Source organism: Lepidochelys kempii, chromosome 9 (assembly GCF_965140265.1).
Source record: "Lepidochelys kempii isolate rLepKem1 chromosome 9, rLepKem1.hap2, whole genome shotgun sequence".
Lineage (NCBI taxonomy): Eukaryota > Metazoa > Chordata > Testudines > Cheloniidae > Lepidochelys > Lepidochelys kempii.
In genome coordinates this window covers 76,632,332-76,704,420 of record NC_133264.1, presented here as the reverse complement: position 1 = coordinate 76,704,420, position 72,089 = coordinate 76,632,332, and the positions used below count along the sequence as shown (strand labels likewise).

General features: G+C 44.6%; 1 protein-coding gene across 3 annotated transcripts; it reads right to left on the bottom strand.

Moving 5' to 3' along the window:
• Positions 1-29,767: 29,767 nt before the first annotated feature.
• CYSLTR1 (cysteinyl leukotriene receptor 1) lies at positions 29,768-48,529 on the bottom strand. Of its 3 annotated transcripts, none has more exons than XM_073360945.1 (2): positions 48,102-48,529; positions 29,768-35,803 (listed from the first exon to the last, which is right to left on the bottom strand). In XM_073360945.1, exon 2 carries the CDS (start codon positions 35,763-35,765, stop codon positions 34,734-34,736), a length of 1,032 nt encoding a protein of 343 aa, XP_073217046.1. In that variant the 5' UTR covers positions 35,766-35,803; positions 48,102-48,529; the 3' UTR covers positions 29,768-34,733. The 3 variants fall into 3 exon arrangements, 2 of the variants coding, with proteins under 2 accessions (XP_073217046.1, XP_073217047.1); XM_073360946.1 differs by lacking the exon at positions 48,102-48,529 and adding an exon at positions 47,197-47,247; XR_012160947.1 differs by lacking the exon at positions 29,768-35,803 and adding an exon at positions 47,241-47,417.
• Positions 48,530-72,089: the final 23,560 nt, after the last annotated feature.

Sequence of the window (72,089 nt, the reverse complement as noted above, 5' to 3'; positions counted from 1 at the left end):
TCCTCTGTCAGCAGGGTAGCATTTTACATCCACTTTGCACTACTGTAAATTGCTACACAAAGTGCAGGGCCAAGGTAACGCAAGCCCTCTGATGCAGTTAAAAAGCACAACACAGCATAAAGAATCTGGGAGCACTTCAGGCTAAAAGGTACATCAGTGAATAATACAAAGAAGGAAACTCATAGTCAGAGGAGGGATGTCTGGGATCTCCTTCACTGCAGTGGTATGGGGGAAAATGTACGAGAGTGCTGCTGTGGTTTGGCCCAGTTATATTCTGTGTACCCATTATAACCAGCCCACTCATTTGTTTAGTCCTCACCATCTCCAGGATTCAGAGTAGCAGCCGTGTTAGTCTGTACCAGCAAAAAGAATGAGGAATACTTGTGGCACCTTAGAGACTAACATTTATTTGGGCATAAGCTTTGGTGGGCTAAAACCCACTTCATCAGATTCATGCAGTGGAAAATACAGTAGGAAGATTGTGTGTGTGTGTATACACACACACACACAACGAAAAAATGGGGGTTGCCATACCAACTCTAACGAGACTAATCAATTAAGGTGGGCTATTATCAGTAGGAGAAAAAAAACACTTTTGTAGCAATAATCAGGATGGCCCATTTCAAACGGTTGACAAGAAGATTGAGTAACAGTAGTGAAAAAATAAGCATGGGGAAATAGTATGAGAATCATGAATCTGGTTTACCATGCTTGAACGCAGCTGAAAAGGTCCAAACAGTGATATTTTGCATAAGGAATCTGTAGTCTCCCTCCACTGTCTGGCTGATAGAGTTGATTGCTGTGTGAGAGACCCTGTTATTAACATGAATAAGGACCCTTTTGTGTACGGGAAAGAAAGGCGGGGGTGGAGAGAGGGGGAAGAAATCTGGCCTTCCCTATCTTTGTTTGTTATAAAAACATTTGAGCTACCTTCCTATGAGTGTCTCTTGTGAGCACATTGTAAGTGCTGCTGCTGGAAATGATGTTTTTGATACACACTATATAAAGTTTCTCTAGAAAACACACAATTGTTTACTTTTCTTACTTTCACGTGAATTTAGTGCTCATGAAAGAGGTTGAAGTGACTGTCCTGGAGACTGAGGGCCAGAACCTCAGCTGGTGTAAACTGATGTAATTCCATTTAAGTCAAGGGAGTCTCACCAGTTTGCACCAGCTGAGGCTCTGGCATAGTAAAAGTAAAGCAAAGCGTGACAAGCACAAGTGAAAGCTTTCCCCACAATGCCCTTCCACTGTGCCTCAACCCTGACCAGAGGGATCCCCTGAAGGGCTGAGCAGGTACTCATTTTCCATAGCCATGCAATCTTGGTAAGACTGCCAAAATGGTACCAGTTTGGAAAGTGGGATTGATAGGAAGGATGTTTCAGAAGTTTTGGAGACTAGCTTAGAACTTGGGAGACCCAGGGTCAATTTCCTGGTCTACCACAGACTTCAGTGTGACTTAGGATAAGTCACTTAGGCCCAGATTTTTAAAGGTAGTGAGGCATGGCTGAGCTCAGCTTTGCAACTCCTTAGTGCCTAAATTCCTTCTGAAACTGCAATTTAGTCTCCTAAATTAGTTAGGCATTGCAACGTTTATTGCATTTAGCCTCTGTGCCTCAGTTTCCCATCTGTAAAATGGACGAATAGTTCTTTCATGCCTCACACAGTGCTGTGAGGACAAGTACGTTGAAGGTTGTGTGGCACTCAGATACTACAGGAATGGGGAATACATAAGCCAGCTAGGTAGTTTGTGACATGGACACCACTTACAATAAGAAGTGGTTTGAAACCCCAGATATTGGGACCCCAGAACTACAGTAATGGGCATGTTTTAAACAAATGCACACTGCTGCATAGCTATCAGATGGTGACAAATTTTGGTCAGGACCAATAAGGGCCAAATTTAAATGGACAACCTAGTGATTAATAGCTTGACTGCATATCCAGTTCCCAACCCCTGAGCTATCCATTCCTGCACATTGCTTAAATGCAGATGGACAAATCAAGGATTCATTTCATGAAAAGAGTGGGGAAGAGAAACAAAGCAGATAGGTTTCAGAGTAGCAGCCGTGTTAGTCTGTATTCACAAAAAGAAAAGGAGTACTTGTGGCACCTTAGAGACTAACCAATTTATCTGAGCATAAGCTTTTGTGAGCTACAGCTCACTTCATCAGATAGGCAGGGTACGTCTACACTGCAATTAAAAACCTGCAGCTGGCCCATGCTAGCTGCTTGGGCTCATGGGGCTCAGGCTAAGGGGCTGTTTAATTGGCATGTTATTCAGACTCTGGCTGCAGCTGAGTTCTGGGACCCTCCCACCTTGCAAGGTACTAGAGCCCAGGCTCCAGCCCAAGCCCAAACACCTACAGTGCAATTAGCCCCTCAGCCCGAGACCTGCAAGTCTGAGTCAGCTGTCACAGGCCAGCCACGGGTTTTTATTTGCAGTGTAGACATACCCTCAGTAGCCCTACTTCATGGCCCAACTTGCGCCATAATGTTTGAAAAGAGAAGGGAGATAGCTACCTTTCCCTACTGCTGTTTTCTAAAGAAGAGAAAGCTTCAAAACAATGTTGCCAACTCTCATGATTGTGTCATGAGTCTTCTTATAATTGTTTTCCTTGAAGCTCCAGCTCCTGGAGTTGAGTGATATGTAATGATTTCAGCCTTCATTCTTAGAGAAAAGGTAAGTTTCTAGACCTTGTGGCTGTGGAGAAAGCTTCAAACTGTGACCCCAGTGCACCCTAAAGGCTCAAAAAGCAGAAGGCAAATAAAAAAAGACACCAAATTTATTTTTACATATGCACGATTTTTGGTGAGCCTGATTCAGGAGTTTTGAACTTTTGGGGTTGGCAATACTGAATTAAAAACTGTTTCAGAGACAGAAGATAGCTGGTATATTCTGTGGGACCATTAGGATTCCTGTCCTTTGCAGCTGTGAAATTTGAACAACATTTTTTAATGGTGGGCCTAATCCTGCAAATATTTACACACGAGGGGGTTCAATGGGATTATTCACAAGCATAAAGTTACTCATGTCAAGTTTGTAGGACTGGTTCCTCAGTGAAGGCCTAATCCTACTCAACTGAAGCCAATAACAAAAATGCTAAAAAGCATTCTGCTAAAAAAAACAAAAAAAACAAAAACAAAACACAAAACAAAACTAAACAAGCAAACCCACAAAATGTGTATTGCAAAAGATATACAGAATTTTGTTTAATGAAACTAATACAGTATTCCCTTCAACTATTCTATTTGTGGTTACTTGGGTTACTCCACCAGAATTTTACTTGTCTTTGTGACATCTCACAGCAGTGTCACTCATAAGGCTAAGATATGACATCTAGCCAAGAATAGGATAGGTGGGCAGGGGTAAAAATGTGAAGGTCTGGCCTTTTTTCACAATGTCATTCAACAGGGTCTGTTAATCCCTGGCTTTATTATAAGGTTACAGTGGAGTTATTTTTAAAGCTCGTTCGGATAGAGAAAGTGCCCATAATTCCTAAATAGGAGGACCTGTTATGAAATGAACACTGACCTTTTGTGTATTTGGAGAGGATGAAAAATAAAACATATCTTGCCAACATTGGCTTCTATTGTTCAGATACAATGTAGCTGCCTTCTCCCTATGGTCCTTGGATAAATAGCTCTGTATTTATATATAGAATTTTGTAGCAAAACAACTAACACACCATGATTATTTAACTATAGAACTCTTCACCCAGAAGGACCCTAAACGGTGTGTGTTTACATTAACTAGGATATTAAAAAGCAACACTAAACCACACTATTTAAAGAGGAAAAATGAAAGAAAAAATCCACAAAATTACAGATGGAACATGCAAAACCAGAGGCCAGTAGCATACCAAGTGTACTGCAACTCAGAGGCAAACACTGTAGGTGCTTCTGCAACTATGCCTTGTAGGCACTAGCCTTGGTGGGTCCCAATAACCACTCAGTGTACGTCTACACTGCAATAAAAGACTTGTGGCATGCCCACGGTTGGCTCAGGTCAACGGATTTGGGCAAGAGGGGCTTGAGCTGTGGGAGCTAAAAATTGCAGTGTAAACATTTATGCTAGGGCTGGAGCTTGGGCTCTGAAACCCTGCGAGGGAAGCGGGTCTCAGAGTCCGAGCCTGAATGTCTCCACTGCTATTTTCAGCCTGCAAGCCTAAGTCAACTGACCCAGGCTCTGAGACTCAGTGCCACAATTTTTCTATTGTAGTGTTGTCAGGGTTCCTTCCCCACTCTGAACTCTGGGGTACAGATGTGGGGACCTGCATGCAAGACCCCATAAGCTTATTTTTACCAGCTTAGGTTAAAAACTTTCCCAAGGCACAAATTCCACCTTATCCTTGAACAGTATGCTGCCACCACCAAGTGATTTAGACAAAGAATCAGGGAAAGCACCACTTGGAGTCCTATTCCCTCAAAATATTCCCCCAAGCCCGATACCCCTTTTCCTGGGGAAGGCTTGATAATAATATCCTCACCAATTGGTACAGGTGAACACAGACCCATCCTTGGATCTTAAGAACAATGATAAATCAATCAGGTTCTTAAAAGAAGAATTTATTTAAAAAAAATGAATCACCTCTGTAAAATCAGGATGGAAGATAACTTTTCAGGGTAACAAACAAAAACCTCAAAACACAGAGGATTTCCCCTCCAGGCAAAACTTTAAAGTTACAGAAACAGGGATAAGCCTTCCTCTTAGCACAGGGACAATTCACAAGTTTGAGAAGCACTGCATTTTAAGCCGGTCCGCCACTTGTTCAGGGAAAGCCCCTGGCGGGCTGGACTGGTTTGTTTACCTGCCACGTCAGCAGGTTTGGCAGACTGTGGCTCCCACTGGCCGCGGTTCGCCAACTCCCAGCAAACCGTGGCCAGTGGGAGCTACGGTTTGCTGGGAGTTGGCGAACCGCGGCCAGTGGGAGCCACAATCGGCCAAACCTGCTGACGTGGCAGGTAAACAAACCGGTCCAGCCCGCCAGGGGCTTTCCCTGAACAAGCGGCGGACCAGCTTTGAGAACCACTGCTCTAATGCATTTCCTTGCTATTACTTACTATAGCTGTAATATTAGATGCATCATTTCAGTGGGAGCTGGATTACTTGCTTGGCCTCTCCTTTTGTCTCTGGGGAGCACACACACAGAGCGCCAAACAAAAGCCTTTCCCCCATCCCCCCCAGATTTGAAAGTATCTTCTTTCCCCATTGGTCCTTCTGGTCAGGTGCCAACCAGGTTATCTGAGCTTCTTAACCCTTTACATGTAAGGAGGGATTTTATGCTACCTGTTGCTGTAGATTTATGAGAAGTGTAGACATACTTTCAGACACATGGGTAAGTGAACGGGTGTTTTACTAGGGCTATCAGGAAAGGGAAAGGTTGTAGACACTGTAGGCACAGAAGCTTAAACGGTTACAGTTCAAAGTGAGCAATAGTGGTAAATGTTAAGGCAGTCCAATCAAGAGGCAGTCCTAGTGCCTGGGGTTCCCTCTCCAGCCCAGTCTCTATTCAAGCAATGAGGAGCCTACAAGTTTCCAAGCCAGACCCACTGCAGTCCTACGCACTTGCTTCCTGCCCGGCCACTGTTGCTTCCCCGTAAATCCCACACAGAGCATGGCACCCAGCTGTGGTGTCCAACAGTCACAGCCTGCTCCACAGGCAGCTTCAGTTATGGCTCCTAGGGCTTTTCTCCTGCTCCCCATTTGCCTTCCCAGCTACTACCTGGTTCAGGACCTTTCCCTGGCCAGGGAAAAGAGAAGTGCAGTGGAGAGGAGACAGATGGGAGTTGCAGTGCCCTGCTTTGCAGAGCCACCATAGAACCAATGAGAAAGGCTCAAAAGCCAGGAAATTCCAAAAAGTAAGTGTGATGGGGTGGGAGGTCTCCATCCAGTGCAGGGTGAATTCACCCTGTCCCTCAAGCTGCCGTTTACTGCAAGGCCTTATTGGAAAAACCTGGGAGGTGTTCTACAGGCCCCCTCTCCCCAGCCTAGTGGGAGGGACCACTGGACTCAGGTGCCAACTGAATACTTGGGGCAACTAATGAGAAAACAGGGGTCAGAGTGACAGTCACAGGTTCAAAACAAGGATACTGGATGGTGACACCAAGCAGGACCCCAGACAACAGCCCACTGCTCCTAAAAGGTACCACAAGGCAGTGAAACTTAAGGACTAAAGTTGATAGGGTTACCCTGGTTCACCAGGCAGCAAGGCTTGGGGCCAGAGTCAATAGAGTTACCCTGATTTGCAGGGCAGTGGGCTGCCACCTGGGAGATGGGTGACAGCTTGTGTAGGGGGACCCCACTGAGTCCCAGCCCAGGTTCCTGGCAGCAGCAAGCAAGGTCACCACTGAGTCAGCAGGGATCCAGCTGCAACACACTGACCATACCTGGAACTATGGCTAGTCCCTCCCCAGCCTACTTCCTACTTTAACTCCTGCATCTGTGATCTTGGTGGCTTTAGGGTTCCCAGGTTCCTCTGCCTGGGCTGTTTCCAGTGGCTCCAAAGTCCCTGGCACGTCCACGTGTATTTGGATCTCTGCTGGGGTCTCAGCTCCTCTGGCTTCTGCTGTTGGGGGCTGCTGTGGCTCTGAAGCCTGCTATGACACCTACAATGGTCATCCTTCCTCTCTGGTAGTCAGCCCAGACTGACATAAGCTGCTCACTCTTATACTGGTACTGGAGTTGGGGCATGCTCAGTAGGGATGTGGGGGCGGGGCTTCCTCAGCCTGCAAGGAGGAGTTAACCCATTCCTGTCCAGTGTGGCGTGAGTTCACCTAGTCATAGTAAGATTCATATTGACAGAGCCACGCTGCATAGCCCCGGTATGAGATATGATCTAGATTAAGGAATTAATAGTGTGTAAAAGTTTAAATGTAACTATTGAACCAGAGATAGAAAATATTACATATGTTCTATACAATTGCACTAATTCTGTAATTGAAACTTTAACTGTAGGGTTTTCCTGACTTGGACACTTGATTGGTTCTCATACTCCCCTTTCTATTCACATTAGTTAAATTTCCCTATATTTACTAGTAAGGGAATGCTTTAAGACATCAAGAGACACATGAACACAAATCACACATATCATTGTATATGGAATTCATGAAACAAAGCTGGAATATTTGTTCCATTCTGGTCTCCTTGATATAAAGTATTACAGAGAAGGGGTTTCAGCTTTTACTACTAATAATACCTTATACTTCTTTATACCTTGCATCACAGAATCTCAAAGCACTTTACAAATATAACTGATTAAGCCATTGTTTTAGGAAGGAAAAACATGAAAAAGGATCTCTTTACGCACCAACTAAATGCAGCTTCCTCTGGAGTGGAATACGACTAACATCTCTCTAATAGCGTACGATACAGCAACTCTACACAACAGTTTAAGGTGAATATAGTATCCAGTTGAAACAGTCGTGGGTGAGAGGAATTCAGATAGGTGGAATAGGTCTGATTCTATAGCCACTCTGTGTATAGACCTCCCAGTGAAACAACTGCAGGATCAGACCTATTAATCAGAATTTGCCCATGACACTGGGGTCAACATCTCTACTTTTACAGAAGTTTGATATAATCTTGAATGACCACAAGGAGTCAGGGCTATGGTTCTACATCTCACCCAAAAGGACAGCATTCCCTGTCACTTTGCTGGAGTTTGCTTCTTGATAGATTCAAGACGGAAATGTGCCACTGACTGAATTATCAACACCACTTCCTGTAGCACTAAAGATTTTCTTAATTGTGCATCCTATCTGACCTGGCCCAGCCCTGCTTAATGTGGGAAAGCTGACAGTACAGAGCCTGCAGATTCAGACCAAAAAGTCCAGTGATGAACTCTGGGATCAGGAATACCCACATCGACCTGTCCCTGCACCAGAAAGGAAACAAGCGGAATGTAGCATTTTGTTTGGCCTTTTTAACTGCAGTGGACTCCCGAACAGTGACCTGCTCTTTCTTTTATTATTTAAAGCTATAGCAAATTGTGATAAAAAGGTACTGTCCCAGGCAAAAAATCTGTTTGCCCCTCCTTGCCATGATGGTTGGTAATAAAGAAAACAAATGTTTTTTTAATCTACTGGCCAAAATTATTATTCACAGTGGGTGAAATTTTGTGAGCTTGATATTAATATTAAAAAAGAATACAATATAGTATATATGGGGGAAAGAAACTGAGAATGAAAAACAGGCTCCCTGAGGGACATAAGATAAAAGTATCCTAAACCCCAGAAAATGCAGAACTGTGTAAACAGAAATGGTTTCAGTTCATATTGGCTTTGGCCTCCATTTTTCATTGGTTCCAGTTTATGTGTAGATTCACCCCCTCGAGCCTTGTTCTCCCACAGCAGGATATGAGTAACCTCCTTTGAAATCAGTGGGTGTTACTCACGTCCTGAGGCAGAAGAATGAGTTCCATTAAAGTCTCAGGTTCCTTCTAACTCAACATTGTGCAGATGAAACTCAGAGAAAAACAGGTATGTTTTGTTAATATTTGTGCATTGATTGTGGGCTTATTGGTTGCTCGGGAAGCAGAACTACTGGGCACCTAGGAAATCCTCAGTTTGGGGCTGCATTAGGTCAGAGAGGCTGGATACACAATACTGGATTCTACTCTCATGTACACCATATTTACTCTATTAACTCCACCAGTATGTAAACATGGGAGGAGAATGAGGCCCAGAGTTTTATACTCTACATTTGTCCTGGTATTCAGAGCTGGGGTTAGCAGGTCACTAATATTACTAGGCGTCAATTTTTAGGCTGTAGGTATTGACTGTATTTTCCTTTGCTATGTGGGAAGGAATGAGCCGGAGGTGGGAGTTATGCTGGAGTGCAGTGCTTGCCCATGTGGCTCCAACTACAAAACAAGACAGATAAAAATCTCAAGTGTGGTTCTGCATTGATGCTAGGAGCCAATACAACAACTGAAGTCAGTGCGATAGGGACGTGAGGCTGGTCCGGTGGCCTGGGGATGAGATTTATACAGGGGCTGTGTGGAATCAGCGCCACACCACACGTACGTCCCCCGATGAAGAGTAGTTCTATCTCCAGAGGAGAACAGACCACCTTTAAAGCCTGCTGTGCCTCTGGTACATCTACTGGAGGAGATAAAGGCCATAGATGTATGTGGAAGAAGGCTCTGGCTGAGACTAGGTGGAGGCTCAAGGCCCATCAGAAGGAACTTTAGGTGCAGTATTCTTTTGAAAAGTGACCGCAAGGGGTCCTGTGGGATTTTCCAACCTATGCTCTTGCTGAGTAGTATGTATTCAGGCATCCAGTGGGACTCCTGGCATGAGTACTGCTAAATGGGAATAAGGTTAGAGAATTTGGCCCTGCACTCATTTAGGAAACGTAGGCCACATCTACACTCTGGGCGATATAGAGATATAACGACAGAGCCATATAAATACTGCTGTAACCCCATAGTGCAGATGCAGCCTATGGCAACGGAATGGGTTTTTCTCTCTCTATAGGAACTCAACCTCTGTGAGCACCATTAGCTAGGTCTGCAGAAGCATTCGTCCATCAGCCTAGCTGCATCTATACCAGGGGTTAGGTCTGAATAGTTATAGCACTCAGGCATGTGGATTATTCACACCCCTGAGTACTGTAGCTACGCCAATCTAAGTTTTATGAGTAGACCAGACCTTAATTGTTCAGAAAGGAAAGAAACAAGGTCAGAAATCTCTGGAAAAAAATAGACTCCACAGGCCTATTTGAGCTTGTGCAAAATACAAAAGCCTGGGAGGTATGAATTAAGTTAGGAAGGGTCAGGACCTAGGAAAGGAATTCAGGTGGAATCTCTTTAGAAAGAAAATAGTTAATGCATGCAATAGACCATCAAAGGCAGTCATAGAAGCAATTGAGTAAATGGGTTTTTTTTTGTTTGTTTTTAGTGATTCAGACAGTGCTGCATTTGGAAGGCAGTATGTTGAGAGACACAATGGCCACCTCAGCTGGGGAAAGAGACGAAGGGAGCCAAGATTTGCTACCTGCTCTTTTTGCATCTTGATAACCTTCTGTGGTTCCAGTCCGTGCTACTTCAGATGACGTGCCAGACTTCCAATAGACAATGTATAATGGCATTTGAAACATCACTGTAGGAGCTGGAATTTTGTTAGACATTTTGCATTTATATAAAAAAAATCCCCATGTATCTGTATGATTTAGAAATTTTTCCAGGAAGTTGCTAAGTGCCAGATCCTCAGCTGGCATATACTGGTGCCACCCTACTGAAGTCAGCTGAGCTTTGACAATTTACATTAGCTGAGAATCGGGCTTCAAATTCTATCCTGACTTACACTACAAGCAATTTCTTTGATGTCAATGGATTTTCAGCATGTAACTGGAAGCAAAACCTTGTCCTTTATTATTATTTGACAGTGTATTATTACCGGACACAGTGTATTCAGCACTGAAGATTACTCATGAGTAAGGGCCTGATTTTCACTGCCTAGCACTTAGTGCAGAGAAAGCATGAAATACCACCATTCTGACCTGGTAGTTTCACACTTACTTTGCTCAGTGTGAGCAACTACGGCCTTGTCTACACTACACAATTAAGTTGACTTATGTTAGGTTGACCTACAGCCACTGCAGTAATTACTGTGTTTTTTTCATGTCCACACTACCCTCCTTCTGCCGATGGTGCGCATTCTCACTAGGAGTCCTTAAATCAACTTAAGTGGGGCAGTGTGGGGAGCTGACAGCCTGGGCTTTCAGTCTTGCGTGGAGCTCACAGCTGTGAGTCCCGCTGCCAGGCACTGGCATCCTGGACTGTGAGTCCCACTGCCAGAAGCTGACAGCCTGGGATGTTAGGTGTGAGCCCTGCTGCCGGGCGCTGACAGCCTGGGCTGCCTTACGTTGCATGGACCTAATGCTGTAGTGTAGACCTGGCCTATGCAAAGATACAAGGCAGTGGAGAATCAGACAATGCAAACATGTTTTGCAATATCTGTTCCTAAAAGATAAATCCTAGTATTAGCAATTTATAGTGCAAACAGCACAGGCTTAATACAGTATTTTCTCATTTGATAAACAATATACAATCTCCCTCTGTTGCACATATAGCATCTGCAGAGAAACAGTCTATAGATGCAGCTGTAGGTCCATAAGCCATTTCAAAGCTTCCTCAGTGACACTGTGGATATCATCTGATTCACCTTCGAATCCATATGTGGGGCACCGTGTTATGATGTTTTGGACGTTCTCACCGCAGTTGCATGATGGGAATCTTTGATTTTCCAGATGTGTATCAAGTAGCTGCATCTTCCATGGGTTGTTTGCATGCTGCTCAGTGTGGTCAAAAGTCTGCTTGGCAAGTTGAAACCTAGAGGTTGCTAGCTCAGTGATAATGTGCTTGTTTGGAACTATAGATGAGGCCCAGACACCTTGCCATTCCCTGACCAGATCTAGAGACATGAGGTGGCCACGTGTGTTTTTGCAATTTCAGGCATTGTTGGGGTATGGCATCCATAACCTGCCAGATGGGAAGTTCTGGGTAGTCTTCGATGCGTTTAAATTCTTGTGCTGTGGCTATATCTCAATGGATAGCTGAAGGTTCAAAGTTTGCTAATACAGAAAGCCAGCGGTTGATTTTAAAGTTAGGAACATAAGAGCAGCCATATTGGGTCAGACAAAAGGTCCATTTAGCCCAGTATCCTGTCTTCTGACAGTGGCCAATGTTAGGTGCTTCAGGGGAATGAACAGAACAGGTAACCGTCAAGTGATCCATCCCCTGTTGCCCATTCCCAGCTTCTGGCAAACAAAGGCTGCTAGAGGCACCATCCTGGCTAATAACCATTGATGGACTTACCCTCCATGAATTTATCTAGTTCTTTTTTGAACCCTGTTATATTCTTGGCCTTCACAACATCCTCTGTCAAGGAGCTCCACAGGTTGACTGTGCGTGGTGTGAAGAAATACTTCCTTTTGCTTGTTTTAAAATTGCTGCCTATTAATTTCATTGGGTGACCTCTAATTCTTGTGTTATGAGGAGTAAATAACACTTCCTTATTTACTTTCTCCACACCAGTCATGATTCTATAGACCTCTATCATATCCCCACTTAGTCGTCTCTTTTCCAAGCTGAAAAGTCCCACTCTTATTAATCACTCCTCATATGGAAGCCATTCTATACCCCAATCATTTTTGTTGCCCTTTTCTGAACCTTTTCCAATTCCAATATATCTTTTTGAGATGGGGCGACCACATCTGCAAGCAGTGTTCAAGATGTGGGCATACCATGGATTCATAGAGAGGCAATATGACATTTTCTGTCTTATTATCTATCCCTTTCTTAATGATTCCCAACATTCGGTTCGCTTTTTTGACTGCCGCTGCACGTTGAGTGGAAAAGTGCCCATGATAATTGGCATAGCTGATTTAGCCGCCGATCCGCAAGTTGGGTATGGGAGCTTCCTGTTCATACAGGTGCACAGTACTCTGCATCTGAGTACACTGGGGCCAAGACTGATGTTTGTAGCACTAGGGAAGTTGATCCCCAGCTTGTTCCAGATGACATGTGAATAATGCTGATGCGAGTCTTCACTTTAGAGGCTACTTTCCTGAGGTGGTCATGAAAGGTCAGTGTGCGGACAAGAATGACAAAGATGGCAGCTGAGACTAAACCAAGGCAAATCAGTAGTCTATACTTTCCACCTTGACAATAGAGCTGCACAAAACATTCTGCTGAATTTTGTGATGAAACTGGGCATTATGTGACCCCCAAGTCAACAATATACCGTATGTTCATATTAGCCTGTTTGGATATATTAAAACCAGCTCCTTGGAGAGATGTCACTGAAGGGTTAAGGCAGCTTCTTATTTAACTAGGTCCTGATCCTGCAATGAACTCTGCGTGGGCAGCCCTCAGTGTCTGTGTGAAGCCCCCTTGTGTCTGTGTGAAGCTCCTGGCAGGATCAGGCTGTTAACACAGATCTTCATATGCTGACAAACAGAAATTTCAAAATTAAGGCTTGTGCTGAGTAGAGCTCTGTAAAGCAGCGGTGGGCAAACTACGGCTTGGGGGGCTGCATCTGGCCCTCCAGACGTTTTAATCTGGCCCTCGAATGTCCACCAGCGGCTTGCTCCGGGGTCCGGGGCTTTCCCTGCTTCAGTCAGGGAGTGAGGTCAAGGCTTGCCCTGCTCCGTGCAGCTCCCAGAAACAGCAGCATGTTCCCCCACTCCTGCTCCTACGCATAGGGGCAGCCAGGGGGCTCCACATGCTGCCCCCACCTCAAGCACAACCCCCGTTGTTCTCATTGGCTGGGAACCATGGCCAATGGAAGCTGCAGGGGTGGCGCCTGCAGACGGGGCAGTGTGCAGAGCCACCTGGCTGTACCTCCACTAAGGCACTAAGGGGACATGCCGCTGCTTCTGGGAGTTGTTTGACATAACCTCACCCCCCAAGCCTGCACCCCTGACCCCCTCCTGTGCCCCAAACTTCTGCACCACCCCTGAGCCCCCTCCCACCCTCCAAACCCCTCGGTCACAGCCCAGAGTAGCCTCCTGCACCCCCAATCCCTCATCCTTAGTCCCACTCCAGAGCCCGCACCCCAGCTGGAGCCCTCACGCCCCTGCACCCCAACCTCCTACCCCAGCCCAGAGCCCCGCCAGGGCTGGATTAACTTTTTGTGGGCCCGGCCCCAAACATATTTGTGGGCCCCCATTGCGGAAATAGGGCATGTGAGGGGGTGGTGGTCTGCAGAGTGAGGGGCCAGTTGGGGGCAACAAGGTGCAGCGCAGCGGGAGTGGCCCCACTCAGCCCAGCACAAGGGCACTGTTTACAAACCCACAACTGCTAAATGCACACTGGCCCGCACAGCCTTTCACTGCCAGCATGCCCCTTCCACACTGCCCAGTGCCCTGCCCTTATGCCCAGCACTCCCTCGCCCAGAGACCTCCCCCACAGATCCCTATGCCCAATGCCCCCAGACCCGCTATGCCCAGCACCTCCTGCCCAGAGACCCCTCCCGCTGACCTCCCACCACAACTGCACAACACTTTGCACACCATACCCTCTGCCCAGCTCCCCCATCCATGGATCCCTTACTGTCCAGCACCCATTTCACAGTCCCACCACCACAGCGGTACAGTGCTCTATATTCCTGAGGGAATTCTGCATCAAATTCTGTGCATAATATTTGAAAATTCTGCAATTTTTTTTTTACAATAAATAAATGTGGAAGCTCCACCATGGCAGTGGGGAGCACAGGCCACTGGCTACATGGAGGTGGGAGAATACCCTGCAGCCTCCCCAACCCCTCTGGACAGGGACTTGGCGGTGAGGCTGACCCTGACCCAGCACAAGGGCCATGCCTGCCACAGGAACACCTTTTGCGCCAGGCACACCAGATGTGGGCAGGGAGGCTCAGCCTGGCAGTAGGATCCAAGTGCAAAGGGACTTAGTGTGGGGGGATCCAGATGGGGGTAAGAGGGTTCTGTGTGGGGAAGTCTGGGTGCAGGCAGCTCAGTGGGGGATCTGGATGCACAGGGAGGTTCCAGGTGCAGGGGCAATGGGAGTCTGCACGGGGGACCAAGTGAAAGCGGTTGGAGCTCAGCGGTGGGGAGTGGGGGGGTCAGGGGTGCAGGGGAGAGGGGGTTCATTTGGGTGGGGGTCCAAGTATAGGTGGTTGGGACTCAGTGGGGAGGGTGTCTGGGGGGCCCATTGAGGTGGTACAGATGCAGGAGAGGTGGGGCTTGTCAGGGTGAGGGTTGATAGGTCTGCTTAACAGGGGAGCCCCAGCTGGTGCCAAGGGGATCCGCATGCTGGGCCCCCACTTCCCCCCTGCCCCCGCTTCTCCCATCCCCTTCTCTTCCCCATCCTATGCCCCTTCCCCAGTGCTTCATCTCCTCCCCAGGCTTGGGGGGCAGGGAGGAAACCGCCCCCCACCATGAGCCAGCACAGCGGGCTGGGTCTGGGTCGCTCCACTTCCTGCCGCCTGGTGATTGCAGGGCAGGCCCAACCCTGCACTCACGGAGCATCGGGAAGTGGAGCGCCCGGCCCCAGTCCGCTCCGCTCCCCTGGCTCCCAGCTTTGGAACTGGGGGACAGGGAGGAACTGCCCCCCAGCACACACCAGTGGTGCGGAGCGGGCTGGGGCTGGGTCACTCCGCTGCCTGGTGAGTGCAGGGCGCGGCCAACCCCTGTTGCAGTGCCCCAGGACATAGAAGTGGGGGCAGAGCAGGGGCAGCTTTCCTGGCTGGCTCAGCCAGCTGAGGGAATCGCGCTGGCTGGGACCTCTTCTGACTCTGGGCCTGGCGCCACGGTAAACCTGATACTGAGCCCCCTCCTGCATCCCGAATGCCTCACTTCTGGCCCCACCCGAGAGCCCATGCTCCCAGTCGGAGCCCTCACCCCCTCCTACACCCCAACCCCCAATTTCATGAGCATTCATGGCCTGCCATACAATTTCCATACCCAGATGTGGCCCTCAAGCCAAAAATTTTGCCCACCCTGGTGTAAAGCCATTTTCACCACCAGTGAATAATGTTCAGTGGGGTACAATGAAAACACAAGCTATGGTTTATCTAAGAAGTTTTAGAAGAGATATAGGCAATGTTCCTGGCAGCTGGATTTCTGTTCAGAACAAAAAATTGCATTCATTACAAAAAATGGTGTATTTCCATTTGGGACAAATTCATTAAACAAACAAATAGAAATCATTTTGCTCAGAAGACAGGCCTGCCTCATTTCAGTGTAAGAAGGTGTGTTTATTGACAGAAATGGAGAAATTTTACCCTCAATAAAATTTGAAAATACTCAAAATATTATTTGTACATGCAGACACTTGCAAAGCTAAAAGCAATAGTTTTACACAGCTATAGTTCAGTTCCAAAACTTACAAATCTGTGTGCCAAGAGATGGATTTATGCCTTTGGAACTCCAGGCAGCAGCTGCCCATCTGCTATGTCTAGTTTCAACATCCAATACTATTTTTAAAGAGACATATTAAGAAAACCACCAACACAAATCTTCTTTTCCGTGTTGCTAAGAACATTTTAGATTATTAACACTGATGGGATTTTAAACATCTGATTTACTTGTCATTATTCTGGCTGTTCATTCTCTTTCTACTTTTCACTCAGCTTGGACAATGAAAAGTGATGAATGTATTCCACCATGTCATATCCTCTGTTGCCATTAGGGTGACCAGACAGCAAATATGAAAAATCGGGACAGAGGGTTGGGAGGAATAGAAGCCTATATAAGAAAAAGACCCAAAAATCAGGACTGTCCCTATAAAATCAGGACATCTGGTCACCCTAGTTGCCACGACTGGAGGGTAAGGCATCTAGTATTTTCCCTTCTGCTCTCTGGAAGCTCCTTGCAGAATTCTGGACACCCCCACCACTTTTAGTGGGTATGTTAATAGAGAGCATGGAACTTTACTCAGAAGTGTCTGCAGCTCAAACTGAAACCGCAGCAGTTTGCTAGCACATGACAACCAGAAAGTTAAACTGACCAGGTCCAGAACAAAAGTAGAAGGGCGGGGTCATGTAGTCTTCCTGAGTAAGGGACAGGAGGTTCTCACTGTATAAATATCAAGAGACTGTATAAATTATCTTAAGAACCACCTTGTTAATGACACAGTCTAATATCAGGGAGACAGCTATGACACATCTACAGGAAAAATGACTTATTTGCAAATGAAATATTTTAACTGGTTTACGTTTTGAACCACAAACAGCCAAATGCACTCACTCATCCTAATGGACTAGTGGCTTGCAGCATTTAATTTAAAATGTGACAATGGGAAAAAAAATTGCTTCCTAACAGCATTAATCCCAAAGAACATAGCTGTGAATGAAAAATGAGTGTTTGCTATTCTGATGGGCCCTAGCGGTAGCACTGAGAGCAGATGTTGCTATGTTAAAATGTTCCCAAGTAACACAATGCTCAGTCTTTGGGACTTCACTTCTGCAGGATTTATATCTAAGGCCCAACTACTCCTTGTAGTAACTACTTGTGTGCAACTACTCTTGCACTGTAAAGAGGGTTCTGTTTCTTTCCCAAATCAGCTTCAGACATTGCTACTGCAGTAAGATGGAGGATCATTATCAAGTTCCTGTGTAATATGCAGCATTATACCAAAACCAATTATATAGCAGAACTTCAATGCATAGTGTGGCAAACTGGGAAGGACATGGCAACTCACTGGTCTGAGAATGTTGTACCAGACTTCAATGGAATCAGTAATTATCCATTAGTGAACTGTAATAGCCCAATTAATGTTTTAAAATCATAAAAATATATCATACTGTGTCTGCTCAAAGAATATTCACACAGAAATGGCTTGATTAGATTTCGGTACAGGCCATAGATTGGAATGAGAACAGAGTACTGGAAAGGGCAACAGAGCACAGAAATCTCTCTCCCGCTTTCGGACTAGTGGCAATTGGAATAATGCTAAATTAAAATTTAGTTAGATGGTGCATGAATGTAATTCCCGCTAAGGAGCCTGATCCTGCACCCTCTCTGAATCCAGAACTCCTACTGAAGTCAGGGGCGGATTTACACCTTACGTCCCCCTAGGCACACATCTTCAGCACCCTCCCTACCTACAGCTGACCTTTGTGTTTTCCATAAAAAAATTAAACTTTTAACCCACTGTCACAGGGTCCTTGCAGGCTTTCTCCCTCTTGAGCCTGCACGCTGCGTTTAGGCTGGTATAATAAAGAATCTTCCATGCCTTCTTTTGCTGGATCACCCAAGGGTCTTTATTTACAGTGTTCGTGCAGTTCCCAGATCCTCCAACAGCTAGTGCCCCACAGACCTGCCCCGGGGTCTCCTGGCTTTTGAGGCTTCCTTCTTTGGTAAGGAGACAGCGAATTTTAGTTACAAGCTGAGGATGCATCAATTAGAAGTAACGGAGGAGGAGAAGGACCTTGGAGTACTGGTTGATCATAGGATGACTATGAGCCGCCAATGGGATATGGCCGTGAAAAAAAGCTAATGCGGTCTTGGGATGCATCAGGCGAGGTATTTCCAGTAGAGATAAGGAGGTTTTAGTACCGTTATATAAGGCACTGGTGAGACCTCACCTGGAATACTGTATGCAGTTCTGGTCTCCCATGTTTAAGAAGGATGAATTCAAACTGGAACAGGTACAGAGAAGGGCTACTAGGATGAACCGAGGAATGGAAAACCTGTCTTATGAAAGGAGACTCAAGGAGCTTGGCTTGTTTAGCCTAACTAAAAGAAGATTGAGGGGAGATATGATTGCTCTTTATAAATATATCAGAGGGATAAATACTGGAGAGGGAGAGGAATTATTTAAGCTCAGTACCAATGTGGACACAAGAACAAATGGATATAAACTGGTCATTGGGAAGTTTAGACTTGAAATTAGACAAAGGTTTCTAACCATCAGAGGAGTGAAGTTTTGGAATAGCCTTCCAAGGGAAGCAGTGGGGGCAAAAGACCTATCTGGCTTTAAGATTAGACTCAATAAGTTTATGGAGGAGATGGTATGATGGGATAACATGATTTTGGCAATTAATTGATCTTTAAATATTCATGGTAAATAGGCCTAGTGGCCGGTGATGGGATGTTGGATGGGGTGGGATCTGAGTTACTACAGAAAATTCTTTCCTGGGTATCTGGCGGGTGAATCTTGCCCATCTGCTCAGGGTTTAGCTGATGGCCGTATTTGGGGTCGGGAAGGAATTTTTCTCCAGGGCAGATTGGAAGAGGCCCTGGAGGTTTTTCACCTTCCTCTGTAGCATGGGGCACGGGTCACTTGCTGGAGGATTCTCTGCTCCTTGAAGTCTTTAAACCACAATTTGAGGACTTCAATAGCTCAGACATAGGTGAGAGGTTTTTCGCAGGAGTGGGTGGGTGAGATTCTGTGGCCTGCGTTGTGCAGGAGGTCAGACTAGATGATCATAATGGTCCCGCCTGACCTTAATATCTATGATACCACCCTCCTGTCTCCTCCCAGGCCAGCCATCCCACTGAGGTTTGCCCAGGGCTTTTATAGACCGCTCATGCCTCAGCCCAGCTGTCACTACTTAGCTCAGCATGTTCCTCTGAGCTAGCCCTCCTTAGGGCTTGCAGCTGGGCTCCCTGCTGAATACCTGTGTCTCTACCCCTGGCCAGAGAGCAGGCTGCAGCCAGCATTTTGGCAGGGCCTTAAAGGGGTTTACCCTGTCCTGCCACACCCACTTTTAACTTTTAGGCACCCCTAGAATGCTGGTGCCCCTAGGCACGTGCCTACTGTGCCTAATTGGAAATCTGGCCCTGACTTAAATCAGTGAGAACAAGGCTGGGCTGCAAGACCATGCAAATTACATGTACACAGTGGGCCCAATCCTGCAAGTTGCTGATCACCTTCAACTCCCCTTATTTTTATTGTAGGAAATGTTTAGCACATTGACACTGACTCTGCACTGCTTGGTAAGCCAAATAAAAAGTTATTTACTTCTTAAGCCCTGCAGCTATAAAAGTCTTTTACTATAGAGACATTAAATAAACATCCTGAAATAAGTGTTGTGAAATCCTGTGAGTCCCTTCTGGACTTTCTTGCATAAGCACTTGAGGAATTTGGCCCAGCATTAATAAGACCGGATATAGTAAAGTCTTACATTACAGTGTTTCACAATATCACAAGTGCCAAAAGAAGGAAATGTTTTCAGGGACTGAGGCAAACCAACTGAGGGCTTATGTCATGTTAAAGTACTAGAAGCTAGATTAGTCTTTAGATAATTCTATAGTATGGGTGTGTGTGTGTGCGTACATCATGCACACACAGAAGATACTAAGGCTAATATTTTCAAAAGCAACTAGTGATTTGGGTGTCTCAATTTTTGGATACTTAACTTGAGACCATTTAAAGTGGCGCGTGTTGAGGACTTTCTGAAAATGAGGCAAGTTTAAGGTATTCAGTTTTGGGTACTCAATGTGAGACACACATTAAAATGACCCAATTTTTAGAAAATCAGGGCACCTGCCCTTTGGCAATCACATGACTTTAAAAGGTCTCAAGTTGAACATCCAAAAATGGAGACATCCAAAGTCACTAGTCACTTTTGAAAATCTTGGCCTAAACAATTGCTCTGTCTTCTGACTTGTCTGAGGGACGCAAAATTGATGCTAAATCAAATGTGTTCAAAAATGTTCTATTTAAAATCTAGGACTGATAAATATGATGGGTCCAAATTAGTTCTCTGTTTTGCCCAGGAAACATAGTAAGGCTGCATAATTGTAACTGAGAGCAGAAATTGGCCCAATATCTTGATGCATTTGTAGGAGGAAACGCAGAGGTTCAGCAGATGTTGAAAAGGAGTGCAAAGAAGACAAAGCTTGGTTTTATTTGAAACAAAGATTTGTGCTATTTTCCTAAAAACAGAAAGATTAATTGTTTTATTTTTGTAAACAGAAATCTAGTTTGTGGTCAGCCTGCTGCCCCAGAGGTCCCTATACAATCTCTGGCCTGCAGCAGGTGTCTGTTTCAGACCATCTCTGAAAACCAGCACAAACATGAACTAGCAATCATTATGATAAGTTAAACTAAGCAGATTCTTCACCTGAATAGAAGGTGATCCTGAAAACGCTTACTCACATGTTTAATCCCACTGATTACACATATGGAAGCCATTCATGTATGTAAAAGTTTGCTCCTCAGGCTCATAGTTTGTTCCTCTGCTTTGTTAAAGGAAGAAATGTACCAACATTTCTCTTTTAGGAACTGACACATTACTTGCCATTTTTAAGTCCCTTAACACAAAAAGAACTGGCTGCCCTGATTACTGCATATGTTTGATTGTTTATTTTTATCCTTTGTATTTTTGTTCCGCTTATAGACTTGCATTCCACTTTGTGTAAGGATGCAAAAAGAAACAAACCAACCCTGCAATGGTAAGGCTGAGCAGTTAAGCATGTATGTTACTTTTGTGGGCCAAAGCTGCTCACCCTTAATGTTGCATTAACAGAGATGTTTTTGCAGGTCACCATTTTTAGTGAAATGGAAACTCCCTTTAACATCAATGGGAACAGAATCAATTCCTAAGACTGCACACTGAGAGTTACAATTTATTTTAGAGAAATTTAATTTCAAGAAAGTAGGTCTTGTTCTGGGGAGCTATGCACAGCAGGGTAGGGGTGAAAGGGATCCATACTGCTCACTCCCACTTAGCTACAGGCTATAGGACACCTGTGAACCTGCTACCACAGTCCTTGGGGTAATTTAATAGTGACTAGAGAGTACCCAATGAAACTAGGATGCAAAAATTTCTCTCTCGAATTGGTAGGGAGATTTTGCATTTTTTCTTGCCATATCACACACTTCCAATCCACAGATGGACTAAGCTGTAACTGGACCCAGAACAACAGCCGTGAGATGAGGAAAGAGTAAGACTCAGAGCTCAGTCTGGTTGGAAGCATCTTATCCATTGTGCATTGTTATAATGTAATATTGAGTTATTTCTTCTTCAGTGCATAGAATAAGCCCATCAAACATTCTCTGAGCACAATCCTGTAATTTAATAACAAAGCACACTGCACAGCCCTAAATAGACTTTCTCCGTCTGATTTATGTTGCCTCAAGTAAGCCTGAGGTCTAGAGTAAAAGTATTCACAAATGCAGGGTGACTTCCCTATGCATAGCTCTTTTCATGCAAGGATCTCAAAGCACCGTGTCATAAAAATAAAAGGAAGGGCAACCACCTTTCTGTATACAGTGCTATAAAATCCCTCCTGGCCAGAGGCAAAACCCTTTCACCTGTAAAGGGTTAAGAAGCTAAGATAACCTCGCTGGCACCTGACCAAAATGACCAATGAGGAGACAAGATACTTTCAAATTGGGGAGGGGAAACAAAGGGTTCGTCTGTCTGTGTGATGCTTTTGCCGGGAACAGATCAGGAATGCAGTCTCAAAACTTCTGTTACTTAGTAAGTAATCTAGCTAGAAATGCGTTAGATTTCCTTTTGTTTAATGACTGGTAAAATAAACTGTGCTGGATGGAATGTGTATTCCCGTTTTTGAGTCTTTTTGTAACTTAAGGTTTTGCCTAGAGGGATTCTCTATGTTTTGAATCTGATTACCCTGTAAGGTATTTACCATCCTGATTTTACAGAGGTGATTCTTTTACCTTTTCTTTAATTAAAATTCTTCTTTTAAGAACCTGATTGATTTTTCATTGTTCTTAAGATCCAAGGGTTTGGGTCTGTGTTCACCTGTACAAATTGGTGAGGATTTTTATAAAGCCTTCCCCAGAAAAGGGGGTGTAGGGCTTGGGGGAAGACGTCTCCAAGTGGGCTCTTTCCCTGTTCTTTGTTTAACACGCTTGGTGGTGGCAGCACATGGTTCAAGGACAAAGCAAAGTTTGTACCTTGGGGAAGTTTTTAACCTAAGCTGGTAAGAATAAGCTTAGGGGGTCTTTCATGCAGGTCCCCACATCTGTACCCTAGAGTTCAAAGTGGGGAAGGAACCTTGACACACCGTTACAAGCAAAGCCTTACAACACACCTGTGAGTAGAGAAGTATCATTATTCTCCCCTGTCTAGTCAGTCAAGGTGTTAACGGGACACTACATCTTGAATGGTCCCTTGAAGGTCAAGGTGTTAACTACTTATGCTAAACAATTCGTTCCACCTTGTATTTAGCTGTGACACTCAAGTTTCTTGGACCTGAAGAAGAGCTCTGTGAAAGCTTGTCTCTCTCACCAGCAGAAGTTGGTCCAATAATAGGTCTTACTTCACCCACCTTGTCTCTCTAAGCTACTAACCGCTTCTTCAAATACGTCCTCAAGACCCACTTCTCCCACGATGCAGTGTTGCCAACTCTTGTGATTGTATTATGACTCTGGTGATATTTTGTTTTTCGTAGAGTCCTAGCTCCTGGAGGAAACAGATCACACTAGAATCTCAGCTTTAATTAAAAAAAAAAGAGAATAAGTTTCTATCCCTCATGGTTGCAGAGAAAAGCCTGAAAATGTGATCCAAGAGTACCCTAAAAGCTCTGAAATCCGAAGGCAAACAAAAAGAACAAAAAATCTACTATATTTTACAAAAAAATCCACATTTTTTTTGTCCAATTTCATGATTTTGGGGTGGGTGGAGCCTGACTCATGAGATTTGACAATACTGAGGCTGACAATATTGATAATCCATGAAAAGTTGCTAGCTGAAAAAGGCCAGGGAGGTAGTCAGTCGGTATTACTGAGAACATTGTTTTAAGATATAAACAGACAAGAAATATCAAACAAAAGTGATATAGTGTGTTAAAGATTACTGCCAGTGTCTAATTTCCTCATTTACCCTTTCTCTGTGTTAACTCAAATAATAATATTACTATTAGTTGTAGCTGTGTTGGTCCCAGGATATTAGAGAGACAAGGTAGGTGAGGTAATATCTTTTATCTTCTGTCGGTGAGAGGGGCTTTCCTGAAGAACAACTCTGTGCAGCTCAACAGCTTGTCTCTCTCACCAACAGAAGTTGGGCCAATAAGAGATATGACCTCATCCTCCTTGTTTCTCTAATATCCTGTGACTGACACAGCTACAACTACACTGCATACAATATTACTACTTATCATACTGATGAATACAAAGGTCAAGACTCAAGTAAAAGGCCAAAATAAGAAAGAGAATATGACTTCTGATGTTCCCTGAGCATCTGTAACAGCACAAAGACCACCCCGTTGAAAGCAACTATTTCTGGCTTGTGTGTGCACGCTTTTGGGTTCATCGCTCAAGAGCTGATGGACCCTTTAGAGCAGTAATGGGATTTGTGGTAAGGTGCATGCCTCAGGAACATCAAAGAAACCATACACAACCTGAGAATGTCTCCTTTCTCTTGGGAGGCCACACATTGGACCATTGAATTACTACCTGCTAAAGAGACTGCATGAGGAGGACTTGTGGCTACAAGTAAGTCTGGGCAGTAGGCGACCTGGGTTCAATTTGCAGCCCAGTAGAAGACATCTTGTATGACCTTGGCAAAATCTCTTAGGCCAAAACAATCAAATTTCATCACCTCAAGCTAGATGCCAAAGGGCCTGATTTCAAAGTTGATGAATACCCTCAGCTCCCATTGACTTTCATTGGAGGAGTTGACTCAATACCTCTGAAAATCAGGCCACTGGATTTTGGTTTTCTAAGTATAAACATTCAGGTCTAATTTTCACAGGTGCTGAGTTATAGAGCTGTCCAGTAATGGGGAGCTCACTTACTTCACCTCACATGTTACTGAAGAGCAGCTCAACTTCAGCCACTCAGCTGGGGTATTTTTTCTTCCTTTTCCCAGCAGGGTATATTATAACCAGGATAGTTGGGCCTCACCATGGCCATGGAACAACCTTCAGTGGCTTTTTCTGGTTGACACAGCTCAGAGGACCTTGGTATTTAGGCTGCATCAAGCCCTGAGCATACAGGTGGCTCAATTTATAATGATGATGTTTATTTTACATTTACATAGCTCTTTTCATCCATCACACAGCCCCACTTTTCCTATCAGACTCTATGATTTCTCTTTTTCCGTGAAATGCACCCACCTCTGGGGGGATGTGGAAGCTGTTTAAAAACAGCAGCAGCTGACAAGAGTTTAGTGAAAAATACTGTATGCACCTGCAATGACAGGGGCTTTTAGGTAGGCAGAATGTAATTATCCACACTGGAATTTGTGTAGGAGACCAGGGCTAGCACCCCTCTACTTGTAAGAAGTGCCATGGGATCTTGAAACGTCACAAGCAATCGGCACTTCAGTTTTATATCTCACCTTCAGCAGTGCAATCTTCCGAACACGCCTTACTCATCATTCAAGGCAACAACTCCAGGTAGTAAATCATCACCAGCACTACTTGCAGTGCTGCTCCACCTAGTGTCACGCAGAGGCATTAGTCTACTGTTAACAAGAAAGAGACAAGCCACTTCGCGCATCTCCAACATTACACTGTGTGTAAAAATGGGGGAATAGTCCCGCTATTGAGGGGAACTTTCCTGGCTTCTGCACTACCCCGGTGAAGTGGGCTAGCGAAAGGATCTGAGTCCTCGCTCCCACTTCCTTTACCCAGTGGCCTCCCTGCCCTTGAGGACTCCCCTTCCACTCTCCTGTCTGGCAGAGTCCTCGTAACCCCAGCAAGGCTGGGCCCAGGATTCCTGGGGGGCTCAACCCCCAACCCTGCTGTGGTCACCTAGGACAGGGGCTAGGGTGTCCCCACTCCGGGGTACTCTCTCTGCACTGGGCACTTCTCTGACCCACTGACCATTACATACAAGTTAAAGCAAATGCAAGTTATTTAATCAACAATTAATTTTAAAAAGAATAAGGAAAAATGGGAAAGGTTGAAGGAAACACATCAACCCACTCTGTGGCAGGGAACATCACAAACAGTGTCTCTGGAATGTCAGGGCAGTTCACAGTCTGTTCCTTGTAAGTCTCACGCCTTCTTCTCAGGCTCTGGCTGTGCTGCAGGGATGCTGTGGGTTGGATACTTGCTCTGGTGGTGGCCTCATACTCTCAGGCTCTAAGTGGTAGGACCCTTCTTCCCAGTGTCGCCCCCGCCCTGTCGGGGTTACGATCCAAGCCTGGCCTGCAGAGCCTCTTGGCTGAGGCATCTCCCTGTGCTGGGCCCGCTGCCCATGGTCCCCCTCGCTCTTCCCAGCTGCTCAACACACCCAGCTCCGGACTGCTCCAGCCCCAGCTCCACCACTCTGTCTCTGCACTGCTGCTGCTTCTGCTGCTCTGCCTCCAGCTCCCTGGGCTGCTTCTTTGGCCCCTCTGCCTCTGGTTGCTACAGCTCTGCTCCCAGGACAGGTCTGCTCTGCAGGCTGCTTCTGTGTCTCTTCTCCTAGCACTGACCGGCTTCCTGGGCTGCTTTTCTGGCCCCTCTGGCTCTGGTTGCTGCAGCTCTGCTCCAAGGACAGAGTCTGCTCTCTCTGGATCTGGCCCAGCTCTGCTCCCCAGCTCCGCATGGGCCCCTGCTTTCTCCTTAGCTCGGCCCCACTCTGTCTGACCCAGGCAATTCCAGCTCACACGGAGGACGGGACCTCCCTGGCCTCCTGACTCCCTAATTAGCCTGCCCACCCTGTCATTCAGGCTGACCTGGAGCATTGGCCTCTCTCCATTGGTCCTGGGGGCTGTTAGTCTCAGGTTCCTGATTTCTCATCGACCCTTCCCCTTTTTTAGTAGTGGGAGCTAGCAACTAAAACACCCCCACTGAATGTTAGTAAGGGGGCAACAGTCTCCTTACATGTGTGTAACCCTTCTGCCAGGCCGAGTTGATAGCAGCAAGGGCCGGGTTCAGTACACAGGGGTTCCCTCTCATCAAAGCAAATGCAAAACTGGCTCAAGCCCCCACTCAGTGACCTGGGAAAATCTTACACACACTCCTGGGCGCCTCAAAGAGGCAATACTTCCCCTCTTGCAAGCAGAGTGTCTCGGTGTAGCAGAGAATCTTTAATAACATGAGGTAAACGACATCAGCATTAAATTGGGAGAACACCACAACTAGGGTTCATCAACCAAACCATGAGCAAAGACCCACCCCAGCAAATTGGGCCATGTCCTTTCCCTCGGGTTTTTGAGTCCAACAACCCACACGTCTCTTCAGTTCAGCAACCCAAAAATCACCCAAAGTCCAAAAAGTCCAACAACCCAAAAGTCCAGCCCCAGAGTTCAAGAGTTCATCTGCAGAGTGTTACTCCTCAGTCTGGGTGAAAATGTGTTTGTGTGGGGAAAGAGCTACATGATCTGAAGCTGAGTTCCCCACAGCTCCATAGGGCTTCACTCCAATCCACTCCACAAACCACTCCACTCCACAAGCAGCTCCTGCCGTCCCGTGAACTGCTCTACCGGCCGGTCCACAAGCTGCTCCAGCTGTCCTGCAAACTGCTCCGCTCTGCAATAGATCTTCAGGTTCCCCACTACTTAACACAGAGCTCAGTGATTACAGCTCTTAGTAATTTTAGCCCTTCAGTGATTTCAGCTTGTAGTAGTAGGAGCCTCAGTGCTGGTACACCATAAAGCCAAAGTGAATTCAGCTCAGCACCTGCAGCTAGACTCCTAATAGACCCAAAATTAGCTCTAATATTCATTCCACAGCAGAGCAAGACAGCAGTGCAACTGATGTTTCAGGGCCTCACAAAAGGGGCCCACACCACCAGATACTAATACCTATCTGCAGCCTCTCCCCATTCACAGAGTTTTGGAACCCATGTCCCTTGCCTAGCGAGTGCTACTTTGTTGATGGCAAGTCCCTCCATCATAACAAAAGGCCAAGTACAGTTCCACGGTCCTTGATTCCCATAATCAGGATAATAACAATTTATTCTTCTTGCCCAAATAACAGAGACACTGGAGAGCCTACAGCAACCAAAGTGACCACTTGGGCAGCTATGGGCTCATTCTAGGTGGGGAGGGTGTGCCTATGCAAATGAGATCAGCCCCTGAAATTCTTTTCCACAACTTGCCACACCTCACCACCAGATGTCAGGGTGGAGCTCATCCCGACTCTGCTTACATGTGCAATAGTAGCACACTGGGGCATGGGTTCCAGACTCACCCAAAGAGAACAGTGACAGTTGCTGAATCCCCCACCCACACCCGACTCTCCCTTTTAACCTTACTTAGAGGCTACAGATTCTTTTCTCCATATTAATCACAGAGGAAATACAGGAAATATTGCCAAATGGATTAGTCCAAATTTGTTTGTCCATGCTGGCATAGAGATAGACATCATTGGAAAAGCTGAAGCAGCCAATAGCTTACGTGGCGTGTGCCACCTTTTGCTTTCTCTTATCCTGGAAGTTAGGACCTGTAGTACAGGCAGGTGATTTGAGGTAACTGACAATCCCACCATATACCAAAGTTCTCTCCCAATCCAACATTACAAAGGAGAGAGGGTGGGTGTATGAACAGGAAAGCAGGGACAGAGAAGCTGGAGGAAAGCTACACCTGCAAGATATGAATGCATGGTGTAGGGCCTGGGGGAACAAGAGAAGCTGACTATATATGAGGGAATGAGAAAGGGGGACTAGAGTGACAGGAGACAGTAGAAAGGTCAGTGCAAGAGAAGAAAGGAAAGTGGGAGTGAGAAGAAAGGGAAAGGAACAGAGGGAAGGATGGAGAGAGGAAGGAGACAGAATGGGGCTGGACTCAGTCAGATTTTTCTGGGTGCTCAAATTGAAGGATTCACCAGCTCAGAAATAAAGGATAGCTGTGTGTTTTTGCTGAGCCAGCACTAACGTTTCGACCTTAATTTATAAATTAGGTATAGAGACGTAGGCTCTTCCACAAGGAAAACTGTCTGATCATTAAAAGGGAAAGGATGAAATTTTGCAAAACTCAAGGACCAATTTACTTCTCAAGGACCAATCACTAGGTGACACTACGGTACCATGTATTATAGCTTATGCAGCCAAAAATTACGTTCTTTATACTTAGGCAGATATTGATGCCTCTGTCTCCTTTTTCTAGGTATTTCCACTACACGTCATCATCATATCAGCATGGCATCTTTCTCTCCCTAGTTTCTATCACTTTATTATTGGCACAACAAGCGAAACCTAGAAAAGCGTTGCCAGAGCTAACACAAGTATCTGCGAGTGAAGCAAGTTTCACAATGGTAATGAGTGGCCAGCAGAGAGGTAGGTTTCTCTTTCTCTGCCCCAGCATTTCTCTTCAGGTCCCTGTACATTTCCTAACCCTATGCTGAAATAAAAACCCATTCACGGCTGACATCATCAGGAAAGGGGCAAATGGAAGTTATTTTCTAGCCTGTTTTACCAGCATTTCAGAAAATGCTGAGGGTGAAATCTTGGCCTCATTGAAGTCAAATGGAAAGCTCTCCTTGGCTTCAGTGGAACTAGGATTTCACCCTAAAAGACACAACATTATTACTTTACACAAATCCATTCGTCCAATAATCAGATTTCTACATATGGCCAAATTCAAATTAAATGATCAAGAATGAGTGCAATACTGTAGCCACTGGAACTTCTATAGCTTAACAATGAATACACATTCTACGGCAATTTACTTGCAGGTTATTAATTTTGCTGGATTGGCTCCTCTACCCAGGAACACAGTGAGAGACCTGTGACCATGGGACTCTCTGCAAATCATGCAAGTGGCCTCTGGTCATCTTTGCTGAACAGTTTTAATTTTATTTTGGTGTCACTCACATATATGCTGCTTGTTTTGCTGTCTTTATATTCAGCTATTTGGCTGTTTCTGTGAGGCCCAGCTATCTGCATTTTCAGACGTTTCTCTTCACACTGGGACTGCAGATGTGGACAGAATATGTTTGCTTTTAATTCCCCTCAGCACTGAACGATACAGGCATAGCACAAGTTGTATAGACATGGGGGCCCAGGCTTGGGGTTTGACCAAGCTGCACTTAGCACTGGACCTAAGAGAAGAGGGCAAAGGCAGCTGTCATCCACTGTACATCTTCTTGACAACATGCTAGTTCAGGCTGTTCTAAGCTGTGCCCCATTACAACAGCCCCCAAAGGCACAGGTCACCATATCATCTTTTAGTATCACATCTTAATTAAGAAGAATCCTTATCCCGAGTTTTTAAAACTGGAAAATCAGAACACAGAGAACAAGTCTCAAACTATAACTGGCAACATTTTCTTTTAATTGTGTCTGGTAATTGTTTTGTAAGTACAAAAGCCTTGCCTCTTATACAAAAACAGGCCGGTGTACCTTTTCTTACTATTCGTATTATGTCATCAAAGACAGAACGATGAAATAAGAAATGTTATACATAAATCTTTATTGTACAATACATTGCATGGAACATTTTTCATTAGATATATCTATAGTACTTAATGCATATTTTGAAACACACTCTTAAAATAGGTCCGTGCAAACACACTTATACAATGACACCACTGACAACACCATATAAATAGCTTGAGACACAGCTGTAACACTTTACATTACACCTAAAGAACACGTTCTTCAGAACACAACAATGTAGACCACTCTTAATTTACAATATTAGAGTAATTTCCTTTATACAGAAAACTGTCAGACTGCATTAAGACCACAAAACTAAACAATTTTTGCTTTAACTACTTGTTTTGCAGATAAGATACTCACTCTTACAAGAGTCTTTATACTGTATGTCTTTTCTAGTATGCCAAGGGCCCTCGGTCCAGTGTCTGCAGCATTCCAGAGAAAGGGAGACTGTTTTTTGTTTCCGTGCATCTGAAGAAGTGGATTTTTTACCCACAAAAGCTCATGCCCAAATAAATCTGTTAGTCTTTAAGGTACCACTGGACTCCTCGTTGTAACTGTTCAGAGCACTTCTCCTTCCTTCTTGGTTAAAAAACACAAAGGTGCTGTCTTAGATATAGGATGAATGACAAAAATCTGCCCCCAACTTATCTTTTAAAGGTAACGTGCCTAGCCTTCATCTGTACAGTTATCTAACAAGACACCGGCATGGTTTACCTTAAGTATAGTAAACCATCTTCTATCTTTTTCTTTTTTGTGTAGTTTTCCTTTATGATCTTTCCAGAGGTCTTGGGTTTTATCTTTTCCACAGCAAGATGTGCAGCCAGGAATCACCCCTTTTTGGGGGGCGGGAGGCCATTTTTTTTAAAAATTAAAAATCACTTTATAGCCTCATACATTTACACAGCACTGCCCAAATATAGATGCCACTCCTTCAGTGAGCTCTGAGTGTCTGGACCCCTGCCTACATGCAGAGATCATTGCAGGATCAGGGCCACAGAGCCTTATGTTACTGCAATTATTTATAGGACTAGTCCCATTGAAATAAAGCCTACAGCGTGAGCCACATTTCAAAGCTTTTTATTATGTGAGCATTATATGACAGGTTACTACCTTAAGTTATGCTTTAACTTCTATGTGCGCTGATACGATTTATAAATCTGTTTTATTTGGAAAGTTGGAACACTGTAAGTTTATATTCACAATGGCAGCCCAAACAGAAGTTAGTATAATTGGAAAAAAATGTTTTCACTGTGAATTAAAAGCAAACAGATTTCTGTCTGAGGGAGGCTGGGATATCGGTGTGTATCACACCTATAAATCAAGCAGAAAACACACCTGATGTCCTTCAGTTTGGTTCCTCTGGGACTTGGTTCCTCTAATCCTGGAATATATCGCCACTTTCCTTGACCCAGCAAAAAAGGAAGTGACACATAAAGCAAGAAAGTGAGGTGAGACTAGTCAGCTATGAAGCAGAGAGCAGCTGGGTCCAGTTTTATAAGGGGTTACTTGGGGCGCAGAAACTGCAGTTCAGCTACCAGCTGTTCAGGCTCTCCCTGCTTATAAAAGCCTCCCCCGTGGGAGTACAAAGAGGAACAGTATTAATAGTGGTTGTGTCTGGAGAGACGTTCTCGTCTATAATCTTTTTTTCTGCTTAGTAGAGGAACTTCCTTATAGTACAATGTTTTTCCTAGGTTCTCAAGGTACATTCAATTTGCTTAATCTGGGATTCCACCTCAGAATGCTTCTAGCCTTGGGACTGCCTAATTTACTAACCTGCAGGCATGCGATGTGCTGACAAAATTTTAATAAGCAGCTTTTCCTGGGGCTGTGGTAAATACTGTGTACGTGGATAGTATGTTTGGAGTGAAGGGTGGGAGGGACTTCAGAATCTATTCCTTAGTTTTCCCTTTTAACCAAAAACATTTTCTCATCGCTATGATCCAGGAAGGTGGCAGTATCATTTGGCAAAACGTTTTCTTTTCACAGTTATTGGTGAAATCCTGGTCCTATCCAAATCAATAGCAAATGTCCCGTTGACTGCAAATTTGCAACAGAGCCAGGCTTACACCTTATATGTCTGACTTATTTCCAATTCAAAGTGGAGTAGATCAAAGCACACTGGGGAACTTTTAGGGAGTGGTATCAGAGTCCACATGGACAGTTAGGGGACTGTAGATTTATACCCCAGCTTGCTGCACACTAACTGTTCATCTAGACAAGCCCTGAGGCTCAGGGATAAGTCACTTGTGGGCAGTAATGAGGCTCAGGGATAAGTCATTTGTGGGCGGTGATGATTTAAGGTTATTCAGAGACTGTGTACATTGCCCCTGAGGCAAGGGAAATCACTCCAAGCCTCTCTGGAGTTTGGTGGCAGAATTTTAAGTTTCAGAGTAGCAGCCGTGTTAGTCTGTATTCACAAAGAAAAGGAGTACTTGTGGTACCTTATGCATCCGATGAAGTGAGCTGTAGCTCACGAAAGCTTAAGCTCAAATAAATTGGTTAGTCTCCAAGGTGCCACAAGTCCTCCTTTTTTTTTGAGAATTTTAAGTGTGTATTTCACTGCTTAAGTCTTGGACAGCAGTAGCCTCTGCATTTCCACTCTTATTGATATTTCTATTCTATTTTAATTGTGTTAAAAAAAAGATATTTTAACATTAAAATTAAGGTTGTTCAATGAAATACCTGGCAGGAGGGGTGCCACAGGAGCTTTGGAAAGCTCTTGTAGCTGACAGGAACCCAAAGAAAGAAAGGAGAGAAGGTCTCTCATGCTTCCATGCCTCGAGCAGGCAAAATTCAGCTTGAGACCAGCATGTCCTGCGTGGTCAGAATAGAGTGGAGTGGCAGGAGAGAACAGTGCCAACCCAAAATACTACATTACTGGAACCCCGCCCCTGGTCAGAGGAAGCCAGAAAGTCCTCCTGCTAATCAGCATTAATTTGAAGGCTGGGACATGTCATGGATAAGGAAAGACATGGGAGCTGCAAGGAGGAAATGTGGAGTTTTGGTGCTCATCCTCCCAGCCTCTAATAACTGAGCAAAAATACAATATGGAAAATTTCAGAGTAACAGCCGTGTTAGTCTGTATTCGCAAAAAGAAAAGGAGTACTGCCACAAGTACTCCTTTTCAATATGGAAAATGTACCTAATGACTTACTGCTGTTTAATATTACTTCCAGGAATGCTCCCAAAGCTACATAGGCAACTTAGAATAACCCTGCTCTGTTCAGCCCTCTTTTACAATGCCACTTTATGGTGGAAAACACTTCAAAGAGGAGCTAGGGTGGGAAGGTGGGTGGGGTTCAACTCTGTATCTTGAATTTTAAATATGCCTTTCCAACCCACCCACCCCAGCCCCGCAAAGCCTGACTGATGCATAGCTTAATATTCATAGAATCATAGGACTGGAAGGGACATTGAGAGGTCATCTAGCCCAGTCCCCTGCACTCATGACAGGAATAAGTATTATATAAACACCTGACAGGTGTTTGTCTAACCTGTTCTTAAAAAACTGCAGAAAGAGATTCAACAATCTCCCTAGGCAATGTATTCCAGTGCTTAACTACCCTGACAGTTAGGAAGTTTTTTCTAATGTCCATCCTAAACTTCTCTTGCTGCAATTTAAGCCCATTGCTTCTTGTCCTAGCCTCAGAGGTCAAGGACTCATATTTAGCTTGTGATCCACTATGACCCCCCAGATCCCTTTCCACAGTACTCCTTCCTAAGCAGTCAGTTCCCATTTTGTATGTAAGCAGCCACTGGCTTCAAGGAGACTACTCATGTTTTTAGGGTTCAATTGGTGCAGGACTGGGGCCAAAGTGTTTGTTTGGGAGGCACATACCAGAACTATATCTCGGGATTTACTTGTAAAATTCAGATAGACAGCAAGCCATTCAAAGGTCTTGTAGCTGTGAACTGAGGTAACTGGTGTGTTGTAATATATTTGCAAAAGGGAACTCAAATTACAGGAAATGTATAGGCAAGAGTGGGGAGGAGGGGGGACAAATACAGTTCCTGTATGGGAAGATATAGGCTCAGATCCTCTAGTATGGTGTGGCTCTTTGTGTTGCTCTGCCAGTTTATAGTGTACATAAAGCTTGCATAAATGGTCACATGAGGATTACTTCTGCATAGGGTTTTCATCTGGTGATGCAGAGCCAGTGTAGTAGCTCCTATGCCATCCCCTAATGGCTGGGGTTTCCCTAATCCCAGGCTGCAGGATCAGTTCCTTGGGGTTGTTAGTAGCTAGTACAAGTTAGAACAGTCCTTAGGCTGCTCTAAGTTACACCAAAAGATGGGCCTGCCACATAACTGGTCCACAACTGGGGAAGTGTAAAGATGGCTTAAAGTCATCTGTGCACACGCCCTTCTGAATTAGGTGGTGACAATCAATGATCTATGCCACTGAAAGTTAAAAGCCAGGGCAATAAATAACTGGGAATAGGGAAGAAATTTTCCTGTGAAATCAGTGTCTGTTTTGGGATTCAGTGCATACTCTCCCACTTTGCATAAGTTCCATCAACTTCTATCTTGGCAAATATTTACATTTCCCACTGGCTCAGTGACTAATGGCCTTTGTAGACTTGCCTCATGACCTTATCTGGGATTTGAAGAGTTTGTTTGCATGAATTTACCAGCCGGCAAATGTTTTCCTGCTGCTCTGATGTAACTTGTTTAGTGGTGGTGGTGGTGGTGTGGGGGGCGGAATATATATGTCTTCTGAGCACGTATTCAGAATATCCATGCACATTTCAGCCCTGTTTGCTTTGAGTATCTTGGAATTTAAAATTACCCTCAGAATGCTCCACAGTACGATCAGATAAACCCCTAAACGGCAGCCAGAGGGGTGTCTGGTCAGAAAGGAATGAGTAGAAGCAGGTCCCTTTGGATTTTTGTCTCTATTTAACTTTGATGAAGATGCATTTGTTTTGTTCATTTCTCCTGCAGGAGTTCTGCAATCATGGGTGTCCCACTGTGAGCTTATTTCTACTGCAGCGCCACTCAAAAAACTTTACAAAGGAGGTACAGCTACACTACACATCAAGCTTGTCTATGGCTTTCTTGAAATGCCTCCTCGTCTTTCTCCTTTAATGATAACTTTTTCCTGGGTCCCTGTATCACACTGGAGGAGGAAGCCTTTCTAAATGTGGAAAGTCTCCTCCGAAAGTTGCCCCCTGAAAAGAAATACAGGAGTGGGTCAAAGCAGCAGTTTGAAGCTGCCAAGGATAGGGTTATAACTACTAATTTCTGCATGAAAAGGATGTCTTCACAGCTGGAGTCTTTCCTCTTCAGGAAGTGAAGGTGGATTGTGCGCTGAATATGGTAAGGTGTGAAGCTGACCAGGAAGGCAGCTGTTACAATGATTATCATCCAGATGGCCTTCTTACGAGTAGACTGATTCTTCTTCAGTGAATTCTTCAGTAAGGTCCTTATGATCATGGCATAACAGATTGTTATGACACTAAAGGGGATAATGAAGCCTACAAACAGCGCAATATAATGTAGGACCAGCAGACTGGTCATCTGACTACTTTTTGGAGGTTCAAAGCACTTTGTCTTGTTACCTTCTTGGTAAGACCCACTCAGTAAAAAAGGAGAACTTGTCAGTGTGACAAAAATCCAAATGCTCATACATGCCAGTCTGGACTTTTTCTCAGTTACCAAATTGAGATTCTGGACGGGGAAAACTATGGCTATGCAGCGAGAGAAGCTCATGGCTGTCATGAATAAAATGCTACAGTACAGGTTGACGTAGAATGCATAGGAACTAACTCTGCATAAGAAGTCACCAAAGAACCAGTTGCCTCTGTGAACGTAATACACTACTCGAAGAGGCAGGGTGCATACACACAGGAGGTCTGACACTGCAAGATTCAGCATGTAGATCTGAAAGGCTGTCTTCTGCTGGTACGTTTTTATGAGGACACACAGTACAAAGCCATTTCCAACGAAGCCTAGAATCGCAATCATGGAGTACAACGTGGAGTACACTTTATTTCGGAAGTCGTCAATGGTCAAAGGGCACGTCAAGTTGTCGCCAGACAATACGGTCGTATTTCCTGAGGTATCCATGGGCTCTGCCTGAGAGGTATCACCTTGAGACCTACAGTCTAAAGATGAAAAATAAAAGTGAGTTTTATAAAGCAGTACATCAAAATATAACACAATTATTAAATGGAAAAGACAGAAAGGTGGGTTTTTTGTTTGTTTTTTGGGGTTGGGCTTGGAAGGCTCATATTGAGCTAATATTTCAAATATCTGATGGCATAACTATCCCCACAAAAGGCAGGATCAATGTTCTTAAACCCAGAGAATTCTTATTATAAACATAAAGGGTGAGATTTTCAAAATTCCTCAGCATTGGCTGGACTCTTCTCCCATTGAAATCAATTGGAGTTTTGCCATTGACCGCGAAGGGAGTTAGCCCAACACTGAGAACTTCTGAAAATCCCATGCTAATTTCTCGTAACTCATTCATTCTGAAGTAAAATAAAAGCAAATAAAAGAACAAAACAAAAATCCCCACTGGTGCTACCACTGGTTCCAAACTAGCAGTAGTACTGGTTGGAACTGCAACGCAGACAACTTTATTGGCTTCCGAGTTCTAACTTCCATGTTAGTTAAAAGGGGGAGAAGGAAATATCTGACAGCAGTATAATCACTGGTCAGCAAATATAGAACTTTAAAATGTATTCAAAAGGGACACCTTTAGCTACTCGCTCCTGTTTTTAATGTGCTCACTCTCTAAATGCCTGGCAAATCCCAGCTCCCTCCACACCATTCCGGAGGCCTTCTTGCATGAGGACAGACCTCAGCAGGAGAAAGCCCATAGGGCAATTTTTGTGTACAAAGTGTACAAAGAAGCCTTTTCTAGTACAGAGAACGATTTAAAAAAATATTTAAAAATAAACTTGAAGACAACTCCAAGGTTGAGGCTGCTCACAGCTAGAATAGATGCTTGTTAGCTGCCAAAATCCTGCACAGGCCTCACTCCATTTAGGGATAATACAAATCCCTCACTCATTTCAGAAGAGCCCTATATGTTAGCCTACCAAAATCCAAAATCTCATAGAATCTCAGGGTTGGAAGGGACCTCAGGAGGTCATCTAGTCCAGGGGAAGGAGACCAAAGCCCTGAGGTAAGTGGGAAAGCGGGAGGAAGCACAGGCAGGAATGTCTGTGAGGGGAGGGCTCCTGCCTCATACTGAGAATGAGGGGCGATCAGCAGGTTATCTCAAGTGCTTATATACGAATGCACAAAGCCTTGGAAACAAGCAGGGAGAACTGGAGGTCCTGGTCAAGGAATTATGACGTGATTGGAATAACAGAGACTTGGTGGGATAACTCACATGACTAGAGTACTGTCATGGATGGTTATAAACTGTTCAGGAAGGATAGGCAGGGCAGAAAAGGTGGGGGAGTAGCACTGTATGTAAGGGAGCAGTATGACTGCTCAGAGCTCCGGTACGAAACTGTAGAAAAACCTGAGTGTCTCTGGATTAAGTTTAGAAGTGTGAGCAACAAGAGTGATGTAGTGGTGGGAGTCTGCTATAGACCACCGGACCAGGGGGATGAGGTAGATGAGGCTTTCTTCCGGCAGCTCGCAGAAGCTACTAGATCGCACGCCCTGGTTCTCATGGGTGACTTTAATTTTCCTGATATCTGCTGGGAGAGCAATACAGCGGTGCATAGACAATCCAGGAAGTTTTTGGAAAGCATAGGGGACAATTTCCTGGTGCAAGTGCTAGAGGAGCCAACTAGGGGGGGAGCTTTTCTTGACCTGCTGCTCACAAACCGGGAAGAATTAGTGGGGGAAGCAAAAGTGGATGGGAATCTGGGAGGCAGTGACCATGAGTTGGTTGAGTTCAGGATCCTGACACAGGGAAGAAAGGTAAGCAGCAGGATACGGACCCTGGACTTCAGGAAAGCAGACTTCGACTCCCTCAGGGAACGGATGGGTAGGATCCCCTGGGGGAATAACATGAAGGGGAAAGGAGTCCAGGAGAGCTGGCTGTATTTCAAGGAATCCCTGTTGAGGTTACAGGGACAAACCATCCCGATGTGTCGAAAGAATAGTAAATATGGCAGGCGACCAGCTTGGCTTAACGGTGAAATCCTAGCGGATCTTAAACATAAAAAAGAAGCTTACAAGAAGTGGAAGGTTGGACATATGACCAGGGAAGAGTATAAAAATATTGCTCGGGCATGTAGGAATGAAATCAGGAGGGCCAAATCGCACCTGGAGCTGCAGCTAGCGAGAGGTATCAAGAGTAACAAGAAGGGTTTCTTCAGGTATGTTGGCAACAAGAAGAAAGCCAAGGAAAGTGTGGGCCCCTTAATGAATGAGGGAGGCAACCTAGTGACAGAGGATGTGGAAAAAGCTAATGTACTCAATGCTTTTTTTGCCTCTGTCTTCACGAACGAGGTCAGCTCCCAGACTGCTGCACTGGGCATCACAACATGGGGAATAGATGGCCAGTCCTCTGTGGAGAAAGAGGTGGTTAGGGACTATTTAGAAAAGCTGGACATGCACAAGTCCCTGGGGCCGGACGAGTTGCATCCGAGAGTGCAAAAGGAATTGTCGGCTGTGATTGCAGAGCCATTGGCCATTATCTTTGAAAACTCGTGGCGAACGGGGGAAGTCCCGGATGACTGGAAAAAGGCTAATGTAGTGCCAATCTTTAAAAAAGGGAAGGAGGAGGATCCTGGGAACTACAGGCCAGTCAGCCTCACCTCAGTCCCTGGAAAAATCATGGAGCAGGTCCTCAAAGAATCAATCCTGAAGCACTTACATGAGAGGAAAGTGATCAGGAACAGTCAGCATGGATTCACCAAGGGAAGGTCATGCCTGACTAATCTAATCGCCTTCTATGATGAGATTACTGGTTCTGTGGATGAAGGGAAAGCAGTGGATGTATTGTTTCTTGACTTTAGCAAAGCTTTTGACACGGTCTCCCACAGTATTCTTGTCAGCAAGTTAAAGAAGTATGGGCTGGATGAATGCACTATAAGGTGGGTAGAAAGTTGGCTAGATTGTCGGGCTCAACGGGTAGTGATCAATGGCTCCATGTCTAGTTGGCAGCTGGTGTCAAGTGGAGTGCCCCAGGGGTCGGTCCTGGGGCCGGTTTTGTTCAATATCTTCATAAATGATCTGGAGGATGGTGTGGATTGCACTCTCAGCAAATTTGCGGATGATACTAAACTGGGAGGAGTGGTAGATATGCTGGAGGGCAGGGATAGGATACAGAGGGACCTAGACAAATTGGAGGATTGGGCCAAAAGAAATCTGATGAGGTTCAATAAGGATAAGTGCAGGGTCCTGCACTTAGGACGGAAGAACCCAATGCACAGCTACAGACTAGGGACCGAATGGCTAGGCAGCAGTTCTGCGGAAAAGGACCTAGGGGTGACAGTGGACGAGAAGCTGGATATGAGTCAGCAGTGTACCCTTGTTGCCAAGAAGGCCAATGGCATTTTGGGATGTATAAGTAGGGGCATAGCAAGCAGATCGAGGGACGTGATCATCCCCCTCTATTCGACATTGGTGAGGCCTCATCTGGAGTACTGTGTCCAGTTTTGGGCCCCACACTACAAGAAGGATGTGGATAAATTGGAGAGAGTCCAGCGAAGGGCAACAAAAATGTTTAGGGGTCTGGAACACATGACTTATGAGGAGAGGCTGAGGGAACTGGGATTGTTTAGTCTGCAGAAGAGAAGAATGAGGGGGGATTTGATAGCTGCTTTCAACTACCTGAGAGGTGGTTCCAGAGAGGATGGTTCTAGACTATTCTCAGTGGTAGAAGAGGACAGGACAAGGAGTAATGGTCTCAAGTTGCAGTGGGGGAGGTTTAGGTTGGATATTAGGAAAAACTTTTTCACTAGGAGGGTGGTGAAACACTGGAATGCGTTACCTAGGGAGGTGGTAGAATCTCCTTCCTTAGAAGTTTTTAAGGTCAGGCTTGACAAAGCCCTGGCTGGGATGATTTAATTGGGGATTGGTCCTGCCTTGAGCAGGGGGTTGGACTAGATGACCTCCTGAGGTCCCTTCCAACCCTGATATTCTATGATTCTATGATTAGTCCAACCCCTGCTCAAAGCAGGCCCAATCCCCAATTTTCGCCCCAGATCCCTAAATGGCCCCCTCAGTGAATGAACTCACAGCCCTGGGTTTAGCAGGCCAATGCTCAAACCACTGAGCTATCCCTCCCCCCCAAATGTGGGAGGAGGGCTTACAATGGGAAGTTAACTATCAGGAAAAGCTTCAGACAACATGGGATGCATTTCTTTAATATTAGTGCTTTCTATAATCTCCCTTTGGTGACTCAGCATTTCTTTTGTTGTAAGATGCTAGCTTTACTCACCAGACTGGGGAATCATCCCATGCCCAAATCAGTTTTTATCCCTGCCTCCAGTCTCCATTCATTGTGCAAACCTCCAAGAAATTCACAATAGAAAAACAGAACTTCCAGTCGGGGCTTTCTATCCGGCCATAACATGTAGGGCTTCCCACCTGCAGTCTCCCTTCCCCAGGAACTACTGCAGGAGACTATCCCTTCCTGCAGCATCTTCCTACAGCTCTTTATAAGAAACAGCTATCCCCTTCTTAGCTGCACTTGATTAGTGAACAGGGCTGGCTGGTCCCAGATCTCTGGCCCTTAAATGGGTGTTACATATGTAAATAGTTCAGATGCTAAAAAGATGATGAGGATGAATTCCATCTAGGTCTGTGATGGGGACTATTGAAAGAGGTGCTATGAAGATAAAGATTTACTCCCCCAAACAAAGAAAAAAACATACATTTTACGCAGCACCATTTAGGAAGTGCACACTAGTGTGGTGCAAGGCGGCATGTAAGGTCAGTCTTCTGAAATCGTCAAGGGAAGTGCTGAGCTCAGGCATTTAATCACTTTTGGTTTCCTTTAATACTGGACAACTTCTGTATCAAATAAATATTTCTTGGGTGACATAATATTAGAAATGCTCAGCAGCAATCTCTGAAGGACATGCTAGCTATCGTGTGTGTGATTTGTAACAAACCCCTCTGTATGCCTGTAGAGGGGCAGGTGAGATTTGGAAGTGGACAAGCAAATATATAGAATGATTTGGTCAGAGCCACTTCCCAGCAGTGGGCAAGAACACATTCTCTCTGACTCAGAGCAGAATAGGCAAATCCCCTATCCCTGCCTAGGTTAGCTTCCTTACACAGACTCTGTTCCTCTTTGTGGGTTTCGTTCAGTTCAATTGCTTTATGTAGAGCAATTTAGAATATCAGGCTGTCTGATATTAGCAGTCGCATTTTATAATGTTTGAAGCAGATGAATAAAAACAAAGAGATACGTCAACCACTTAAAAAAGCCTAGTGTCTTCACTCTCAAGCAAGATGTTTGAGATTACATATGTGAGAAAGAATTAATACATGATGGCATGGTAAGGGTTTATCTGCATGAATTTACTTAGACTGTGAATTTTTTGGGGCAGGGCCTGTCTCTGTTCTGTATTTGTGCAGTGCCTACCACAATGGGGTCGTGTTCCATGACCAGGGTTCCTACGCACTACAGAAATACAATGACGAAATAAACAAATAAATAAACAAAATAAGCAAAATAAATAAATAATGTAAGTTTGGAATGGTCAGATTACTCAGGAGTGGGAAAGGCATCACGGGGTTATGCAGGTGTTCCCAAACGATATAACATTTATAGCATCCTACCCTAACAAGCCCTCTAGATGTGCCAAACATTTTACAGCAAGTCTATTTTTATAAATATTCCGGGAAGTTTTAAAACTTAATTGGGACTACTTTTTGTTTTCCTTCATCTCTGAAACCAGATGCTCTAGTTACCATGAGTTCAACAAAAACTCTAAAAGTGACCTTTAATAGCTTTCCATACATAAAAATATCATGACCTTAAGGTCTGATATCTCAGGATAATCCATGGGTCTTCCCATGGACAGCAGGAGATAGTCTCCCTGTTTAGAGTAGCTCAGTGATGAGTCTGATGGTCTTTGGGGAAGAGGTGCGGCTGCAGTGGTGGGAGAGGCTGTGGATGGAAGGACCTTACAACATGCAAACTTAAATAAGCAAGGGCCATGGGGCTTTCACGGACCTGAGAGGATGTTCACAGTTGCATTTGGATGACAAATCTATCCTGATTTTGGTTGAGAGGATTCTATGTGACACTTTGCACAACTATGCCCTCAACCTGGGACTAATTAAAACCAATTATCTACTGTAGGAAGGATTTCCCTCCCACTATTAGTTCCCTGAGGACCCAATCTCCCCCAGGTGTTGGCTATTATACATAAATTACTGTTTCTGTTATTATCCTTAAGAAGACAAGCAACTAGTCAACAGCAGTTTCTGATCATGCTTTTCTTTTAAAACAGCTGAGCACTGACATTTGTCGGGTTTCTAAATATGATTAAATATTTCCTTTAAAATCACGAGTCATTTGTAAGCGAAACTAAAAACCACTGATGAAATGTGCTGCATTCAAACAAGTAGGCTGATTATAACAAATAAAATATGTGCCAATTCTTGTGTGTATCTGTTGAAAGAATTTATATGCTAGCCGATGATGATTTAGATTAGTTTTGCATCATATGAATTAGGCACATGGAAAGTCTAATTTACAAACATGACCAAATGCCTCTACTGATGTAGTCATAAATAGGAATTTTTAACTAAATCAGTTTGTGTCTACACTTGATGGAGTCTTCAACCAAAACCTTGGATCTGAATAAACCTCAGTTGTGCAGGTGTTCCAAATCTGAGTCCAGATCCAGACATAAAATTTACACATAATCCCCCCCCACCCTTTTTTAAATAGTGGCAGAACCAGAACCCTGGATCCAAACATCCAACCTTGGGTAAAAATTGGACCGAACTTTGTGACTTAGACCAACTGCTTGTTCACATATTGAGGGTATAACAGATCCCTCTCTTTTTATGTTCTTTACACAACGACAATGCATTGAACCATTTATCTATGTACAGCTGCAGCTAACATGGTAGGCATGTAAGCAACCAGAAGGGGGCAGCCACGATTAACCAGAACAAAGTATATGCCAAATTAAAATAACCACCAAAAATTTAGAGAGGATTTAGTTTTGTTATTCTTACTAATTCTTCATATACTGTAGCGTCTAGTGGGTTTTAAATAAATTACACTGGAAAATTGCACTAAAGAATTACATAAACAAGAGACAAACCCAAGTATAAGATGATACTATGGCTGTTTCTAGAATGAGAGTTAAAGCATAATCAACCCTAGGTGTCAATTCTAGTGTTCTTAATGATGTGAGCCAGATTTAATTTTCTCTGAGGAGGAGTATGTGAGCTGCCTGCAAACACTGAACTCAGAAAGCTGCTTTTAAAAATTCCTTATTGTTATATTTTAGCTTAAAGGATAGAGTGAGGGATAGCCAGAACATACAGAACAAATTGAAAACCTTGCTGAGTTATATTGCATAGGTTTGAGTTAGCTTGCAAGATCAGTGTGGTGACTTGTATATTTTTCTTTCTGTTTGCAGGATCAGGCCCACAGTGTATCATGTTTATTTTATAGTCTATTTTTTATAATGTTGTCTCTGGTTGGATTGTCTAGGTCAGCAGTTCCCAGTCTATGGGTCATGAGTCATGACCCCAAGTGGGTTCACGCCAAAATGGTGGCTTCCATGCTGTCTGGGGTTGCAGGTAGCAACAAAGTCTGGAAATAGGATTATGCAGGCAAAAAGTTTGGGAACCGGTGATCTAGAACCTGATCCTGCCTCCCTGAGGTCCACGGGAACTTTGCCATTGACAGGGTTACAAACTCTCATGATCTTATTTCAAGTCTCAACATATTTGGTGTAATTCATGAAACCTCAGCTGCTGGAATAAAGAGATTGCATGAGAAACTCATCTATCTTGAAAAAAGCTGGAAGTTTCTAGCCCTCATGGGTTGCAGAGAAAAGTTTGAAAGTGTGAAACAAGGTCTCAGAAGTCAGAAGACAAAGAAAAAGAACCCCAAAGGTATTATTTTTAAAAATCTCCTGATTTTTAAGGCAATAATGATCTTTTGGGAGCCTCAGCTCATGAATTCTGAACTGTTGAGGTTGGTAATAATGTGGTTGACTTCACTCTGTGAAGGATAAAGCCCCTAGTTCCTCTAGCCTTCAGTTCTGAACCTGCAACCACTTACGCACGTTCATAACTTTTCTCAGGAGAGTTCAGTGGGACTATTTGTGTGCAAAATTACTCGTGTGCAAGTGATTGCAGGGTGGCAGCAATAGAGGAGGATTTCCATTTCAGTTATGTGAGCCTTTTGGCTATTAGATTTTTAATTAAGTCTCTTTCTTTTGCCCACTAGTTTGGCCAAAGCTGAGGGACTCTAATACAAGTAAGTTTGGGTAATGTGGGTTGTGTGTGTTCTGCCTTTGTAATCTCCTCCCCAAAGCGTTTTACTGCACCATGCAGTCAGTAAGCAGAAGTGTGCCAGTCCCTAGCACCTGTGACTAAGTTTGATGCCCATAGCAGAAAAGAGAGAATGGCAGTGAAATGTTAGGTGCATTGTAGTGCCTGTGAAAGGTGCTGGATTGAAAGTGCTGGAGGTTGAGGTCATCTGTTTACCCCAAAACAGACACACAGGCAATGGCAATATAGGGTCCCCACACTGCCCTATCAATTAGCTTTAATTCTGAACCAGAGGGACCAGCCCTAGGCTTTAGACAGCAATGAATTTTCTATGCTTATTGACTGCTTGAGCTCTTTACTATGGCCTTGTCTACACTGGGGATTTGCCTTGATTTCAGCTCCCAGTGTAGCTACGCCAGTGCAAACTCCCAGTGTAGACAGGCAAAGACTCTATAAGCCATAATTTGCACCTGTGCATTTTACAACCATTTCAGTTAGGGGTAAACTTTCCCAGGGCAAATAGAGGCTTTGCATTCTACACTAGAAGTTTGCACTACCGCAGTTACATTGGTGGCTGGCCACCAATGGCTGAAATTGGGGCAAATTCCCAGTGTGGACAAGGACTAAGCGTGCCAGCGAAACTTTCAAATGGTGGTGGCGGCGTTCTGATGTGGAAATCTATTTACTAAAAAGCTGTTAAAGGACAGCTCTCAGTCATAGCTAATCGGGGGCTGGATTCAAGCCAAGCTACATGAGAAATGCTTCATCTTCTATTACCAGTCCCATGGATCATCTAGTCTGCCCGCATCTGCTCTTTCTGTTAGTGTCCAACGTCCATGAAATTTTCTGTCATATTGATTAGGAGCAGATGATCAGCTGTGGGTTCTTTTTAAAAAGTAGGAAAAATTTTATGCTGAAGTATACTTTTGTTATGGTTTCAAGTATCGGGGGTAGCCGTGTTAGTCTGTATCCATAAAAACAACAAGGAGTCCGGTGGCACCTTAAAGACTAACAGATTTATTTGGGCATAAGCTTTAAGGTACCACTGGACTCCTTGTTGTTTTTGTTATGGTTCTGTGCTACTCCTAGGTAAATCTATATGCTATCTGTGGAGCTGTTAACTTTTGAGGAGATATGGTTTGAAAAGGTCACCAACGTTTTTCATCTTGTGTGTTTTGTATTTTCCTTGCAAATAAAGATATGTGGAACCACAGAATCGTAGAAGTGTAGGATTGAAAGGGACCTCAGTAGGTCATCTAGTCCAGTCCCCTGCACTCAAGGCAGGACTACATAACTAGACCATTCTTGACAGGTGTTTGTCTAACCTGTTCTTAAAAACCTCCACTGACAGAGATTCCACAACCTCACTAGGCAATTTGTTCCAGTGCTTACCTACTCTGACAGGAAGGTTTCAGAGTAACAGCCGTGTTAGTCTGTATTTGCAAAAAGAAAAGGAGTACTTGTGGAACCTGAGAGACTAACCAATTTATTTGAGCATAAGCTTTCGTGAGCTACAGCTCACTTCATCGGATGCATACTGTGGAAAGTTTAGAAGATCTTATTATATACACACAAAGCATGAAAAAAATACCTCCTCCCACCCCTCTCTATTTTTTTCATGCTTTGTGTGTATATAATAAGATCTTCTAAACTTTCCACAGTATGCATCCGATGAAGTGAGCTGTAGCTCACGAAAGCTTATGCTCAAATAAATTGGTTAGTCTCTAAGGTGCCACAAGTACTCCTTTTCCTTCTGACAGGAAGATTTTCCTATTGTCCAACCTAAACCTCCCTTGCTGCAATTTAAGCCCATTGCTTCTTGTCCTATCCTAAGAGGTTAACAAGAAAATTCCCCCCCCCCCTTCCTTATAATAATCTTGTACTTGAAGACTGTTATTATGTGTGTGTCCCACCCCTTCCCCCTCGGTCAGTTTTCTCTTCTCCAGAGTAAACAAATCCAATTTTTTCAATCTTTCCTCATAGATCTTGTTTTCTAGACTTTAAATCATTTTTGTTGCTCTCCTCTAGACTTTCTCCAATTTATCTACATTTCCTGAAATGTGGTGCCTAGAACTGGATACAATATTCCAGCGGAGGCCTTATCAGCATGGAATAGAGTGGAAGAATTAAGTCTTACCTCTTGCTTACAACACTCCTGCTAATACATCCCCATATGATATTTGATTTTTTTTTTTACCCAACAGTGTTACATTGTTGATTTAGGGCTCCTTTGAGCAGTCTCTTAAACAAAAGTAATTGTCAGATTCTGAGAGACATAGGCTATATAGATTTTCCTTTGCTTCCCAGATAATATGAATTATAACCAATAACAATAAAACTTCATTATCAGTCTTATCCTGATGTATCAATATTTTCTTAAGAGGTAAACATTGCTTTTGTATTTAATTCTGACTTGCAATTTGATAGTATGGTATTTGTAGTCAAGTGAACACTAAAGAAACTCAAAGTCTTAATGTGATACCATTCAAGCTCTCTTGAAGGTCCTGTCTACGTTGGATATTTTCTTTTAAATTTCCCACTGTTGTTACCACCAGTTCAGCTTCACTAGTGATAAAAAAGCTGGGAGTGCTAGTACAGACAAGCCACCAGTGCTTTAACCCCGGACTCTGAAGTAGTGTAGATAACACAGTGGTTAAAATACAGATGGCTGGTGTTCACTTATTGCCTATCTCTTATACAGGAATTTAAATGGCATCAGATAGAGATTTTTGGTTTCTTTAGTATTTGCTTGGTTACAAATACTGTACTTTCAAACTGCCAGCCTTAGTCAAGATTTTTGTTATGACTTGAATAGCTTTCAGCAGGTTGTTTGGAACATTGATGGTCATGAGGCAAATTTTTCAGTCAATACATATAAATTCTTCCCAGATCCAAAGATATGAGCTATGTTCACCCATCCTAATACTAATATTTCTTTTTTTTTTTCTGAGAGGAGGTATTAAAATGATCACTGTAGAATAAATGAGAAACGGTAGGGTTCTTTGGCTGGGGGTAAGTTTAATATTATTATGTAAGCGGAGAGCTTAATGTCCTCAAAAGAGATTTGCCTACTTCTGACCTTCTTGAAAAAACAGCAGACAGTGCTCACCTCCAGAGATGGGAAATGTGCAGCCTGTCCGTCAGTCCAGTAAATGCCTCAAGTGAGGTCCCTAAATCCATAGTTAAGCATCTGAATACAGGTGGCTTGATATTCAGTGGTGCAGATGCCTAACTGGATTTGAGGAACCTCACTTGTAGACACCCAGACTTGAAAGTTTTCTTCCACATCTCAGATTCTTCTACAAATTATCAAAAAGTCTGGCATTACATCTGAGGGAACAGAAAATAACCCCGTCAGTTACTGTAGACAGAGAAACCAGCAAACTTCTAAACTTTGGAAATAAAGCCATGTTTTCTCCTAATTGAAGCTGGGGCAGACACATCCTCCCCCACCCCCGGAAACCCCTGAACAACTTCCCCCTCCACACTATTGAGGGATCCACAGAAAGCCCTAAAATGTTCCTTACTGAAGCTTTGCAAGTGTTCTGCCCCAGGCATACTTCTCCCATTATGACAGGTTTCAGAGTAGCAGCTGTGTTAGTCTGTATCCGCAAAAAGAAAAGGAGTACTTGTGGCACCTTAGAGACTAACAAATTTATTTGAGCATGAGCTTTCGTGGCTCACGAAAGCTTATGGTCAAATAAATCTGTTAGTCTCTATGAGCTGTAGCTCACGAAAGCTTATGCTCAAATAAATTTGTTAGTCTCTAAGGTGCCACAAGTATTCCTTATCTTTCTCCCATTATGTCACTCTAGTTGTATTTTCCAAGTTAAAACATGCAATTTTCTAAATAATTTATGAAAAAAGCCTAACTATAGGTTGCAAAATCAGGCTGACGAGAGGAGATAAGACTCTCCTGCCACTTCTGCAATTCTCATTGTACCTAGCAATCTGCAGTATTAAAGACATGGAAAGAATCTTTGCAACCAGCATTTAAACATCAGATCAACTTACTTTTTAAGTCTCCAACTTGACACACAGGATCTTCTCACTGTTTTCACCCTTAGAAGTAAATGAAAGGTTCTGGGGAAGTCTAAGTTCAGTATTTTCTTCCCAGATCTGTCTAGGGCTGGCTTCAGTAACAAGCTGGTTATACCAGAGCATATGCTAAGAGCACACAGACTATTTGCATTTTCTTTGGTGGTTTAAAAAAGCCTCTGTAACGATCCTCCCTTAAGGCAGCTCTTTGCTGTGAGAGGAGGCAGCATGTGGCTATTGGCTAATGCTCAAAGGGGAAGAAGAGAACAGCCCACAAATATCTAAATATTTGCAGTTAAGTGAAAGTCACGTCATGACATTTTTGGGGTATGGATGGGGAAATAAAAACAAAAAAAGGAGAGAGAGAGGCTTGCAAGTGCATCTGACTCTTCTCGGCTCCAAGGTCTCCCAGCTGCAGGAACTCTATGGAGCTGAGACCTCTCCTGCTTTAAAAGAAGAACAGCTTGTGTCCCTCCCCAATTCCTGTGGCTAGGGAGTGGCTTAACCCTATCAACCGTGTAAAAAAAATAAATAACAGACAAATAAAAATAAATAGACAAGCTGTATCCCTTTTTCTGGAGTATGTGGCAGTGAGTCAGAGCAGATCAGGAGTATGTGGCAGTGAGTCAGAGCAGATCAGAGGATGCCTTTGAGTTTGTCTTTTCCAGATACCTTTTCCGGTCCCCTTTCCACACTCACTGTCCTGAGGCTTCCCATTTTTGTTACCTGTTTTCAAAATTAAATGTGCGAAGAACTGCTGGGCCACCTTGGACTCGATGAGACTGCAGTTTCTGATTGAAAAATCATAGCTTGCACGTGTGCAATTTAAAATCTCAGACTGTCATGTAGCTTATGAAGCAACGAGGGTCCAACTTCAATTTTTATGAGAGTTTAACACAGACTAGAAAGCAAGGGGCGCTGGAAGCACAGTGGAGTTGTTCCATTCCCTTCTCAGCTGCAGCAGAGCAGTCATGCCCTTTGGACAGAGTGACCAGGAGAAGGCTCTCCAAGGCCACATCTTCAGTGCATGCTACTCATGAGTTAAGCAGTTGCAGGTTAGCCTATCACACTACAGCGGGACCACACTGTCGTTATCTGCCCTTTGCTCTCACTCCCTGCATCCGCGCTGGTGCTGTTGCTCAGTGATAAGCAAGCCGCTATCTAGACGTGTGTAACCCAAGATTCATTGTGCCACACCTCACCGCATTTCTCTGGGCTCATGTTCGCAAGGTGCTGTAGGGCAACTCATCCGCCCACTCAGGGGATTGTGGGAGGAAATCATCTCGATCTGGGAAATTCAATGCTTGGCAGGCCCCAGGCTGGTGTGGTGGTATGCTGTGATAGGCTTAGCGTATGAATACTGTTCCTGTTAATAACTAGTGCTTTTATGAAGGCATGGTTGCTTTTTTGTGCATCTGCAGAAGCTGTTGCCAAGAGATGCTGGTGGGTGTTTCAGAGGCTGCTCTTGACCTGAAGGTGAAGGCAGAGGCTGATGCTGTTTTTCTTGGCAGATTCCCTCCTCTGCAGATCCTCACTTCTGGACCAAGACCTCAAGCATACACTGGCAGGACCACATTATAGTGAAAACATGGGGCGACCAGCAATAAACCTAGAATTTTTGCACCAGGAAAGCCACATTCCTGGAGCTGGGTAAGGAGCTTGCCCCCGCCCTTGAGTAGCAAAGCACCCAGATAAAGAGAGCCAATAATGCTCCAGAAGCATGCTTCTATCACCTTGTGGAAGCTGGCAACCCTAGATGGCGACAGATCTGCTGGTAATCAGTTCAGGTAGGTAAAACCAGAGCTAGCAAAGTGGTCACGGAGGTTTTGCAAGGCAGTTAATGCTCTGCAGGCCTCCATGGTTATAAGGCTTGGAAAAATCAGTGGCAGGACTTGTGTTATACCAATAAAATAAAAACCAGCAGGATCTTATTAAAAGGGAAAAGGCAAAATGCCACATTTATTGTGAATACAGAAAGAATCATACTAAGCAGTTAGCCCTGGTCTACACAAGGACTTTAGGTCAAATTTAGCAGCGTTAAATCGATGTAAACCTGCACCCGTCCACACGATGAAGCCCTTTATTTCGACTTAAAGGGCTCTTAAAATCGATTTCCGTACTCCACCCCTGACAAGTGGATTAGCGCTTAAATCGGCCTTGCCGGGTCGAATTTGGGGTACTGTGAACACAATTCGACGGTATTGGCCTCCGGGAGCTATCCCAGAGTGCTCCATTGTGACCGCTCTGAACAGCACTCTCAACTCAGATGCACTGGCCAGGTAGATAGGAAAAGAACTGCGAACTTTTGAATCTCATTTCCTGTTTGGGCAGCGTGGCAAGCTGCAGGTGACCATGCAGAGCTCATCAGCAGAGGTGACCATGATGGAGTCCCAGAATCGCAAAAGAGCTCCAGCATGGACTGAACGGGAGGTACGGGATCTGATCGCTGTATGGGGAGAGGAATCCGTGCTATCAGAACTCCGTTCCAGTTTTCGAAATGCCAAAGCCTTTGTCAAAATCTCCTAGGGCATGAAGGACAGAGGCCATAACAGGGATCCGAAGCAGTGCCGCGTGAAACTTAAGGAGCTGAGGCAAGCCTACCAGAAAACCAGAGGGGCGAATGGCCGCTCCGGGTCAGAGCCCCAAACATGCCGCTTCTATGATGAGCTGCATGCCATTTTAGGGGGTTCAGCCACCACTACCCCAGCCGTGTTGTTTGACTCCTTCAATGGAGATGGAGGCAACACGGAAGCAGGTTTTGGGGACAAAGAAGATGATGACGATGATGATGAGGTTGTAGATAGCTCACAGCAAGCAAGCGGAGAAACCGGTTTTCCTGACAGCCAGGAACTGTTTCTCACCCTGGACCTGGAGCCAGTACCCTCCGAACCCACCCAAGGCTGCCTCCTGGACCCGGCAGGTGGAGAAGGGACCTCCGGTGAGTGTACCTTTTAAAATACTATACATTGTTTAAAAGCAAGCATGTGAAAGGATTACTTTGCCCTGGCATTCGCGGCGCTCCTGGATGTACTCCCAAAGCCTTTGCAAAAGGTTTCTGGGGAGGGCAGCCTTATTGCGTCCTTCATGGTAGGACACTTTACCACTCCAGGCCAGTAACACGTACTCGGGAATCATTGTAGAACAAAGCATTGCAGTGTATGTTTGCTGGTGTTCAAACAACATCCGTTCTTTATCTCTCTGTGTTATCCTCAGAAGAGTGAGAAATCATTCATGGTCTCCTGGTTGAAATAGGGTGCTTTTCTTCAGGGGACATTCAGAGGAGCCCGTTCCTGCTGAGCTGTTTGCCTGTGGCTGAACAGAAATGTTTCCCGCTGTTAGCCACGAAGAGGAGGGAGGGTTGAGGGGGTAGCCACGTGGTGGGGGGAGGCAAAATGCGACCTTGTAACGAAAGCACATGTGCTATGTATGTAATGTTAACAGCAAGGTTTACCCTGAAAGAGTGTAGCCACTGTTTTATAAAATGTGTCTTTTTAAATACCGCTGTCCCTTTTTTTTTCTCCACCAGCTGCATGTGTTTCAATGATCACAGGATCTTCTCCTTCCCAGAGGCTAGTGAAGATTAGAAAGAAAAAAAAACGCACTCATGATGAAATGTTCTCTGAGCTCATGCAGTCCTCCCACACTGACAGAGCAGACGAATGCATGGAGGTAAATAATGTCAGAGTGCAGGAAAGCACAAAATGACCGGGAGGAGAGGTGGCGGGCTGAAGAGAGTAAGTGGCGGGCAGAAGACAGGGCTGAAGCTTAAATGTGGCGGCAGTGTGATGAGAGGAGGCAGGATTCAATGCTGAGGCTGCTGGAGGACCAAACCAGTATGCTCCAGTGCATGGTTGAGCTGCAGCAAAGGCAGCTGGAGCACAGACTGCCACTACAGCCCCTGTGTAACCAACCGCCCTCCTCCCCAACTTCCATAGCCTCCACACCCAGACACCCAAGAACGCGGTGGGGGGGCCACCGGCCAACCAGCCACTCCGCCACAGAGGATTGCCCCCCAAAAAGAAGGCTGTCATTCAATAAATTTTAAAGTTGTAAACTTTTAAAGTGCTGTGTGGCATTTTCCTTCCCTCCTCCACCACCCCTCCTGGGCTATCTTGGTAGTCGTCCCCCTATTTGTGTGATGAATGAATAAAGAATGCATGAATGTGAAGCAACAATGACTTTATTGCCTCTGCAAGCAATGATTAAAGGGAGGAGGGGAGGGTGGTTAGCTTGCAGGGAAGTAGAGTAAACCAAGGGGCGGGGGGGCGGGGTTTCATCAAGGAGAAACAAAGAGAACTTTCACACCGTAGCCTGGCCAGTCATGAAACTGGTTTTCAAAGCTTCTCTGATGCATACCGCGCCCTCCTGTGCTCTTCTAACCGCCCTGGTGTCTGGCTGCGCGTAACCAGCAGCCAGGCGGTTTGCCTGAACCTCCCACCCCACCATAAACGTCTCCCCCTTATTCTCACAGATATTGTGGAGCACACAGCAAGCAGTAATAACAGTGGGAATATTGGTTTCGCTGAGGTCTAAGCGAGTCAGTAAACTGCGCCAGCGCACCTTTAAATGTCCAAATGCACATTCTACCACCATTCTGCACTTGCTCAGCCTGTAGTTGAACAGCTCCTGACTACTGTCCAGGCTGCCTGTGTATGGCTTCATGAGCTACGGCATTAAGGGGTAGGCTGGGTCCCCAAGGATACATACAGGCATTTCAATGTCCCCAACAGTTATTTTCTGGTCTGGGAATAAAGTCCCTTCCTGCAGCTTTTGAAACAGACCAGAGTTCCTGAAGATGCGAGCATCATGCACCTTTCCCGGCCATCCCACGTTGATGTTGGTGAAACGTCCCTTGTGATCCACCAGAGCTTGCAGCACTATTGAAAAGTACCCCTTGCGGTTTATGTACTCGCCGGCTTGGTGCTCCGGTGCCAAGATAGGGATACGGGTTCCGTCTATGGCCCCATCACAGTTAGGGAATCCCATTGCAGCAAAGACATCCACTATGACCTGCACTTTTCCCAGGGTCACTACCCTTGATATCAGCAGATCTTTGATTGCGTGGGCTACTTGCATAACAGCAGCCCCCACAGTAGATTTGCCCACTCCAAATTGATTCCCAACTGACCGGTAGCTGTCTGGCGTTGCAAGCTTTCCCAGGGCTATCGCCACTCGCTTCTCAACTGTGAGGGCTGCTCTCATCTTGGTATTCATGCACCTCAGGGCAGGGGAAAGCAAGTCACAAAGTTCCATGAAAGTGCCCTTACGCATGCGAAAGTTTTGCAGCCACTGGGAATCGTCCCAGACCTGCAACACTATGCGGTCCAACCAGTCTGTGCTTGTTTCCCGAGCCCAGAATCGGCGTTCCACAGCATGAACCTGCCCCATTAGCACCATGATGCATGCATTGGCAGGGCCCATGCTTTCAGAGAAATCTGTGTCCATGTCCTGATCACTCACATGACCGCGCTGACGTCGCCTCCTCGCCCGGTATCGCTTTGCCAGGTTCTGGTGCTGCATATACTGCTGGATAATGCGTGTGGTATTTAATGTGCTCCTAATTGCCAAAGTGAGCTGAGCGGCCTCCATGCTTGCCTTGGTATGGCGTCTGCACAGAAAAAAGGCGCGGAACGATTGTCTGCCGTTGCTCTGCTGGAGGGAGGGGCAACTGACGACATGGCTTACAGGGTTGGCTTCAAGGAGCTAAAATCAACAAAGGGGGTGGCTTTACATCAGGGAGTATTTCAGGCAGGACTTCATGGAGGGTTCCAATAAGAAATGGTGCATCTAAGTTATTGTTCTTATTGGAACAAGGAGGTTAGTCTGGCCTCTGATTGATACATGGCTAGATTTACCTCGCTGCACCTTCTCTGTGAGTGACTGCAGTGTGACCTAGAGGGATGAGTCCCCTAGACGGGGTGGGGGGGAAGCAAATGAGTACAAAACAAATCTGGTCTATTTCTTGTTTTGATCCACTCCATCTATCTTTTACATCTTTGGCTGGCAGCAGATAGTGCAGAAGGACTGCATGCCATCCACATCTCATGGCTGCTCGGCAGAAGATGGTGCAATACGACTGCTATCCATCCTCATCTCTTGCCTGCCGGCAGAAGATGGTACAATACGACTGCTAGCAATCCGTATCGTCTGCCTGCTCACCATAAGACAGTTCAATAGGACTGACTGCAGGACTAAAGAGAATGACCTGGTCAAGTCACTCCAAATTTAGTCTCTGCGCCCATGTCTGCCCAGGCGCTCCTGGCCAACGTGGCCAGGAGCACCTCGGACATGACGGTGACGGCTACCAGTCGTATTGCACCGTCTGCTGCCAGAAGGCAATGGGTTGCTGCTACTGTGTAGCAATGCAGTACCACGTCTGCCAGCACCCAGGAGACATACAGTGACGGTTACCTGAGCGGGCTCCATACTTGCCGTGGTATGGCGTCTGCACAGGTAACTCAGGAAAAAAGGCGCGAAACGATTGTCTGCCCTTGCTTTCACGGAGGGAAGGAGGGAATGGGGGCCTGACGATATGTACCCAGAACCACCTGCGACAACGTTTTAGCCCCATCAGGCATTGGGATCTCAACCCAGAATTCCAATGGGCACCGGAGACTGCGGGAACTGTGGGATAGCTACCCACAGTGCAACACTCCAGAAGTCGACGCTAGCCTTGGTACTGTGGAAGCGCTCCGCCGAGTTAATGCACTTAATGCACTTAGAGCATTTTCTGTGGGGACACACACACTCGAATATATAAAAACGATTTCTAAAAAACTGACTTCTATACATTCGACCTAATTCCGTAGTGTAAACATACCCTTAGTTATAGCTATAACATTCCATTCAATCTCATATTTATTCACACATTCATTCATACACACACACACAGGTTCTGCAAGGTTGTTATCATAGTTACCAGCCTTATAGTTGCTCATGCCAAGCCACTGGCCAGGTGGCCTGGACATGAGAAGGGAGCAGGGCCTTGTCAGATGCTCATCTGATGCTCCTGGAGGTTGGTTTGCAGAATCAGACCCCAAAGTTCTCACTTTCTAGAGTCAATTTTTATAGGAATTTCTTCCTATGCCAGTCTATGGGAATTGCTTCATCATGCTGTTGCTGAATCAATCAGCAAAAGGCACATTCCTGACGGCTCCGTGCTGCCAGATGTTATCTTGTTCTTTGGTTCTCCCATCCTTGAGGCTGTTGGGTGGATTCCAGTCTGCCCTCCGGGCGTCCTCTGGTTATTTCCACTTGACGCCTTCTTCAGCCGATGGACACTGGATTCTTAGGCTGGCACCTCCCTGATCATTCAGTTATTATCCACACCAAGCATCCATCCACATACATCCTCTATCTCTATTTTAATCACAATTGTTAACAAAGCGAGATGAATACAACAAAAGGGCGGGGAGTCTCTGGGTGCTGTTTCTGTTGTTACAGAGTATTGCTTTGAGTCTCTCTCAGTGTGAGTAGTTGTTGTTACAAAGAATTGCTTTGAGAACAGACTCTGTCTTAGAATGTACTAACACAATTAGCAGCTTGCAAGTTTCACACATAGAGGGAGAGAAACAGTACCGAAAACCAAGAGACCTCTTAATTAGTAAACTATGGGGAATCAAACTCATTTGTGATTTTAATACAGAACTTCTTTAATATGATCCAACACTTGAATGGCTCAGGTTCCTGAGCTGTGCAAGTGCAATCAAAGGCATGTATGTACCCATCCTATGCCTGCCATTTCAAGCAAATACATACATTTACAAGAAAGGAATGGGGATACTGCTTCAGATGCACTGACAGGCAGGGTGCATGGTGCTACAGTGTTCAAGAGGTCTGGACTTTTTCAGCATGGGCAATGGGCAAACAGTACATGTTCCCCCCTCATCACAGTCATCAATCCGCTGTCTGTGACCCAGCATACTTTCTGCTGCCTTTGTTGATGATGGTTGATCCTGATATGCACCAGCCAGTTTAACTACATGCTGAGCCAATGCAGGATGTGGTGGAATGTGCCTTTGGCTGACTGAAAGCAGTATCGTGCTACTCACTGACTATTGCATCACAGCTTCTGTTTAAAGGATGACTTCTGGAAGTCCTCTCAGACTGACATATGTAGTCAGAGGATTCCTTTGAAATCTGGTGTGCCTCAGGCAGGAGCAGAGTAGGGTTGCCTACAATCTTTTTGAAAAAAGGTGTGGGTTTTGTGGTTTCTTCCCATCCCCTGCTGAGCTAGAGATCAAATGACTGATGGGTCAAAATGGTCTCTAGCTGTCAACTTTTACCCAAGGTAGTGCCTGGCACCCCTTAAATCTTTGGAGGATCTAAACTGAGGCTGGTATTCAAGAAAAAGTACAGAGTTTACAATGCAATGAGCCAATAAGGAAAGACATCTGGAGAGTTTCCATTCCCACTATTGTATATGTTTTACAGCTTGACTCTTGTAAACACGCTAACCTCTGAACACTTATTTGGATTGCTTTGAAATTCTGTATGCCTTATGGGGGTGTGGGATAGCACGAGTGACCTCAATTTGGGGTCATTTGTCCAAGGGGTTCCTGGGTTATAGCCCTCCACATAAACTGTTTCCTTCTGCTGCCGAGAACCTTCTGCTTCCTTCCTTCAGTTTCCTTCTGCTGCCGAGGGGTACTAAGGACTGCATGAATTGCAGACCCTGCTAAGATTGATGGCTGTGAATTCACCCTTCAGTTAACATAACTAAGGATACCTTAATCCCAAGTCCCCACCTAAGCCAAAACAAGTTTTGGACTGAATATCTGGAGATTGCCACAATTTGTGAGCCATGAGTAGCAATTTTATTTTGGGGGGAATGTAGTCAAAGTATTTGGGGGGAAAATTATATAGATGACTGTTTCCTGGGAAGGGAAGGGCATTAAGGGCAGAGGAGAGAAGGAATTTGGGGCTGGAGCAAGTGGAGTTTTACGTAACATAGTACATGACACTCACTAACTCTTTGGGGGACCCAAACTGTGAACAATATTTAAGAACATGCTCACTTTTATACTTGTGTAAATGTGCAGTTAGAAGGATTACAGTGCACACGTGCCAACACAAAAGGGAGAGGGTTTTTATGCAGTTACTTTGTGCGTGCTTGGGTAGTTTGAGGGAATACGCCACCACTGATGCTTCACGTCCAAACCTTTGTACACTCGTGCAATAAAGATTTAATAGCTCATGTTGCTTGCTACAAGGTGTCTGTTATAATATTGTGTGTTTTAATTTTTTGGGGAGGCTTCCTGTGAGCACAGCAGAAGAGACAGCAGCCAGTCTAACCACAATTTTTGTTATATCAAGTGGGAAGGAGCCAAAGACAGAGAACTCTGTGAAGGATGGGGTACAGTGGGGAGGGGGACAGGGACAAGGAGAGGACTTGCAGCTGTAGAGGGGACAGGACATAGGATGGGTGGTTAAAAAGCCTTGGATTGGTTATTTGAGAAAATCTGTATTTTATTAATCCCTGCAGGGGGTTAGGGCCGGAGGAAGTGGTTACTTCCTGATCTCGGGGCTACTTAATATGATGTTTCCAAAAACACACAGCGTGGAGATTTGGAACTGACAGCTCAGATATCTTGACCACCAAGGGTTGTCAACGTGTGGATTCTGGGTGATTCCTGGATCATGAAGTTGTAGAAGTTTCCAGGAGAGCAAGGAGTACAACATGATGTGGGGATTGATGACTACATGCTGATTTGGGTGGACACAGGTGGCCTGCATTGTCATCATGTTCTTCCCACTATGCCGCATCCAACTGGTGATTTAGGTGGTTGTGATCTACTGGACATTGTGGTGCTTCACTCCGATGGAAGTGAATTGGGCCTTTTCCTGGGTCTACACCTCATACAATGGATGAGAGCAGATTTGGACCACATCAGAGACTTGTGTCGAGGAGCTATGATAGTTTTCTCTGCTGTGGCTGAGCACCTGAATAATTGCTACAGTGATAGTATGAGGGCTATTAAATGTTGGAAGAACATTAATTGGGAAATTGGAGGGTTCATGGCTGACCAGAAAATGTGTACAGTATGCCATAGAGACATTACACACTCTAACACCTCACTGTTGCTTGGAGATGGGGTACATCTATTCAATGGTGCAAGCAGAAATCATTTCTTGCTGGTACTGCACTTAGGGGAGGGACACAGGGGAGGGCACCTGACCTCCCCCTGTGACCCTCCATGTGACTCCTCCCCACCCCACCCCCAGCCCAGGGCCCCCATGCTCTCCCCGTCCCCTCACCTGTCTAAAATTTTGTAACTGCATCTGTTAAACAGATGCAGTTATAAAATGATGCTTTGGGCCCCTGGTGCCACCTGTACTTCCAGGTGTCATTGAGGATCCAGAAGCACCCCAAATTGAAAACTTCTTAAATGAAAGAAGGATAGGAAGGACAATCATCCCACTTTCACACACCCTTAACACACTATCAGTGCCTCCCTTATGTCCAGACTAAGCTTCTGCCAGCTTGCCTGTGTCTAAGTATTGCTCTCCACCAGGCACTGAGAAAGGAAAGATGCTGCGCCATCTGGGTTTGATGGAAAAGAGGCATAGAACTGTGTGAGCCATGTGCAGCGTGATGGAACTGCAGCCCAAATTGTTTTATTATTTTCTTCAGCTTGACATACAGGAGGGGCAAACAAAATCAGCCTGGCAGAACATGTGTGAGAACTGTCTCTAGACAGATAAGCAATTGATCAAAATCACATTCTCTGATCTCTTGGGGCCAAATCCTGTTCCCATTGAGATCAAAAGGAGTTTTGCTATTGAGTTCAATGGGAACAGGCTTTGACATCTGGAGAGGAAAGAACAAAACCACACAAGCAATGACTATGTTGCTTATACCACAGGTATCAAAGGCTGCTGACTCATATGAGAGAGTCAGCAGACATCTGATCTTTGTCCATTGCAAGGGAGAAATCAGCAATCAATGAGGCTAGAACAGTCTCTGTATCATACCCAACTCATAAATCCATCTGCAAAGGATCAAGGAAATATGAAGGCTCCAAATTACCTTAAAGTCCTCAGTCCTTGGGTTAGAATGCTCCCATTAGTATATGTTCATAGTCCAGAGGCTGGAGCAGGAAGAGGCAAAATGGAGATGTTTCCAGGCCAGGGCCTTTTAGCTTCTGCCAAGTGCCAAGTAAAGGGAAATCTGTTTTTACTGTGAAAGATGGTGTTTGGAGTCACACGGGCAAGTTACATGTCCATCACCCCCACCCATATTCTAGTTAGAACATTCACAAAAAGTCCATTAAGTGTAGACAGGCGTTTTCCAGGGTCCATTGTGAGGTAAGTGTTCCTTAATGGGCTGTTCAACTTGACTTGTCCCTTCACGTGCTGGCTAAATACCTTTTGGGTGTTACCACAAGAGCAAACATGTAGTAAACATAGCGAATATTCATAACTTCTGATACCAAGATAAATATACATGCACAGAAATAGCATAATCATGAGTACCAGCTATTTCACCTACATGACTATTCCCAAAAGAGATTCTGAAAAAATCACACCACGTACCTGAGACCCTATGTGCCAGCACCATGCCCCACTGGAGTTTTGTTATCTGTTATGTAACAACAGAGATGGACTCAGTGACATGACTCCGTTTAGCCTAAAAGGGCAAGATTAATTTTTATCTGTTCAGGTGTGACTGGACCTTTAGTCAGTGAGGGTATACTGGCTGGTACACATTCAGGTTAACAGGCTTCAGTATTCCTTTGCAGTTAAGTTTTTAATGTTCATAAACCTGGTATGTGCTGAGGTGGTGTAAAGCAAAACACAGGTTTTTAGGTTTGCAAATCTGTGACCCTTTGCCTCTTTAAGATTTTATTATTATTTATTTTTTTTTGCTGGTCATAATGTGAGAGAGTATCCTCTCCGCCCTCTGCTCATGAGGTTATGTATGTGTCTTGTAGCACTCTTCTGAACACCAGTTGGAAGGAATTTTTTTTCCAGTAAGTGTGGACCGATTCTTTTCTCTTAGAAGGCATGTAATTTTTTCAGGTTCACACTGATTAACACAGAAAACAATTGGGGCTGTTAAACTTTCTTCAAATTCCATAGAAAATTAAGTTCAGCTATATTTTCCAGTACAGTGATGAAATGGGTTTTTGTACATACAAACATCGTCATGCTTAACTACCCACCTTTCCCCAAAATATGTAGTATTTCAGTCTGTTTATATGGAATATGGGAGTTGGGTGAGGAGCTATTTAAGCATATGTATAACTTATTAAAAGACAAATTTTAAGTAGAATTGTATCCTAAACTGCATTATGGTATTGTACCCAAACATTGCATGTCAATGGGGGATTCACCTTCCTTTATAGGAACAGAACAGACTCCTGAAACTCTTACCACAAAAGTCCAAAAGTCCACAGACGTGCAAATAGTCCCATTGTCTTCAGTGGGATTGATCAAATGATTAAGAGTTTACAGGATTAGGTTCCAAGTTTGTAAATTGTTCTGGATGAAATGACAATGCCTGAGCTGTCAGATCAGAAGGAGCTTCCATCGAATAAAGATGGGCAGATGTGTGATAAGTCTTAGATCTGTTATTAAGATGAGGAACATATTTTCAGCAAAGTTCTTGGCAGATTCCCGAAGCAGCTGGTTTAAGGCTGTCAGTGTCTGGCGTTATTATCTTCACTTATCTTCCTCTCACCCACAAAGCTGGAAAATGAGGCCTTTGTTTTTCTGCTCCAGTTCTAGTTAACAAAATGCATGTTAGACTAGTCTGGCTGCAAAGAAGAATTCTGTGCACACTGGGGACAACGCATGATTCCTGTCAGGCTGCAGAACTGGGCTGACATCAGAATCCAAACATCCTCTGGTCAGTGCAAGCAGGGGCATTCCTCTAATGATTTGGACTTGATGCAATGCAGTATGTATGTCATGGATAATTCAGAAACAGACTCAAAAACACTGTTTAAACACCTTCCATCCCTCCCCCCGCCCCACCTCCCCTCTTGAGGACTCCTGACCAACTTAACAGCACAATATATATGTTAACAAACTTAAACAAAGCCTTTGTTTAAGTTTGTTAGCATATGCATTGTGCTATTAAAGCCATATAAAGAATGAATGCCCTCCCTAGAGCAGAGCACAGCCCCACCCCCGCTCTGGGGGCAGGGGTGCGAGCCCCAAGTCTTTCCAGTACCCTGTACCCGCTCAAAATCTCTTGCCGGTACTGTGTACTGGCGAGTACCACCCTACTTGCACGACTGCATATATTGAACAGCGGTCAGAGGATCTTTACTGACATAAAATTGTCAGTATTTGGAAACAGAAATCCTGTCTGTGATCTCAGTTGCTGGCCCTGCCACAAACTCCACCGTCCACTTATTCTGAAATATGACCAGGGGTATCATTCCACTGTAACATACTTGCCCTCACTCTAGGGACTGCATTTGAGTTAGGTTATGGGGAGCATGGGGGAAGTAACATCAGGAGAAATGTTTCTATACCAGAAGTGATGACTTCAAAGACATATGTTCCCTGCTTGTTGTGGGATGGCCTGGGTACAGTAGTGTGTGTGTGTGTGTGTGGGGGGAGAGGTTGAAGCAGTGAATGCTGGGAACAGGTCAGGGGCATGGCTGGGGGTGTGTGTCGAAGCAGGGCTGGTGGGGCCCAGCTGCTGTATGTGGGAGTGTGCTGGCTGGCTTGATACGCAAATGGAAAGACATGATATGCACAATTGCCTAAATGACTACTGCCTATCAACAACGTATCTTATTCCTGTTCAAAACATTAGGAAATTTAATAGCAAAAAAATACATTACTGCAGAGTTAAAGTTGCTTGGTGGTTTATTGACCCCTTGCAGGGAGGGCATTTAGCTGAGCAAAACTCAAACTTCTGAAAACCAGGCAATGCACAGCTAAGGTTACCCATGGTTAAGTCGTTGCCATTGCTCTGTCTGTTTGACCTCAAATTCTGAAGCCTTTTGATCACACTGACTGATCCTCCAAGTTGCCTTCCATTCCCGGTATGAACCTAATACTGTCTCACTTGGTCCTGACAAAAAGAAGAAGAAAAAGTTTGAATAATCTGACTCCTTATAATTTCATACTCACAGTATGCAGCTGCAGCTAAGTAGGAACAACTTCCATCTCCAAAGGGTACTGTTCTCGTTGAGGATTCTCTCAGCTGGCACTTTTCTGCCTGCTGTGAGGTGCTCTTTTTGGGAAAGAGAGTTGAAGATGAGGGTGTGGTTCAGGTTCTGGGAAGTAGAGAATAGCAATGGTGGTTCTATTAATCCCATTTCGGATTGGTGCAGCCTTACATGTCATTCAGCTTCAGGTTCCAGAATAGAAGGGCCACTTGTTTCAGGCCTTGGGGAGGAGAGCTTTGTCTCCTTGTGGCAGATGAACAGATAAGTGCCTGGAGAAGGATTGCAAGTTACAAGGGCGGGAAGCTTGCCCTACCAAGCAATCTCAGAGACCACTTAGAATATTTACAGAATGAAAAGTGGACCCAGATAAGAACAGCAATAAATCAGCTTCTGCCTAGTGGGAGGTATTTGGAAAGTAGTGCCTTTAAGAATTGAGTTACAGTAAAGTACATTTTGCCTGGGCTTTTTCCTTTTGCATTAAGTGCTTTTCCAGTAAAAAATTGCTTCTGCATTCAGCCACTCTAAGATGCCAGTTTGTAAGTCTTTTTCTTGTCCCCCATTTTAAGTAGCATTGTTGGGAGCTGGGGATGGAGAGGTCTAGACAAACATAATGGCTCAATGTCTACCTGCAACTGAAGCAGCTGCTGGGAGTATAGGGTAAAACCTGCCCAAATATTTTGCAATATCCCTCATAATAATAACCATATTACCTGGCTGAGATGCAGAGTCCTCCCTGGATTCTCCTATTTGGGTCCCCTCCACCTGGCTATGCTCTTCCTGGTCTGGATCAAGGAAGAGCTCTCTTTGAGGCTGGTGTCCCCCCAAGCTCTGGGTGGCTGTTTGGTGAGACGGAGGGCACCCTCTTTGCGGACATCCAAGTTCTGAATGCAAACCTGTCCCAGCTCCACAGGTGTGTCCATGCTGAAGCGACTCTCTGTGCTCAGGGCGCTGCTCAGAACATGATCCATTTAATCATGAGATGGACAGGACATCAGGGCAGCACTGGATTTCTTATTGTTATCCACAGCTTTCCAGTACCTCACCTTGAGCACCTTTATCTTCTCCCTGCACTGCTGTCCAATCCACTTGATCCCATGATCAGGCAGCAGCTGCTGAGATAGTCTATCATACATTTTGGGGGACCTCTCAGAGGAGTTAAACTCATGCTTTTGGTTTGCTTCTGCCCCCAGCAGCATCAAGATTCTGGTTTCAGCCTCTGGCTAGGTGACTGCCTGCTGATATATGGGCTAAGTACTTGGCATTATGCTGCTGGATAAAACATCGGAGATGGGTGAAGGTGGAACAGCTGCAAGCAGGGTGGGACTGAGGAGTCTCAGCAGAGGCATACGAAAGAAGACCACTTCTGGTTTGGGTCAGAGTACAAGTAGATGGCAAGTCAGTACACAAAGAATGGTTGCCTAGGGGGCTTGAAGAAAGGGATTGGAGGACCATCATGTATTGATTCAGGTGACTGGCTGTGGCTGACTGTTTTCACTGCAGTAATGTTGGGTTAGCAGTACTCAGAATAAGCTATTTTAGGTCCTTCCTATACCTCAGGGCATGCTGGCTGCCTTGCCATATGGCACAGATCGAGGCATTTGGATGTATGAATGTGGAGCTTCTTAAGGGGAAAACCCACAGCTGAACCAGTGTTAAGTCTGCCATGAAAACAAAGCCGAAGACTGCAGAGAAATATATTCCCTGAAGCCAGAGCACAAGATGCCCTGGTGGCAAGGGGGATAGTGTACCTTGGTCTTCCAGAAGCATTTGATCTTCATCCCTTGGTAGAGACAGCAACAAACTCTGAAAAGCCCAAACAAGATGCTAAGAGAAATGACATCAGGCAGAATATATTATGCTTCAGATAGCATTGCTGGTACTGTAACCTCAATACAGACCTTACAGTGCATAACAGCTAATACTACTGTCTACCTAGTGATCATTTCCTTTAAATATAATCATTACTAATTATGTACATTACTGTAGCCTATGGCGGTCCCAATGGGACCCCTCCGGGTGCTTGTACAAGAAGAAAAAGATGTTACCTTCTTGGAACAGCTTAAAATCTAATTAAACAACATTCAACAAAAGGATGTAACAAGCACTTGGAAGGACTAGGGGATGGAGGATGAGGAAAACAGTAGTAAGAACATGAATGTACATAGGCGGATATATGCGCAACCAGATAGAGTGGCATAGACCCTGAAAGATGCATATGGGATAGGGGAGAAGGACTTACCAAAAGAGACACTGAAAGTATGAGCAGAGTTAGGAGGAGAACCATGGGAGGACAGGATGGTGAAACCCAAGGAAGGTATGAACAAAGATGTTAAATGCAGCTGAAAAGGATGAAAATGGAGTACAGATTTAGCCATGAAGAGGCTGTTAGAGACCATGATGAGAGCAGTTACAGTGGCGTGGAGCGGATGGAAGCCCATTTTGAGGAGGTCAGGATGAATTTGGATATGGAGAACTCAAGCCAACAGTTGTAGACAGTGTATTCAATGGGTTTGGAGGTGAAAGCAGCTGAGGTAATTAGTTAAGAGATGCCTGTGGGGGCAAGGGCTGGTTTTAATTAGAATAGGGCATACCAGACAATGCTCGTATTGTCAGAGGAAGGAAACTGATGAGAAGTGAGAGATAAAGTAGTAAAGAGAAGGAATGATAGAAGAATGTGGACAAGCAAAGAAATGAGCTGCAAAAGGATGGGGTTAGGAGGTGAGAAACCATCAGTGTGAGCATGAAGAAAGGAGAAGAGCGTGATAGAGAAGGGGTAGTCACATCAGCGCTTGCTGTTCTTCCCTTTGAAAAAGTATAAAATCCTGCACAGAGAGGGAGGAGGATGTTGGGATGTGGAGGGGAAGGATGGAGGTGCATGAGGGAGTCCCAAGTAGTTGAGTGGGTGTCTGGGATTGTGGGTGTGGGAATTCAGTGAAGTTGGAGAAGTATTTCTGGTCAGTTAGGAAGACTGAAGAACTGAAGGCTGTTACCAAGCCATGATTTAGCATCTGAAAAGATGTAAACAGATTCTTTAGTTTTCATAAAAGTGTGATAAAAATTTGGCAAAATGAAGTGAGTGCTTGAGCACTGGATACATAGTACTTAGCAATAAATCAGTAGCCTTGTCAAGAACAAAGGGGAACCAGCAATGTTTTGGAAATAAGTCATTTTAATAAATGAAAAATGATCTCTTAAACCAAAACAAAAATCAGTCCAAAGCACTGTTGTGTGGTAACCCAGAATGTGACTTGAGAGATGAAAGGAAGATCTTCAGGCTGCCTCAGACGTGAGCTGCTGTCAGGAGAGACGGAGCTCACAAAATACCATACAATGCAAGCAGTGAGAAAAGATCCCTGATTTGCACACTTGCTTCTGTTTGCATTATTGCTGTTCTTGGGGGTTGTGTTTATGGTGCAGTCTAACATTATGATGAGAAATTATGTAACACTCTACTTCCTACATTTTAAATAGATCATATAATTTCAACTGATATACTGTAGCATACCGATCTGCTCCTGTAAACGACGTATGTAAAGATAATGGATGTCACACTTCTATATGGAGGGAACGATCATGTAGGTGCAACATTTTCATTCCATGTGTTCCAGTTTAATGTCTTGATTTGTATTAATGTATGCACTACAATTTCTGACAATTATTTTAAAGACACTGCCGACAAGAGAACTGCACAGCTAACAAGAGTCGCAGTGCCATCCTCAGATATATTGGTATAGCTCCTGTGAAACTCAGGGGCAGCTCTGCACGCATATTAAGGGCGGAAGAACTGGGAAAGCGTTTGTGTGACGAGAAGGGAATGAAACATTCAGACGTGATTGTTGGTGATCTTGTTGTGGGAGGGGTTTATGCTGTTTTAAAAGAAATGTCGTTCAGTAAATGTTCATGGTCAGCTTGATGTTGTTGATTGCTCATTTTTGCTTTTTGTGTTAGCAAATCTCTATGCAAGCAGCATCCTTTTGCTGGCTATGCAGCTCTACATCTGAGCCGGTGGCTGTGCTGCAGTTAACCCACCCAAATAATGGAATACCTGCACAATGGCCTTCAGCGACATAAACATTGTTATTCATCATTTATATTACAGTAGCTATCAGAAGCCACATCCGAGACGGGGGCTCTGTTGTGTTAGGTGCTGCACATGCACAGAGCAAGAGACAATCCCTGGCCCAGAGAGTTTACCTTGTAAATAGACTGTATAACCCACATTTGTGGGGCAGTGGGCTAAAAATGTTTTGGAGCTTGACTGGGTGACATATGTATGAGGTGTGCAGGCTTCGAAAATGCCTTTGTGATGCGTGGAAACACATGTAAAGAAGCCACCCTGCTGCTTTCCAGTTATCTACCATGTCTGCCAATTAGCACAGATTCCCCTCCATGGATCTCATGCGAGGCATTGGCTTTCAGGGCCTGCTTCTCCCAGGTGCTGAATGCCTTCAGTGCCATTCAGTCATCAGCCTCTTTCCCAGCTCATCGATCCTTTTAACAGGCATTTTATTAATCTAGTGCTTCAGCTGCTTGTTGGTTTCCTGCAGGAGTTTCAGCCAATTGTTATGGCTTCGACAAAGTCTGAACAGATCGGGGCCTGATTGAGAAGGTGGCCCTTCAGTACTGGAGCACCCTTCCCTCCCCCTTTAGGGTTTTTAAGGGTGAATGGTCTGAGGAATATAGGGTCTGAAAGGAGGAGTGGGTTTGTTCATTATAGGTGAGTAATTACTAGTTGTGTTTTTATGGGCAGTCTGTTATATATGATTTTTTCTTTACACCGTATGTTTTCAATCACAGTGAAAGCACCCAGGGCAACATATGACTGTATTTACTAACAAAAATCAGTAAATCAATATAGGTTTGCCAACCTTCCAGGATTGTCCTGCAGTCTCCAGGAAGGAAAGATTATGTCATGTGATGAAACTTCCAGGAATACGTCCGAACAAAATTGGCAACCCTAATTATTAATTATTTTTCTTGACTGTAGTCCAGACGCTCCTCACCGTTGAACAGCTCAGAAGAGAATAAAAGAGAGTGAAAGGGGGTCAGAAAGGCCCAGAAACTAGCAGAAGAAGGGAATGGAACTCTGTGGCATGTTTGCCTTGAACTTGTGGAAGTCTGCTGTGAAAATCCTGCACAACTGGGGTACTGCAGGTTTGGGTTGTGCTTGCCTGACGTGTGGCTGGCAGTGGGGAGTTGCTGTGGTGTATAGGATGATGCCCTAGCAACTTGGTGAAAACACTACTACAAAACAATCATAAGTTAATGGTAACATTTCTTTCTAGCAATGGGTGCAGAGCAGACTCATCTGGGGAGTCAATGGCCTCAGGAAAAGGGTGTGGGCCTTGGGGAAGCAAAGCAGAGTGGCTGGCATGCTGTGCAGCTGCCATTAATTCTACAAGCTTGGAGCTTGGTTTCTTCTCTGATTTTCAGGCTACACAGGGCTCAAAGGCCATGTCACATGCTCTGCTCTAGTCACATGACTACAAACCACCCTGGCTGAGGACAGTGGTAAATGCGCATGATGAACCTTGTGGAGTTCTACGGCAGCACCTTACTCTCCCATGGGATATTTTCCACAGAAAAGAATGGCTTAGCCCTCGCTATTAACGTGTCCACGACATGCCCCACTGTTTTCTTTCAATGTGCAACTACATGAATCCACACTCAGAGAATCTTTCACCATCTCCCTTCCATTGAAATTAATGGGAATCATGTTGTTAAATTTCTTGGATAGTACTAAAAAATTAGGGGTATGTACATGCGTGTGATTGTTCGGAGTGAAGCACTAACTTAAGGACTCTAACACTTCAGAGTAGCAGCTTTCTATCTGGCATTTCCATGCTGACCATGGAATTTTGAAGGGTTCTTTCCAGAATTTTGGTTGCTTTTGTTCCCATGGGAACAGCTAACCAGTTTAGCATGGTCAAATAGATAGAAATGCACTAGAGGCCCCTCAGGTCAGGCTGGGTAGGCACTCCCTTTTTCGTTATCGGATTCAGTATTTTTTTTACCTGCTGCTTGTTTCACCTACGTATATTCGGACATCTGGGTCTAATGCTATCCTTTCACTGAGTGGAGCTATATTTGTGTTTTCTTTGGCCTGTGTAAAAGAAGCTAATAAAAAAAGAAACAGCTGATGCATCTGGCCCTTGTGTCCCTTATTCCTTTGATTGTAGTTCATAAATAATTCTCTTTCCCCAACAAGTAATAGCACAGCCTCCTGATCACTTTCTACTGGAAAGCATTCCACTTCTTCACACATGGCTTTTTCTTTCTCTTTGCTCGGAAATTTTTATTTTTAGGATTCTGAAGTATGCTGTTTCCCCTCAGCTTTTGACTGAGAACAATGAGTTCAAATGCAGGGGAATGTTACTGTAAATTATTTAGAGCAATCCAGGCTACGTGACACTGCAGACAGAAGCACAGGGGCAATTTCATATGCTGGAATTAAAATTTAAATCCATGTGGAATCATTTACTGTATAATGGTAACTAAGGAGCTTTTGAAACTGCCAAACTAAAAATGCTATAAATTGGCTTTTAGTGGGGCTTTTAAAATTGCTTAAAAAACAATGCTCTAGCAGAATCCATTTTAGCGCAATATCGTACTCGATATACAGAAGAGCTGCTATCGATTTAAACTGCATAAAGATTTACACACTGCATGGACCGTATTGTAATCCAGGTGTGTAGAACCGGGCATGAGATACAGGAAACGTCACAAACAAATTCACCCTCCTGCAAACACTTTCTGGCAGATTTTCAAACACTGGTTTCCATTTCTACGAGCAACAATAATTGGGGGTGAAATTCTGCCCCCACAATTTAGGCATTGAAGTAACCTAAATACTTGTGATGCCAGATAAGTGTTTATCTACACAGGGAACAAACTACTCAGCAACAGCTGTTCTGGAAGAGCTCCCTGTGTGGACTCTCTATTCCAGAATTAAAGTGATTTTATTCTAGAATTACTTCATGTTAGAAAGTGCACTAATTGGATGAATAAAGCGAGGTCCTACCCTCAGTTCAATAACTTTTGAATGCCACAAGTGATGAATTCCAAAATTACCATGAATGTTCTCAGGTTTCAGAGTAACAGCCGTGTTAGTCTGTATTCGCAAAAAGAAAAGGAGTACTTGTGGCACCTTAGAGACTAACCAATTTATTTGAGCATAAGCTTTCATGAGCTACAGCTCACTAGTCTCTAAGGTGCCACAAGTACTCCTTTTCTTTTCATGAATGTTCTCGGCATCAACAGGCAGACTCCTACAGATTTTGGTGAAAATCAGAAACCTGGAAGGGAGAAATGGGGAACACATGGGGAGCATATGGTTACTAGACACAGCAACTTCAACTTTCTTTTCTATAGATCAAAGAACCAGTTGATGGCGGAAATTAACACACTTCAGCATAACAGTACCTCCCATCACAACTCTGTCTATCCTCCCAATAAAGTTTAACAGGTTGACTCCCTGAATGGCTTATTCCCAACAGGAAAAAAAAAAGTGTGTGTGTGTAGTGTGGTGAGGGAGTGGCAGGGAGGGAAGGACGAATAGGTGGGCAAAGTTCCTGGCATAGAGGGGGACAAAAGGGGACCTAGGTATGTGGGGAAGGGAGAATGTGAGGGACACAAAAATCCCTGGCAGGGGGAAAATGGAGGACCCTGATATGGGGGTGAAAAGGGAAAAATGGGGAGGGGGCACAGAGAGCCCCTGGAATGGGGGAAGCAGGTCATGGGGAATACACAGAACCCCTAGCATAGTGGGGAGGATGGGGAGACAATGATATGGGGAAGGGGACACACAGAGCCCCTGGCATGGGGGGAGGGTAGAATGAGGTACAGGGACATGTGGGGGACACAGAGCCTCTAGTGTGTGTCAGAGGGGAAAATGGGGGGACACACAGAGCCTTTGGCATGAGGGTGAGGTGTTGTAGAGAGCCCCTGAAATAGAGGGGAATGGAGGGATGCAAGGAGCCTCTGTGGGCAATGAACTTGACCTACACCAACTATGAATCATAGAATCATAGAAATGTAGGACTGAAAGGGACCTCAATAGGTCATCTAGTCCAATCCCCTTCACTGAGGCATGACTAAGTATTACCTGGACCATCTCTGATAGATGGTTTTGTCTAACCTATTCTTAAAAACCTCCAGTGATGGAGAGTCCACAACCTCCCTAGGGCAATTTGTTCCTTACAAGAAATTTTTCCTAACATCTAACCTAAATCTCCCATGTTGCAATTTAAGCCCATTACTTCTTGACCCATCCTCAGTGGTTAAGGAGATCAATTTATCACCCTCCTCTTTGTAATAATGAAACAATCCTTTATGTACTTGAAGACGTGTGTACCTCCTCAGTGGCCTCTTCTCCAGAGTAAACAAACTCAGTTTTTTCACTCTTTCCTTGTAGGTCCTGTTTTCTAGACCTTGAATAATTTTTGTTGCTCTCCTCTGGACTTTCTCTAATTTGTCCACATCTTTCCCGAAGTGTGGTGTCCAGAACTGGACACAATACTCCAGTTGAGATCTTATCAGTGCTGAGTAGAGTGGAAGAATGACTTCTTGTTTCTTGTTTAAAACACTCTTGCTAATACATCCCAGAATTATGTTTGCTTTTTTGCAACAGTGTTACATTGTTGACTCATAATTAGTTTGTGATCCACTATGCCCCCTGTAACGATGCTGCCTTTGGTGGGACACAACTGAGCGTATTAATTCAGGACAAATTGCTTAGAGCAGGGCAGTCACAGCCCCAGGCTGGTGGTTCTCCACCTCCAAGGAACACCAAACCAGCCAAACAGAGAAGACTTCGGTCTCACTCCACTGGCTAACCATAAATCATACAAGCAATTCCCTAAGACACTCCAGTTTCCCAGTATCACCACCAGTGCCACTCCTTATAGGGATGAATGGTTATGAAAACCAATGCCTCAGTAAAAGAAAATAGATTCTCCCAATCCCAAAGGATCAAGCCCCAGACCCAGGTCAATATAGAAGTCAGATCTTACCCACAAATCACGCTTTGCCAATCCTTTAGAATCTACAATCTAAAGGTTTACTCATAAAAGGAAAAAATATAGATGAGAGCTAAAATTGGTTAAATGGAATCAATTACATACAGTAATGGCAAAGTTCTTGGTTCAGGCTTATAGCAGTGATGGAATAAACTGTAGGCTTAAATCAAGTCTCTGGAGTACATCCACAGCTTGGATGGGTCATTCAGTCCTCTGTTCAGAGCTTCAGTTTGTAGCAAAGTTCCTCCAGAGGTACGAAGCACAATTGAAGTAAAAATGGAGGGGTTCCCAGACCTTTTATATTCTCTGCCATGTGGAAGGACACCCCTTTGTTCTTACTGTGGAAAATAACAGCAACAAGATGGAGTTTGGAGTCACAAGGGCAAGTCACATATCCACGCATGACTCAGTTCTTTACAGGAAGAGCAGCTATTGCTCACATGCTACTTTGAACGTTCCCAGGAAGACTTCTCATGTGGATTGGCGTTTCCCAAGGTCCACTGTCAGTTAAGTGTTTGGAGTTTCCCAAAGTCCATTGTCAGTTAAATGTTTCTTGATTGGGCACTTAATCTGCAAATTCCTTTCTCAAGAAGCTAACCAAATGCTTCACTAAAGCCACTTAGATTCAAACACATTGAGACACAAGTACATAGCCAACAATCATAATTTCAGCTACGAAATTGATACATGCATACAGATTGCATAATCATAACCAGCATACCATAACCTTTCCATAGACACCTTACTGAACCTTCTTTGTAAGATTTGGTGCAAATATATAACAGTTGTTGCAACAATGATCTATATGGTTACAGTTC

Coding starts and splice junctions, on each gene's coding strand:
- CYSLTR1 (XM_073360945.1), bottom strand. CDS start 35,765: ATGGATACCTCAGGAAATACGACCGTATTGTCTGGCGACAACTTGACG.